At 39.0% G+C, this 72,089-nt stretch overlaps 4 protein-coding genes across 6 annotated transcripts; 3 read left to right on the top strand and 1 right to left on the bottom strand.

Annotated features, from left to right (window-relative positions):
• Positions 1-25,132: 25,132 nt before the first annotated feature.
• Positions 25,133-28,522, top strand: LOC144716314 (uncharacterized). 2 transcript variants are annotated; one of them, XM_078591436.1, is made up of 7 exons: positions 25,133-25,347; positions 25,553-25,623; positions 26,191-26,296; positions 26,742-26,874; positions 27,181-27,271; positions 27,983-28,064; positions 28,213-28,522. In XM_078591436.1, the coding sequence occupies exons 1-6, from the start codon at positions 25,277-25,279 to the stop codon at positions 28,018-28,020; spliced, it is 510 nt and encodes a 169-aa protein (XP_078447562.1). In that variant the 5' UTR covers positions 25,133-25,276; the 3' UTR covers positions 28,021-28,064; positions 28,213-28,522. The 2 variants fall into 2 exon arrangements, with proteins under 2 accessions (XP_078447562.1, XP_078447561.1); XM_078591435.1 differs by lacking the exon at positions 27,983-28,064.
• Positions 28,523-34,146: 5,624 nt separating this feature from the next.
• LOC144716313 (auxin response factor 7-like) lies at positions 34,147-42,235 on the bottom strand. Of its 2 annotated transcripts, none has more exons than XM_078591434.1 (15): positions 42,117-42,235; positions 41,328-41,545; positions 41,130-41,245; positions 40,860-40,955; positions 40,693-40,749; positions 39,774-39,926; positions 39,605-39,689; positions 39,156-39,246; positions 38,914-39,078; positions 38,668-38,787; positions 38,501-38,576; positions 38,175-38,340; positions 36,521-36,963; positions 36,001-36,191; positions 34,147-34,537 (listed from the first exon to the last, which is right to left on the bottom strand). In XM_078591434.1, exons 2-15 carry the CDS (start codon positions 41,356-41,358, stop codon positions 34,360-34,362), a joined length of 1,968 nt encoding a protein of 655 aa, XP_078447560.1. In that variant the 5' UTR covers positions 41,359-41,545; positions 42,117-42,235; the 3' UTR covers positions 34,147-34,359. The 2 variants fall into 2 exon arrangements, with proteins under 2 accessions (XP_078447560.1, XP_078447559.1); XM_078591433.1 differs by having other exon boundaries at positions 42,074-42,217.
• Positions 42,236-60,374: 18,139 nt separating this feature from the next.
• On the top strand, positions 60,375-64,115 carry LOC144716130 (ras-related protein RABA2a-like). The gene is made up of 2 exons (XM_078591182.1): positions 60,375-60,831; positions 63,453-64,115. The coding sequence occupies exons 1-2, from the start codon at positions 60,661-60,663 to the stop codon at positions 63,945-63,947; spliced, it is 666 nt and encodes a 221-aa protein (XP_078447308.1). The 5' UTR covers positions 60,375-60,660; the 3' UTR covers positions 63,948-64,115.
• Positions 64,116-67,204: 3,089 nt separating this feature from the next.
• LOC144716110 (electron transporter, putative (DUF179)) lies at positions 67,205-71,093 on the top strand. Its single transcript, XM_078591160.1, has 3 exons — positions 67,205-67,599; positions 68,719-68,852; positions 70,268-71,093. The coding sequence occupies exons 1-3, from the start codon at positions 67,386-67,388 to the stop codon at positions 70,934-70,936; spliced, it is 1,017 nt and encodes a 338-aa protein (XP_078447286.1). The 5' UTR covers positions 67,205-67,385; the 3' UTR covers positions 70,937-71,093.
• Positions 71,094-72,089: the final 996 nt, after the last annotated feature.

Genomic DNA, 72,089 nt, shown 5'->3' with positions numbered 1-72,089 from the left:
AATTAGACGAGCTAACCTCAACCTTGAAAAATTCTCCTATTTTTAAAGCTAAAATCTGCTCTCTCTATTTCTGCAACGATCATGAAGATGGAGCTTGTCAGCCTATGGAGGAAGAGGTCAATGCATTCAATTAACAATAATCTTCTTGGGCTAGACAGAAGAGAAACAATTATAATGCAGAAAGCTTCAACCAAGGAAATAAAACTCAGTTTCAACCAAAACTCTAGTTTCAGAATCGACCTCAACAACCCTATCAGGTTCAACCACAACCACAACCCCTTCAAGATTTTTCTACACTAACCCCTGAGATTTCAGATATGATAGAAAAAGAGAACCAAAAGCTAAGAACAGAAATGGAAATGCGAATGCAAATGATGATGGACTTTCAAACAAAGCAAATGTTAGAATCTCAAGAGCAAACCAAAAGATTGCTAGAGAGCTTCAGAATGGAATCAAGTGAACATGGAGGTAAAGGAGTTGATGGTAACTCCCAACAAGGTCGATTTCCAACTCAACCTAGTATAAATCCTTGTAATTTATTCCATATAGAAAGGTTTAGTCCTAAAGAAGAGAGCCATGAGGATCTTGAAATTTTGGCAATTTCAAAATTGAGAAATGGAAAAGAACTTCCAGATCCTCATGTGTCTTTAAAAAATTCTAGAAATGAGAATGAGTATATAGATGAAGAAAATGAGCTTTCTTATAAGAAAGAGCTTTTACCTTCAACTCATACTCAAGATATTCCATATCCCTCTGCTCTAAACAGAAAGAACCCTGTTTGTGAGTATGAAACTAGGATTTTTGAAAATTTTAAGCAAGCCACCATGTCAGTAGCTGTAGAATATATGATTAAATGTGCCCCCTCATTAAAGAAATACCTTACGGATTCATCCACTAGTGGAAAGCCTAGAAAAGTGTTGAAATTATCAGAAAATGCCTCAAGTATTTTGAATTCTATTCCTATAAAAATGAGAGAAGCAGGAGCTCCATTTATTACTTATGAGATTGGAGGAAAGATTTTTTCTAAAGTTTTATTAGATATTGGAGCAAGCATTAGTATTATCCCTACAACATTGTATGAAGAATACGGATTTGGAGAATTAGAAGAAATTAGTATGGATTTATTACTAGCTGATGGAACAGTTAGACAACCTGAGGGTAGATTGATGGATGTCATGATTAATGTGGAGAATTGTGAAATTCCTGTAGATTTCATTGTTACAGATGTGAAAGTTAAGGGAGATATCAGTTTAACAACAATTATTTTAGGAAGACCCTTTTTAGTTACAGCTAGAACAAGTATGGATTGGGATAAGGGAACTGTTGAATTTAATATAGGAAATGAAAGAGTTAAGATTGATATTTCCAAAATGATAAAGTGCCATTTGGAAATAGTGAGAAATTAAGATTTTTTGAAGAAGAAAGTGAAGAAATTGAGGCAATAGAGGAGTACCTATTGAGCATAGAAGAATTGGATTCAGAAGAAGTAGATAAAGAAATAACTTCAATACAAATTCACTTAGAATTAAAGCCTTTATCATCTTCTCTTAAATATGTCTATTTAGATTCTATGAAAACTTTACCTGTGATTATATCTGCATCTCTGACCCAAAACCAAGAAAAATATCTACTTAGGGTTCTTAGAGATCATAGGAAAGCCTTAGGATGGACGTTTTATGACATAAGAGGGATTACACCTTCCATTTGTGAACATCGAATATTTTTGGAAGAATAATCTAGACCTTGTAAAGAGCAGCAGACAAGGCTAAATCCTTACATGAGAGAAGTGCTTGAGAAAGAAATTTTAAAATGGTTGAAAGCTGGGATTATTTATGCTATATCTGATAGTAAATGGGTAAGTCCAGTTCATATGGTATCAAAGAAATCTGGAATAACTGTAGACGTAAATGATAAAGGAGAATAGGTTCAGAGATGATTACCAACTGGATGGAGAGTATGCATAGATTATAGGAAACTCAATAAAGCTATTAAGAAAGATCATTATCCATTACCCTTTATTGATCAAATTTTAGAAAAAATATCAGGGCAAAATTTTTCTGTTTTCTTGATGGATATTCAGGATACAATCAAGTTAATATTCATCCTGAAGATCAAGAGAAAACAACATTTACTAGTCTTTGTAGGGACATATGCTTTAGGCGCATGCCTTTTGGTTTATGTAATGCTCCGGCAACATTCCAAAGGTGCATGAATGCTTTATTCTCAGATATAGTAGGGGAATGTTTGGAAATATTCATGGATGACTTTTCTGTCTTTGGGAGTACATTTGAAAATTGTTTATTAAATCTCACTAAAGTATTGAAAAGGAGGATTGAATTTAACCTTATACTGAGTTGGGAAAAATCTCATTTTATGGTGCAAGAGGGAGTAGTGCTGGGACACTTGGTAAGCCATCATAGACTGGAAGTGGACAAGGCACAAAAAGAGATTATCCAGGGCCTGTCACCTCCAACCAATCTAAAATCCCTTAGGGGTTTCCTCAGCCATGCAGGATTCTACAGAAGGTTCATTTTAAATTTTGCAAAAATTTCAAAACCACTTACAAGGCAAGAGCTGGATAAGTATCTAAACATCCCATGTAGTGAGGAGGAGGATAATCCTCTAAGTTGGCGGAAGGATGTCGAGACACGGTACTTTAAGAATTTGACAAGATTTGCTTGCCAATTTCTGGCTGTGAGTCCGACCAGCGCACTGGTGAAGCTGCTTTTTTCAGTCGACTGAGGCATCACAATGTATCAAAGATCACGCCTGGATGCAGAGAGCATTGAGATTCTCATGATGCTTCACGCATGGTTCCGTCGTGAAGAGCGGACCTCCTCCGACTCCTATGATGATTCTGAGAACGATGACAACTCGGATGCTGGTGCGTTATGCTCTATCGCTTTCCAACTTTTCTTAAGCATGTTTCTTTTCCCTGACTCTCTCTATTCCATGTAACATAGTAAGGGGGAACAACATGACCATAGTGGACAGGTTTCATTTGCTGATACACTCTAACGTTTAATGCAAGTTATGATTCTTCGTTACTCTCTCTCTCTATTTCATTTTCTAATTCATTCCGTGTTAGAGAGTTCCGTCTTATCTTTTGCATTTTAGATGACTGCAGACAGACGTGAACTCATTTACCATAAATTTGTCAGTATAAAATCCTACACATGAAACTGACCTGTTAGCACTCCATATTCATTTAACGCATAAATGGCATCTTTATTTCATATCTTCCATGCTTGACACATATCCATATTCATGTAACACATAAATGGTATCTTTTTTTCATATCTTCCATGCTTGACACATCTCCATATTCATGTAACGCATAAATGGTATCTTTATTTCATTCCATGAAATGGTATCTTTATTTCATATCTTCCATGCTTGGCACATCTCGATCAAAGAGCCTGATGAAAACATACTTGATTCCGTGTGAGAAGCTCTCGTCATATAATTTTGTTCCCCTTTTAAGTTGTTCATTTTGATTCATTTTTTTCTTGTGCGAATCTTGAATAATTTTGGGCTATTATTAATTGCAGGTTTTGAAGAGTCCTCTCGCTGCACGTCATGGCCTCTCTCAAGAACCAGCCTCACCTTGTCTTTTCACTAGCCGTCGTTCAAACATCTTCCCGTATGGTGAATTGGTGATGCTCTTTTGCTGTTACTTTTACTCAAGCAAACAAAACTATTACTGCCTACTCGATTTTCACCCATGCAGTTATTCCATTGTGAAATATCTAGTTTTCCTTCGTACCCATCATGTTTTGGAGACTTGGATTGGGTTTCCTGTTGTCCTCTCCCAAGAAAACTCTGAAATTCTGTGGGACAAAGGTCATTTTCTCTCTGTTCTCTGTCAATCAATGGACGCCAAAAACATCTCCATACTTTAATTAACTTTCCCTTCAAAAATATCTGTACCCGTTATGATTTAAGGGCTTCAGTTGGGTTTTCTTGTAGTTCTCTCTCAAGAATTTTCCACACCACTATTATCTTCTATATGGTTGTTTTTCTGATTTCCTTGGCGCTCATCCACCAGCTCTTCCAGGAGTGGCCTGGAAAGTATAACGTTTTCATCGGAGTTGGCACTAACTTTCCAAATATAGCAACTGTTTTACAAAGTCCATAAAAGAGGCATCTTTTTACAAGGATAATCGCCAATTACAAGTTAATGACCAGATAAATTCTGATCAAATATCATTCAGATTACTGGTAAGGTTCACGGAAGTTGTATAAATTTGTCGGTTATTACATTTTCTCCTGATGAACTCTACAGAGAGAACCCATGAAATCTTTTTCCATATATATAATTAAATTTGATTAGTTAAACTCCACAATTAAATTTGATTAATTAAATAGCAAAGGGACTCAATTTTAATAAAAAATCATTACACTACAGGGGGAGGTAACGACATTTTTTTCATTTCGCTATAATTTTATTACATCCTTTGAGAATATAATCCAAACAAAGATGCCATTCTGAAAATATTAATTTGCCCTTATCACACGTTAAACTATTATTTAAACCCAATGAATTTAAAAAGATACATAATTTAATATAATGAGAATGGCATGTATAGAAATTGATTATAAACTTTACTAAGTAGGGATTAAATATTACCCTTTACAAGTTTTACTGTAAATTTATACATTAATCTGCCAATTTAATCCAATGATTTAAGATGAGAATGGCATGTATTAAGATTTATTATATTATTTATTAATTAGGGATTCAATAATGACTTTTCCATATTTTATTATAAAACCATACGTTATTTTGGGAATTTAATCCAATCAACCAAATTTTCCTCGTCCCACATTCGTCTGTCCATCGTCCTCGTCTTTCGGACGGACGAATTTTTCATCCGACAGGACGAAAATCATCCCATCCCATTGTCCTGCGGATGAATTTTTGTCCATAAATTCGTCCATACCCCCTGGACGGGACATTTTTTGTCCACGGACAAAAAAACCATCCCGTCCGCGTCCCTGCACTATATGTGTAATTCTAGTCACATTTTTTATTTTTGGTTACCTATTTTTATACAGTCATTTTTATTATATCACCTTTTTCACTTAAAGTTTTCTTTAATTTTACTTTACAAAAAGAGGATTATTATAATAATTAAGCTTCATGATCTTTATACTTCACTTCTCTTTTCATAAAAGGAGTTATCATAATCTGTCATTATTTTCCATTACCTTTTAGATTACTCAATAGAGTGAAATCATTTTTATCATTACTAATATTTTGGTAGGACAAATCTCTTTAATAGCTTTTTGTAAAAACTATGAGAACATTTGACGAATTAAGCTTCATAACGTATATAAAAGAGGTCTTTTTGTAAAAAATAATTACAATATATTTTATTTATTTGGACATTTTAATTTTGAAGAACTATATTAATGAAAAAGTTATAATTACTATTTATATTTGGTGAATATATTAGTTACATATTTCACAGTGTAAGATAATCTTCAGAATGAAACTTGAGAACAATTGTATCCCATTAATCTTTTAATAGAAAACAAATTTATGAGACTTCTTTAGACTTTTTGTAAAAAATCCTGTTTTTTGGTTACCTAATATGATAAAGGCATTTTTATTTCTCTGTGCTAGAAAATTTTATTTATAATATTTTTGTAAAATTAGAGGAGTATTTTGAAAACAAGGCTTTATAAAGTTGATATCGCACTGGTCTATTAAGATAAAGCAATCATCATAAGTTTATCATATTTTTTAATTTTTTAATTTTCATACCCTGTATAATCATTTTCTATTTTTGCACGTCAAAGTTCTCTTCAAGATTTTTGTAAACGTTAAGAAGAATATTTAAGAAGTAATATTCATTTTTTCGATATCATCTCTTTCTTCTAAAGAAAAATGGTACAATAATTGTATCATCATTTGAAATTTTCCGTTGTGGTAACCCTGAATAATAAAATAATTTTTTTATTATGATGTCTGTGGTAGGATGAATTCTGTACAGAATTCTCAACATAATTAGAAGATAAATACTGTTAATATTAATTTTATGTTTGTGAGTAATCTAAAGAAATTATCATTTAATGAAAATAAATGAAATTAAAATAAAGATCAAAACTTTGGCAATAAAATTAATAAATATAAGTAAGAAAAATGACACTCAAAGCCAACTCCGCCCCTCAATCACTCATTCTGGTGTTGTCCTCAAACCCAACTTCACTCCCCCCCACCTCCAATTTCCATCCTCCCCATCTTCCATATGTTCAACACTCTCCCCCATCAGCCTTCTCATCCCATCCTCCCACATTACAAGCTCCCTCCATAAGGCTTCCCGAAAGAATGGGTCACATGGATGAAAAGATACATCACAACACATTCCTTCTCAGTGCTGGTGAATGGAAGGCTGGAAGGCGGGCGTATACAACCGCAAAAGGGGGTGAGGCAAGGGTGCCTGCTTGCACCCCTACTTTTTGTGCTAACAGTAGACGCACTCGCCACATGCACTAATCTAGCATGTACACACAGTTTTCTGAAGGGTAATCAAACCGCTAGTGTCCTTGGGAGTATCTCACTACTGCAGTACGCAGACAACACTACTTTTTTTGTAGAAGGCTCTATAGAGGAGGCAAAAAACATGTCCACGTTACTCAACCTATTAGCAAACTTCTCGGACCTACACCAACCAGTTCTCCCCTCACCTCCACAATTACCCATCCTATCCTACTCTTATTTCCCACTCCTCCAACCATTTTCCCCCTCACCTCTCCATTTACCCATCTTCATCAGTTATTTCCACCAAGTTGCCCCCCTCACATCTCCATTCATCCGCCTTCACCAATTATTGCCACCAAGTTCTCCCCTCACGTCTCCTTTCACCTAGGGATGGGAAAGATATTTAGTTTTTTTGTGAATGTGTGAACAAACATGAACATGGACGTAGATAATTCCTACCAAATAGTGCTCACAAACCTTTCACAAACAGGTAAACATTTGCAAACGGTTGGCGGTGAACATAAAAAAAAAACCCCTCTTCAGCGAGCTACAAGTTCCCCCTCCTCTTCCTCTCCTTCTTGTCCACCCCTTCCTCTCTTTCTCTCCCCCCAAACCCACCCCCCCCCCTTCCTCTCATTCTTGTGCACAACCCCCCTCTTCCTCTATTTCTCGCCTCCTCTCCCCCCTCTTCCTCTCATTCTTGCCCCCACCCCCCTCTCTTTCCCGCCCCTTCCCCCCTCTCTACAGCGAGCTACCAATGCGCGACCCTTTTGTCCCCCCTCCTATTTTCTTATCTTCTTCTCCCCCCTTCCCCTTTCGTATCCCCCTTCTTCAGTGAGCTACCAGCGTGCAAAACCTTTAATTCCCCCCTTATCCTCGTCTTGTTCTCCACCCTCCTTTCAGTGAGCTACCATAATGCAGTCTTCCAAGATGCACTCCATTCGTGAACTATTCGTGAATGAACATGAACGAACCGAACACAAACGTGAACATAACTTTTCACCGGTTCATTGTTGACTAACACTCTTCATTCAAGGACAAAAAATAAATTTCCAATCACTACATTCACCCCTTTTACCAGTTACTTCCACCAAATTTTCCTCCTACCATCCTTATTCCAACGCGCCACCCCTTTCCCTTCATCATAATTCCCCCATCTCATTCTCCTATTCTCCCGACAACCAAATTTTTCTCTCCATTCACTCATGGATATTATTTGGTCATCAAGCCAATGACACTTCCACATCATTATTAAGTTCATTGAAATAAATAGTTATTTATAATTATGCTTGTGAGATGTTTACAATGAAGTCATTGAATACATGTAAAGTATGATGAAATAATAATATAGTGATGGCTAGTATTTAAACGTGTTCTAATATTCCTAGCAATGGATAATTGAGACATACATTGATCCTAGTTTTTATGATTATGGCTGATCTTTCGATCATTATTGTAGGGACACTAAGGGCAAACAGTGGTCGCTCTTTGATTTGAGTTCATGGAATTGATTTTCCTGAATCCCGGAGTGATATTATACCTGAATTTCAATCAATTTGATTCATGTTACGGTAACATAAGTGTTCCTAAAATATGATATGTCCTATTAGTCGATCGCTTATTAGTCCCTAATCACGAGATTCAAATTAGTATTAGCTCAAATATAACAAGAAACAGATGAATGTGATTTAATTTGCAAGATACAATTGTCTAACCTTGACATAAGAGTGATGGAATCTATGTAATCTAGAAATTAACCACATGTTCCATATGTTGGGTTATAGTGGGTTAGGGATACCTGGTCTGATAGCACACTTATTATCTGTTCTCATAAATTTTTCTCTTCTACTTGACTTCTAATAAGTGTATTTTATGTATTAGAGCTTGTAAATAGATATAGAGTGATTCTACTGATAATCTCACATTAGATCAACAAAAGTATGATTTTATACTTCATTCTCCACATTTTTATATTTTCACTTGTATTATTCACTATTTAAGGATACTATAACACCATTTAGGGATTCGTGCGGATCAATTTAGTGAATTATTTCCATTGAGGTGCACCAACTATCAATCCTTAATGTGCCCACACGAATGGCTACAGGACTGGCCATACTCATCATATGAGTAAGGCTTAATATTACTATTCAATCCAGATTCTTGGGTGTCCCTTTCAAGTATCTTTGGAATAAGATTATTTAAAGCACATGCTTAAAGACTAGTGATCTTTGTATTAGGATTTTTTGGCATCACAAATGCACTATAATGAATAAATTGTATAAATAAATATGAAAAAAGATATGGAATGTGTGATTGGATTGCCAGAAACATATATTTCCATCATTCTTCAGGTTCCCCTGATTTTGTAGATATTTTACTCTTAATTTTTCATGTATTATCTTGAATATTACAAGCAAGAGAAGTAGGAAACATCCATAAGTGCTTTGGTGAGATTTCAAAAAAATAATTTTGATTTCCACACACCAATTTAAGGTGATCTTTGATTCTAGTAAATGTTAAGTCTACATCAACGCAAATGAGGAGATAGAGATAACCATAAGAGAAGCAGAGAATCAGGAGACGGGTAAAAGTAAGGGATATTGAACCATCTTGTTATAATTGATTGAATAATTTAAATATTTTCCATTGAAATAATTTAAGATATTGTTTTTTATTGTATCTAGTTTTTAGTATATGCATATTTGTGAGTATGTGGAGTAGATTTTAATCAGCACAAACAATTTAAGCATATCCTAGTAGACTTTTGGAGCATAAAAAAGGGGACTTAGTGGTTCAATGACAACATAGCTTCACCATCATTTTATTTTATTAGTATCCTTGTTAAGTCTTATTTCCAGTGTTTTATCATCACCTTGGTCTGGATACCTTTGAAAAACACTAAGGGCTAGTCTACGCAGTACAGAAAAGTTAACTTAGTTTGAAGATAGAGAAAACCAAGATAACCTTAAGAGAGTAACATGAATCCACTGATTGACTTTTAGCTATATTACCATTCCAAAGATTTGTATAGATCATGTTAGTCAATTCTTTTGCCAAACAGAACCCACTATTTGTAGTTATTATCTCTACTCTAGTATTCACCATATCAACCATGCTTATCATATTAGTAGGATCAGATAGTGATATTCTTCTCACATATTTTGATGTATGTCGCAAGTATCTGAAAAATAAGAATAATTGAATATATCATCATAATTCACTAATTCATTGCAAGAATTCATTAACTTTATAATAAACATCACATGAGAATAATAATGAAAACATATTTGTTTCAACGAACTTAAATAAATCATGGAAGTTGGATTTGCTTAATAGCAAAAAAATGTCCAACAATATCTCACTTGAATTAAAGCCAAAGCAACACTATTCCACATTCTCATTGTTGTGTAATGATACTCAAAAACATCATGAGCTCGGAACTTCATTGGTTGGTATATTATGTTGTTGATTGATGGAACCTTTTCCATCACAATATCTCTGGAAGTAATCTCTCTAAGAAAAAGTGCCTCAGAATGTGCTTCAAATTCTAACGAGATTGAAGTTTTTTTTCTAGTGCTATTTCATCATTATTATTACACAATAATGGAATATGTCTAAGATCAACGGAACAAATCCAAGCTCAATGATGAATTCCTTCAACCATATTACTTCTAGAGACAAAATCCAAGCTCAATGATAAATTATGTCTCAAAATTTATATTCTTTTAGAATATATTGTTAGAAAAATCCTAAAAAATACAGAAAATTCTGAAATTTGTTCTAAAAATATATCTAATCATTTTAAGCTTGATAACATGAAAATATGAGTAATTTAATGCATAAATAAACATAAATATAATAATATAAGGCACTAGAAAGGCCTGTTATCACCTACTGGCCGACGACTCACCAACATAGCGGTTGACTGCCCTAGCACTAGTGGGACGCCAGTCCCACACCGAGAGGCATCACAGGTTAACCCTGCACCTCCCATAGAGGACAGACCCAATGGTCGATACGGCTCTCCAGACCTCAATCTTTTACACCTATGTCAAGACCAACGACAAAGTGTGTAAGTTGATCATGGAAAGCGAAAGTTATATGAACACCTTCTCCGACACGATGGTTTCCCGACTAGGATTAGCAGCCATACGTCATCTGACTCCCTATGCCGTGTCATGGATTGATGCTTCGTCATTGTCACTGAAGTGTCAGTGCCACGTCCCGTGAAAGGTGAGCACGTACGATGAGACCATCCTTTGTGCATCCTTACTATGAAAGTAGGAAGTATCATCTTAGGTCGTACCTAGATCTATGACCATGACATCACCATAGCCGGCAGGACAAACACGTGTTCATTCATGTATTGGGGATGACAGGTACATTGTACCCTTATACCATGATGTCGGTGAAGAAGAGTGCGCCGACCAGACTGGTTGGGTTAGTGGTCGTCAGTCGTCCCATGCACACCCGAGAGCCAGGACATGATATCGTAGACATGACATTACACTCAATCGACCGTGCCACCTGCCCGGCCGCACGAGCCATCAGCCAGGTCACCCATGCTGCACGTTGCACCCGCTCAACAATCGGCGCTGCATGCGCCACCCGCGCCACTTGCCCGGCCACTTGCGCCACCCAGCTGCCTGCGCCGCCCACCCAAAGCAGGAATGTGTCATCCCGATAGGCTTCAAACAGGTGAGCTATAGTCCCCATGTGGATCCCGTACTCTTCGCCCTAGAAAGGTATGGCATGACGTGCATGCAATGCGATTGCCATGCCACCCATGAGACAACAATCAAGCATCGTTGTCCACATCCACGCGTTGAGCACGCGCGTAACTCCCTGGTGAATCGCATCGCCTAGTCGAGTCCCTCTGAGATCGCCTATGGCCATGTTACTCGTTGACCTCTCGCCTAGGCACCCGTAGATCGTCATCGTCTTGCATTCGCCCAACATGTTTCGTCTTTGCATCAGCATCGTCATGCTAGAACCATGAGTCTTATTGCATCGTACATCATCAATCCTCCAACGAGTGGGAGATGACGTCTACATCGTCAAAATCCCTCATTCGTGGGGGATTAGCTCCATACTGAGCTCCGTACTGAGCCCCTTCTCTCTCCTCAAACCCGACCTTTGTAGACCTCTTCAGAGTGAGTGAGCTTACCACAACCACTACCCCGATACTTCACCCGATTGGCATGAGTCAGTCGATTATATACTACATGAGCTAATTAACTATGCAAGGGATGAGGTATCGCGAAGTTTTGTGGTGTGTTGGCAGGGACGTACTGGTGCGGATGATTCATGGATCACGGAGGATGAAATATGATGTTTATGGCCGAAACTTCTTCAGCCACCGCCACTAGCTACCCCAACTCGTCGGAGTTGAGTTCTTCTGACCCTGTAAGGACTGATGGAGCGCGCCATCGTACTCCATCGAAGATGTCATCGGAGCTTCCATCATCGTCATCGATATCCCACTTGTTCGCATCCAGCCCGACCGGTACGCCAAGGCAAACGTGAAACACCCGGGTTCGAATACCCCGGGTAAAGCACATCCGCGTATGCGACCGTTTTGATTTTCGTCGGCACGTGCTTCTTATGTTCAGTGTTTATCGTGTTCATGAGTTCGTGTTCATCTCATCCATGTTGGTTGTGTCATGCATGTATCATCGTCAATTGTGTCATTTCGTGTTGTCGCGTTCATGTCATCGAATTGTGTCAAAATACTTTAATTTTTGTATTTAGGGGGGTCCTATATGTAAGACCCCCCCCCCCTAGTAAGGGCACTTGTGCCCTTACTAAAGGCTCCCCTGACCTTAGTAAGGGCATAACGGGGGAACGATGGTGTCCTAGAATGCAGAATTTGGTTTATTCAGAATTTGTTTTGTGTTGTTGAACCTTAGTCTCACCAAGGAAGAAGAGAAGAAGAGGAAGAGGAAGGAGGAGAGAAAGAGAAGTAGAGGAAGATGAAGAGGAACAATGCCGCTACAGATCGCCGCCACCAGCCCGAATGCTAACACAAGCTGTTGTCGCCAATCCATACGACTCGCAGGTCGTTCATCATGCACCGCCAGTGCCGGCTCAACTGCCGCGAACCCAAGCACGCTTTTGCTTGGCGTGACAAAAACCTCGAGGCCTGCAAGTCAATGTGCGAGCCGCAAAGCCCTCACAACCCGTGGGTCTACGTACACGCCTCAAAACCCTAGCTGCCCTATGCATAATGCGCCCGCCGCAAATCCCTAACGGCCCTCGCGTCAACGCGAACATCGCAAAGTCCTCGCGGCCACGCGCACCAATGTGCACGCTGCGAAGCCCCCACGGCCACGCGTGTCAACACGCGCCGGGAAGCCCTCACGACCGTGCACGTCAATGCTCATGTCATGAAGCCCATGCAATCGCGCGTACAATGCACACGCCACGAAGCCCACACAACCATGTATGTCAATGCACACGCCGCGATGCTCTCGCGGCCCACGCGTCCACGCACCATTCGTACAATCCCTCGGCCTGCACATCAAGGCTCATGCAGTGACGCCCTTGCGGTTCACACACCCCGTGCCTGCCGTGACGCCCTAGCCATCGCGACGCCCTAGCCACCGCGATGCTCTCATGGTACTCGGCACCGTCCAGCATCGCACTATGCCGCTCACTTGTCATGTGCAGCTCGGAGTTCTTCGCACCCATCCGGCCCCATCACGTAGTCCTGCAGCCCACCAGCCGCTCACGCCATCATCGCGCACGACCGCGCAGCCAGTTCTTGCCCCATCTGCGCCCCTCCCTCGTGCGGTTGATGTCAGTCGCGTCCACCGCAGACTCCGCTCGTGCTGACCCACCTCAGGGTTACCCGTCGGCCGCGATCGTCCTCTCCCGCCACTTCAAAGCCAATCGTCTCCATCTTTGATCCTCGCCTCTTATCACCGGCTACCACTCCTACGCCGCGACATTGTCACCAGTCGAGCCAAGTGTGGCCGTGCTTGACAAAGATGCTGACGAGGAACGCCGCCACCAACAAGGTACCTCTTTCCCTTTACTCGTCAATTATCTTACGTCTTTTAATATTTTTTTAGTTGCACTCCACCGCGTTCGGCTTCAATTAGGTGAGATATTATATCGAGAAAATTACGTCATCAGTGAATTCGTAGGTATGGGTCGAGCCTGTCTGTTATGCGCGAGCATCAACGGAATTAGTCCATTTGACATTGTAGTCGTCGTCATCTCTTTGAACAGGGTCAGACGGTCACCATCATAGTCACCGGTCGCCCACCTCGGAGCTCGGAGTTTTGTGAATCCCCACGAGTCAGGGCCTGCTCGTACATCCACCTAGGGTTCATCGCATCACGTAGTTACATCCCCTTATGGATTTACCCATCAGATGACATCACTAACGACGTCTGACATCATCACGGTATCCGAGCATCATCTCGGTATCCATCGGATGACGTCATCGACGACACCAGGCATTAGTAGGATTTTGATTGTTCCAAGCTACGCCAAAGAGGCTGCACATAACTGCTAGAAAGCAATAGTTGGGATTTGGGGAAGGGTTATGGCTGATAACACAAAAATGGCGAGTGTATTTCTATGATATATACATATTTTATGCATTAAAATATATAAATATATGTGTAATCAAGTTTAAGAAACTTAAATCAAATTGAAGATTGATATTCTGATTTTTCAAATTTAAGCAAAATTTTTAGGCTTTTATGAGATCATATTCTAAAAGAAAATAATTTTAGAATGTAGAATATATTTTTATAATTTTTTAGACTTATATTCAAAGATATACAAAAATTTTAAGTTAATATATATTTTTGTTATATTTTTATGGCTCAGAGTTTATTTTAAACTAATAGATTAATTTTTTTTCAATTTAAAGCGTCATTATACTTTCATTTCCTTGTTTCTTTGCTAAATTCAAGTTTGTATTATAACTATTTACAACCTTTGACTCAATATCACTGTCTCGCCTAATATATTTTCGTCTTTATCTCTTCTCATATCGATAATCACTATAGTAAGAAAATTGAATCATTAATCATTGTTCCGTGTGGAGATGATCCATACTCATCACTAGCTAAATATTCCTAAGAAAGTACTAGTATATATTTTATTGAATAATCTCAATTACCGACGACGAGTTAAAACCCTGAAATTGATATTATCAACAGCGACTGATGTAGATTTTAGTCATGTGTGGTGAAGGAGATGGAAGCAGGTACGTGCCAACGAGCAGCAAAGATAGAGTTGGGATGTTTGATGTGATAACATGATAAATGCATGGAAATGTAGATACATTTTAGACTATTATAGTATTATTAATTCAGAATTTATCATGTTTTTATTTTAATATACTAAATATTTATGCAAGAGCTATAAATTCTAGTTTTTGCACATTATGGTTATTTTTTACTAAACTCCTTGACTACTTTGAAGTCAAGCAGTTTTAGTTATAATGAGTATTCTATAGTTTCACATGTGCAAAAATTTATAGAAATGAGAAGATGGTAATTCTTAAAGAGTTGAAGAATTTTTTAGAGTAAAGTGTTTATTAAAAGGGGCTTGAAAGGAGCAAAGGGTGTTATGGGCCTTCAAAAGATAGGTCTGAGGGAGGTGGGTCACAACCTGACATGCTCATTGGGCTCTCAAAAGCCGTACAAAGAAAGAAACTAAATATTAGAAGGGAAAGCTCTCAACCAATGGAGAAAAAAGAGGCAAAATGGCAAGCAAAAAGAATAAAAATGCCCAAAGGGGGTATTTTAGTAATTCTTCCAATGTGTAAATAAGCTTTTTCTCCCTCATTTCCCCTTATTCTGGACTTGCTCCAGCAAGTGTCTGTTCAGCAGGACAAGGCATATTTCAGAATCTAGGTTGCTCAACATGCTTGATGTAAGTTTATTAAAGTTTTCATTCAATCTAAACTCTTGTTTACATTGAAAAATGCCCATATATAAGGACCCAGACTTGAAAGGAAGCATTGAGGGCTCACCAGACCTGCATTGATGTTTTAGGAACTTAGATTTCCATTTTCCCATCATTATCTATCCATTTCCCCTTTAGAACCATCACTTTCTCACTCTAAACACTTGTCTTTTCTACTTTCTCTCTCTGAAATTGACTCTTTTCTCTCTAGACATTCATCCATATCTTCTAGTTCATCCCCTCAAAATTTCATAAAAATCTCCTTCATTTGCACCTCCAAATTCCATCTCAAACACCCTCTACATTCTCTTGATTTTCTCTCCCTATCTCTTCATTTTAGTCATCTTCTATCTCTATCTCCTCATTTTGACCTTTTTTCTCTCTAGATCAGTATTTTCTCTCTCTAGAATCTCTCCCTATCTCTCTCTCTAGATTCCCCATCATTTCCCATTTCAGATTCCAAAAAAATACCATTAAAAAATCAGTTTTATCTTTTAAAAAACTCGTTTCCACCCTGTCGTCATCAGGCGTTGTCGTGCAGTGCCGTGCAGCGCTTGTACGGCAGGGACACCCCTCTGCCCACTGGTCTGCGTGCAGGCAGCACGTGCAACGGCAAGGCACAAGAGTGCCCTGTGCAGGACTTAGCCAGATCAGTTAAGTCCTAACCCTATTGGGCCAACCCCAATTGGGTTGAGGCATTTGGCTAAGCCCTGACTTAGTAGGCTGACCACTAAGGCCAGCCTAAACAGACCAGGATCCGGCGCACTGACCCAAAGGCTCAAACAGATCCGCCGCTATTCACGTTGCCGCCGCTCGCCACTTCACTACCGCTGCCACCTGTGATCGCCGGAGCAGGTATTTTCCTTACTCTATGCATTTTAAAATAGGAAAAGTAAGGAGAAAATATTTTTTGCATTAAAATTTTCCAAAAAGGCAAAATCCCTAAAATTAATATAATCAATTTCTACTGATTTTCACATTTAAAATTTTCTAACTCTCATTTTTAATATTTCTAGTGGTTTTTGGTGTAAATTAAATTCCAGAAAACTCTAAAAATATTTATTTTTGATTTCTGTTAATGAAAATTAAGAAAATTAATGTATAATATTTTGTGTTTTCTTTGTATTTGTGCTTCAATTTAAATCATACAAAATTATGTAAATTACCTAAAAATACGGAAAAATATCATAAAATATATTTTCACTTTTAAAATCATTTCCTTCATTCCAAACTTGAGAAAATTCTGAAACTAATTTCTGCCTCTCTGTGGATCGAACCCTTTCTCGCCCAATAGTATATATATTATTTAAGTAGAAATTTTCATAAATATTCTTGGTTAAGTCAGAATTAAAACAACGATATAAAAACCCTAAAATTTGAATTATCATGATGGTGAAATCCTAGGCAATCATGATGCTCAAATTACTCCACTAATCAACATTTCCTTTTTTAGCAAATGATATTTCGAATTATATTTCGGAATAAAATATGAAAGTGCCTTTTCTGCAATAGTGGACTGTGACATGCTATTATTTGCTTCTTTGTTCTACGGTGAGTCCCTTGTTCTTTATTGCTTTCTCACACACTATTCCTTTCAGATTGTTGGATATCTTTATTTGAAGTCTAATCAATATGATCCATCAGATTCTCTCTCCTTCAATTTAATATCCTCCAATTTCTTCCTTTGTGATCCATGGGGTAGATTTCTAGCATGACACAAAAATTAGAAATACCAAAAAATAAACACACTCAAAAATCTGTCTGCAGTTGAACAATGATATGGTGATCATTATGGGAAATGTATTTTCTCTCATGCATTTGAAGGAAAATCTCGAGTATACACCTAAAGGAATAAATCATACAATATGAATACCAGAACTCTGTATGTCCTCTTAAATTCTGTTTAAAGGTCAGTGATTTGATATGAATAAATCATTGAAAATTCAAGGTGCATTGGGAAATTATTATCAAAATAAACACCTAAAGCAAAAGAAGTCAACTCAACTTTATTTATCAAAGACAATTCATAAAATAATATTTTGATCTGAATGAAGGGTTATCTTTCAAGGAGGTAAAATAGAACAAAGAGAAAGCAAAACCCTCATAAAAATGCATACTCATTTTATAAGCAAGCAAAACTCATCACTAACAAGACTTAACAATGACTTATGTTTCTAATGCATGTTATTGTTACTGACAAATATGTTATTTTGTGTGGTTTAAAGTTTCCAAGAGTGTGATGTTAACTAATTGTCAAAAACTATGTGATTGGTGAGATAGTTTGATGTTGGAGTATCAAGGGGAAAACCATAACATTACATTGGGAGTGGACTAAAAATGGGTGTATTTGATGTAATACGACCTGCCGGGATCGGTCGGCTCGTATTACGTCACAAGAATGCGATGGGCGGGTTCGTAATTTATATGGACGTATGCCAATAGAGAAACTGAGGAATGAGCAATTATCGGCGTCGACAGTTAAAGACGTAGACCCTCGTCGATCAAGGGGAAGATATTGATCCGAGATCAAACTCCCAATGACCCTAGTGACCAACTAGACGACTACGAAGAGAGGGGCATTTTGACAGCCCAGGTAGAGTTCTTCATCTACGTCGGTAAGTACCTTTTACCACAATAAAATCCTATCTCTCGACGATGGTGGCTATCTTATTAGCAAGCTTAACGTAATAGGGCAGCAGACGAGATAGGGGAAGACGAGACTGAAGAACGTAATAATGCCGGTAAGATGGAGGAGAGACGAGAGGTACCTGATGAATCAATAGTCCACGGCGTCGTCACGTCTATTACTGATGTAGGTCGGTCAGCGACGAGCGGAGGGGCCTGTCGAGCGGCCGTGATGTAGAAGGTCGACGAAGATGGAGGAGCCGACGAGGACGCGGAAGCAGGGGCAAGCATGAACGGGGAGGTCACGCGGTGCGCTGGCGGGGGCGCGGGCGTGGGTGCGCGGCGCGCAGGTGCAGGAACAAGCGCGCGGCGCGCGGGCGCGGGAGTGGCCGCGCGCTGGCGCGAAGCGCCACGCTGGCGCGCTGGCACGAAAGCGGCCGCGTGGCGCGCTGGCGTGGAAGCGGGGCGCACAGGCGCGGCCGCACGCAGGGACACGGCACACCGTCACCGTTGGGCGCAGGGCTTCGGCAGGCGCTGGGTGCGCGAAGATCGGCGGGGCGTGGCAAGCGTCCACGGCGGTTGCGGGCTAGTGACTCGGCGCGCGCGTGGCGCACGGAAATGCGCAGGAGCATCGTTGAATGACGACCGATGCGAGGGCGAGCCGTGGAACAGCATGCGGAAGATCGACGGGGAGCGGGCGCCGCGGGGCGGGGCTCACGCACGCGCGAATGGCCTGCAGACGCCGACGCGCGCGGGCTCGGCCGAGAGCGTGTGTGCTGGCGCGTGGACGCGGGCGGAAGGCGGCCGGCGGCCGGTTGCAGTGGACGGCGACGGAGATGGGGCTGCTGACGGCAGGTGAATCTTGAACCCAAGATGGGTTTTCTTGGACGAGAACCGATCAAGAAATGTCCAAGAAACGGGGTTTCTTGGAAATCCTTGGGAATTCCCTTGGTGGGATTTGGAGTACCCCTGGGATGGGGGGGAGTCGGCGACGATCCTTGAACTGCTGGCTCCTCCGGAGTGATCTCGACGAAGGATCCGGTAGTCCCTGGTGTGGACGACTTCTTGGATCTTTTAGCTTCTTCGGAGTAATCTCGACGAAGACGTGAACGCGTACCCACGGAGTGGTCTCGACGTGGGGGACGCGGGCTCTACTCCACGGAGTGATCTCGACGTGGGTGAGGACAGCCACTCCTCTCTACAATCTAGCTACGGTAGGGTGGAGGCAAGAGTTGATAAACTTTCTTTCAACAAATGACTCAAATGTTCCTTGGGCATGCTATCCCCTTATATAGTGAGGATAGGTGCCAAGTGAACTTGGGGAGAGGACGAACCGTCGCGAGACGTGGTTTGGCCTCTCCTTACAATTTGAAAATAAAACTGGAATTTCAAAAGTAAAAGACGAAGGCGAGGCCCAACATTGGCCCAATCCATGAAATCCAAAGACACGAGCAAAAACATAAACAAACACAAGGAAGATAGAGATGCTTACGCAAGGTACTTGAACCCCGGGTGGCGAGCATCGACGCGAGCTGCTCGGCGTGGCTGATGTCGTCCCGTCTTGACGTCTCCAGGATGGTCCTCCATCAGTATTCCTCTTGTAATAATTTTATTTAAGCGTTAATAAACAAACTACTAAGTTATAAACAACTCAACATAGAATTTTTTTTAATACATCACAGCTAGGGTCTGACGGTCCCAGTCTAGTCTAGGTTTTTAGTAAAGATCTAAATCTTACCTAAACTTTGGTCAGGTTCCATTTTTGTTCTTGTTCGGCGGTCCAGGTTAAGTCTGAACCGGTCGCGGTTTGCTTAGGTTGACTAGTCAAAGTCAGAATCAAAGTAAAAAAAAATTATGTTGATGGTTATGTTGAATTTTCACTCAACCAGATTTAGAACTACTGGTAAGCCCCTTTGTCTCCCTTTGCTTATTTCCCCCCTCTCTCTCAATCTCCCCACTCTAAGTCTTTCTCCCTCAACACCTTCCTTCATGGAGAACTGCCAAGGTGAATAGATAAGGAAGAAACATTCGATAGAGAAAGAGGTTTTAATTTGTTCTCGTAGCCTGCATTGAAAGAAGAACTCCTCTACATCTAGTGGGTTTCCACATATGGTTAAACAAAAGTCGGCTACGCTAAGCTCAATAGAAACCTCTTTAATGAGTCAGACATAATATTTTTTAGAATTTAACAAAAAATATCAAATAGTTATTTGTTAATTTAATCCATGTTCCGGTCCAGTTTGACCCTTGGACCTAAACCTGCCCAACCAACTAGTTTGCCCTCAAATAAAGGACCTACAGCCCCGATTTGGTCCAGTCAAACCAGTCCTCTGTTCTAAATGTCCAACCCTAAACACTACTAATCAATCCTCATGTTATTGGGTTATATGGACCACCTTTAGTATATCATCATATAGGCTTATTAATGTTGGATTAACTTAACCCAATCGACAAGTTGAGTATCCAACACGAGGGGTGCCGAGCTTACACCTCATGCTCTAGAAGATACAAATGAGTATGTATAGACTCACTCATGGAACATGTTCATCACTAGTTACCATATATGTATAGTCCCTTATCCACTTGATGCTTGATGACTCAGATTTTGGGGTGTATTAGTGATAAAATAATCACTAATTATAGTCTTTTAGGTAATCTGAATTAAAACATCAATATTTATAAACCTTACTAGCTTGGGGAGAGGTCGATCCTCAAAGAGCAAAGTAATAGTCAATGAATTTTCAGTTTAAAATATTTTTTGGTAGATTTGTATATGTTTATTTTTTTACTTATAATTCATTACCTATAAAGCAAAGTAACTAAATTTACTAAAATAATAATTGATAAATTTTGTCTATATTAAAATTAATCCAAAAAAGAAAAATTACATAAAATATGATTTTTGGGAATTTTTTAGGATTTTTTGGGATTATTTTAAATTTAAAATAAAATAAATTTAATCTTCTAGATGTTGGAGGTGTTGGAACTGTTTTGATGTTGGCTAGCTTATCTAAGACTAACTTGCAAACAAAGCTGAACAGACAGGAATGAGGGGAAGAAACAATGATCGAACCTCTTTGTCACACTGATAACACCCTAGATTTGGTCTTTATTTCATGCTATTAGCACAATTTTATGCATTTAAAGAGCTTAAAATGGGGTTGTTATCATATATTTACATATTTAATGTTTCCAAGTGATTTCTGATTTTTCCCTAATTTTTTGTTAATTTTATGAATTTTTTGGGATTTATTTAAGCTTGAAATAATTATTTTAAATGAAAATGAAAGGTTTAAAATTTAATTTTCTGAATTTTCTAGAATTTTCTGGAATTTTATTGGAAATTTTGGGAATTTATTCGAGGAAGAAATAAATTTTTAACTAGGAAATGATATATTTATATGGAAAATATGAATATTTAAGCAATTTCAAGATTAAAAGGGGTTTTTCTTAAAGTTTCGTTGCAATTATGCCCTTAAAAGAGCTCTCGATCATGGTTGTAAGCAGTTAAAATAGTTACAAGGTTCTATTGCAATTAATCAGCAATTATTTAATGGTTTTTATGAGAAAAAGGAGGAGAGAGAAAGCGAAAAGGATATATACACAAATATTTTTTGAGCAGCGTCCATTTGCATGCCACCGTTTTATTAGGGACTTGATTACAAAATTCCAGGCCAATCTCTCTCCCGGGAGGTGATGTGCCATTTTATGAATGGCTTACGTTATAAAAAATGTAGAGGTACGTGCAAATCGCTAAGTATTATATTGTTTTTAATTGTTTTTCTTTATTTTTGATTCCAGGCCAAGGGGTACGTGACGCAACAAGAATGAACCCACCGTTTGAAGTTCAAAAGTCATCAGCCAATGAGAAATAATTGAATAAATGGATTTAAATCCAATGGTTAAAATTGATTTAAATTCATTTATTAATAACTTTTGATCCTGAGGTCCGATTGAGATGATTTTTTTATGGATATTCTCTTCTTGACCTTCTATCTGTATGGTTGGATCATTCAGATCAATCCTATATTGATAGATAAAAATTAATGACTAAATGGGGTAAAATGATGATTTTCACCATGTAACGTAAGTATAAAAGCTGGATCTCGAGAGGGGAAGCTCATTCTTGATGGTGCTCTATCACAGTTGCAAGAAAGAGAGGAGCTCCAGCTTGGATCAACCTATTTGGTACTTTTTCCTTCTTTGTATTTGAATTGTTGATGTATTTTGGATGATGTTAGTTTAATTTATTGATTGTTCTTTTTGATTCTGGTCTGAACTTCTAAATCGCTTGGCTTGAGCGGCATGTACAAGCCCTTACTAGGATTGAGAGGAGAAATTGAGAGATTTACCTAGCTATTCCAAGGGCAAATTAAAACAAAACTATAAACAAAAATCAATTTCTAGGAGATTAAATTTCCCTTTTTTATTATCCAATAGAGTAGTTATTTTTGAATTATCAAACCTACAAAAACAACCAAAAAAAATCAAAATTTTCTCCTCTCAACCTCTCTAGTTGACCCCTTTGGCCCTTTTCTTTGGATCAAAGAAGCAAATTTAGAGCCCCATATTCTTCTATTCCTCTCATCTCTCCTACGTCCCTTTCTAAATTTCTCATTTAATTAGGGTTATTTGATCTTCATTGAATATCACATTAACTTTAATTAGTGTCAAATTACTCAATTATATCATCAATTGAATTTACTTACTAGCTTCCCTTGGACGATACCCTTTACTTATCACTGCACATCTTAACTAGGGTTTTTATAAATTTTATTGTATAAGCTGAAATTGACAACGACAAGGGATTAAAATTTAGTAAAAATTACCCCTATTTTTTGCTTATCACACACGAGCAAAGGCTCAAGGTGATCAAGACTCTTCTACTTCTCCATCAACTCTTGCTCTAGAATGCCCTACTCTACCCAAGGTTTTGTATATGGAAGAGAGGAAAATGATGACCCTTGGATCTCCCAAGCTTTTGAATGGTTCAGATCTCTTCTGTTGCCTCAATCTTGGTGAAGAGATATCCTCCAATCAAGTTTGAGTCCTCTGATTCCCCCTTATTGTGGTCACTCACTTGACTTGCTTCTTTTTAAGATTTGGCCTTAGTGAGATTAAAGGAGCATTAAGGGCTCATTAAAGTCATGCAAACTGTAACTCTATGCTACTCCTAGAGCTCCGAACGTAGTTGGACCTTCTTGGACCTCTTTCCCTTAGCCTAATAGCCCTCAAATGAGACCTAAACTTGAAAACGTCAAAAACTCTAAAATAGAAGTGAGATTCATTCCACTTGACTCTATGAGTTAAATGGGGTTAGTATAAAAAAAAATTTAACAATACTCAATTACTAATTTAGGCCAATTTTATGAATTAAGTGCTAAATGATGTTTAAGAAATAAATTTAAATATTAACAGTCATTAACCAATTCACTGAAATATGTCATTTAGTACCTACCATTTGATTCATCAATGCTCATAGAATGACTTAGGGTATCAAGTGTCAAACCCTGATCGGTCATCCAGTTAATGTTGATGCGTTCACAAGTCTTCTCCTGATATTACACTGCCTTAGCTGAGGACTTAACCATTTCATCTTTCTTGAGTTGTCACCTCTTATACTAGAGGGTGGACGATACCCTCTTGACCATTCAATTATCTTTGTGAACTTCTTGATGCACCCAGACTAAAACTATTTGGAATCCTATGATTAGGAACACATAGGTCATAGTCTAAGTGCACTTGTCCGTCCACAAGACATCTTTGGTGGCTCATGTCTAAGGATCACTTACACGGCCACAAATGTTAATCAACTTGATTCACATTTTGGTATAATACCATTCTGGGATTCGTACGGATTAATTCAATGAAATCTTTCCACTAAAGAGAACCCAATATCTATCCTTAGTGTCTCTACATTAATGGCTATGGGAACGACCATACTTATTATATGAGTGAGGCTAGATAGTGACATTCTATGTAAATACTTTGATGTCCTTCTCTCATATCCTTCGAATAGGAATATTTAGAATACATGATTGAAGACTAGTGCTCTCTGTATTACAATCTCATTATAATTCACTAAATGAGATCATGTATTCATGGACTTCGTTATAAGCATTACACATGCACTCAATGAGTGAGGCTGGATAGTGACATTCTATGCAGATACTTTGATGTCCTTCTCACATATCCTTCAAATAGGAATATTTAGAACACATGATTGGAGACTAGTGATCTCCGTATTACGATCTCATCATAATTCACTAAGTGAGATCATGTATTCATGGACTTCATTATAAGCATCACACATGCACTCTAATGAATATGTTATATTAATGAACATAGAATGAGATATGGAATGTGTGATTGGCTTGCCAGCCACATGTATTTTCATCGTTGTCGAATGGAACTCTTGACTGGATTGGATGACTCAAACCAATCATGATCCAATTAAAGGCTTGATGCACTCTGCCAATCCAATCCTTGATCAAGCTTGTTTGATCTATCAGTTTTGTGAGATTTGATTTGACCTGGGCAATCTGCCTTGATCATACACTCCCACTCCAAGTGTAACTATGTTTGCTCCCAAACCAGGTGGATCATCTATCATGGCGTCCCCGAAAGATATAAAATCTCAGAGTTTCGGCTTGGCTTGCTAAAGTGGATAAAAAGGGAAGGGAAATCTTCATGTGTGACCATGGGTGAAGTTTGTCGACATGACATCACAAAGGTGAATAATTAGGGACAATAGATAGATCACAAAATGTACTAAAACAACTTCACATGTAAAACCATGAATACAAGAACCATGAATACAAGAACTGCAACGAGAACAGAAAAATTATTTTTTAAATAGTGACATCTATTTCTAAGATTCTGAATACAAGAACCATGAGTAGTTAAATTACAACAGGAAAAAGGTTGTTATACTTGCCAAATAAATATATGTTTAAAGAGATGTGTTGGGTTCCTTTTTTCTACCCTTTGCAATTTAAAAAGCTATTTAATAAATACAAGGAACGAAAATAAAATTGACCTGCTTCATGCTTTAATTCGGCCCGTGGGTATAAATACCAACGAAGAACTGTGATAGTCGGGAAGCACGGCAATCGATTGGTTCTCGCATTTTAAGGGGATTTCATCGATGATCGTAGTTTTAGACGTGATAGAAGATTCCTTTTGAAAATCTAGTGTTTTTTCTTGATTGATCGTTCGCGTTTATAGTTGACGATGACAACTTGGAAACTTGTCGCATGGACAAAGAAAAGAGTCTTGGATCCGCTCGTTCTGATCATCAGAAGGTAAACAAATTTAAAATCCTCAAAAACCTGATTCGCAGTCCCCTTGCGATCCGAAGGATCTTTTGTTGGCAATGCCCTTTTTATTGTCTTTAATTTGAACCAAATATTTGCGTGTTTTTCTATCTTGGGGGTGATTTTTTTGTTGTGATTGGAACCCTAGGGGGTTTGTCTTTTAATTGACCGAATTCGGGATCTGTTGGAACAGAGGCGCGGAACCGAAGCTCCTGGCCTTCTCCTTTGCCCTTGGATTCACGCTTGGATTGTTCCCCATCTGTGGTGAGTCTTTCTAAGATAATATCCTAATTGTTGTCGGCAGATCTTCAACTTTTGATGCGGCCCCAAATTTTTCAATGGCCATCAATGAAACAATTTTATTTGAAAAGATTAGGGTTGGGAGTGGCAACGAACCTCTAAAGTCTAGATTTTTGGTTATTCTCAACTGATCCAGATGTGGAATGATCATGAAACACAGGCGATTGTCGCTGATCGTCGTCAAGGAAAGCCTCCCAAACTTTAATATTAAGTACAGTACATAATTTGTAGAGAGGTTCAGCTGACAAAGTTTCAGAACTACTATTTATGAAATAATTTTTTTATAAAATATTCGGATTAGGAGAAGGAAGCTTCCTGGGCACGAAAAACAGAAGTCTGGCTGAACTAATCATGATGAAAGGATGATCGTAGCTGATCATCATGGATGAAGCCCTTCCAAACTTAAATCCTTATAGATACACTGACAAAGAGATAGATAGATAGATGCATATGACATTCATACATAGATTAATAGAGAGATAGATAGATAGAAAACTTCAGCTGACGAAATTGTTGATTCAAATGGCATAGGTGTCACAGTTTTCCTCTGCGGGATGGGAATTGCGTTGCTCCGTAATAGCTGTCATGCTCCCACAGTAATGCTTGCGAATTTTGTTGCCACCCCGTTTGAGCTTAGGCGAGTTTCTTATCGGATGCTTCTCGTAATTTCTATATTATCTCTTGTCCTTATTCGACGTAGCTCATGACTGACTCTCCTGCAGATGATTTGCAAGCTCTTTTCCAAAATTGAAAGAAATATTTTTTTGTGATCATAGATCATTTTTTTTTAATAATATGTGATCATAGATCATGATCAACAGTAACAATGACAAGTGGATGCTGACTGAAATAAAATGAAGATATCGTCAGTCCTCACCAAATCCCGTCATTGTCATCCATGTTAGAGCTTGGATAAATCATGATGGCAATTTATCATTCAATAGATAACTAGCCATCAGCGTTTGATAGTTATAAAGCTTAATCTAATTTTTTTGACATTTGAATCAAGTTAAGTACAAATTTATTTCATAGTAAACGAATTTTCCTGACTTAATCATGTTTGCCTGGCTCCTGGAAATCAGCATGGTGATTCCCTTCCTGCGATTTGGAGAGTTCATCTCCGGTGGCCCCCATTTGTCTTTAAATAAAGATGCGCTAATGAGGATCCTCACATTCCACGCATCCACAGAAATCCTCCTCTCCGTATTCCACGCTGTAAGCCTTATTCTCAAACCCGTATTTTCCAATGAGTTGGTTGGAATGTTGTTGAGTATCGATAAACAATGCAGTTTGAAATTTGATTATCATCCAACTATTCAATAACTCGCTCATTAAATGATTTTTGATGAAATCTTACCCTACCCATGCATATGATTTTTATATCCAAATTAAATTTCATTGAATATTTTTTATTTATCAATTTATACATGGATGGCGAGGTATAATACAGTTGTGCCCATTCATTTCTTAGTTTAATGGTTATGCCTCTTATGTTATCTGAAAACCCTAATTTTTTTCCAGCTCCTGGGTTGGCTTGCAGCATCACCTCTGATTCTAGCTTCCCTTTATCTGGCCTCACTTCCATGTTTCCAGCTTCTCACACGCAAGTTAGGTGGGGTCCCTCTCAGGCATTAAAATTGATGATGTAATTAACACAGATAAAATGAAGATAATAAATCAGGTAATATAAAATGTTAGCTTGATGCTTATTTCCATCCCCACATCGCTATACTTTTTGGAAGAAAAGTGACAAAATGCTTTTCCAACCATACATTTGTACACATCTCAGTAATAGTATCTTGTAACTTTATGATACCTTCTTTTTCCCTTTTTGTCTAACTTCTATCAGGGATCCACTTTTCCTGTAACTTTAGAAGAGAAAGATGAAAATTTATTAGCCCCGTAAACTTTTGTGGCCATTTTTTATGCTCTCTTTTACTTTTGTAATACCTGTGAAAGTTCAGCTGGGACATTCTTAATGGCATAGAGAACATATTAAATCAATAGGGATTCATGAAATCAATTAATCTAGTACTGTTTCTCTTGTGTATTTTTCGTTCCCATTGTCACTTTAAATTTAAGACAAAAGGATAAACAATTTTTCTCCTCTATTGCATTAATATACAACAGTTTTTGTATGTTATAACCTTAATATGAAATGTCAAGTGAGGGCATGTAGAAAATAAGTTTTGAAATGTTATTAACATTGGTTAGGGATGATAAATATTCAGGCAAGGTTTCCATGATTGGGTTTATGGTACTCCCATTACACTCAGAATGTATGCATTTATTGCCCCTTGACTGCATTTATGTTGATATGTAGTCCCTAAGTGCCAATTTATGGTCGTCTATTGCTCATGAAGAAAGGGTCAGTACAAGTGTAGAAGAATAAAAGATCATTTGAGGTGCGTTGAAAGTTATAAAGTCAGTGTTTAGGAAAGAACCAACAGAATTAAAGCCAAAATTAGAGAGTCATGGTTAGAGAAATTCTTGAGGCTTAGCTCTGGTAATTCAACATTCTAGATTTTTTTGGTTGGGTTCTTGATGCCCCAGGATGGGATGTGAGGATGGATTTGGGTGAGCTTCAGATGGGATGAAACGGCGTCATGCTCGAAGCACGCCTCTCGTCTAGTGTCTTATCCCGAGATGTCGCAGTTTTGCCTGTGTCCAAGGGTTTGAGATGGGAAGAGACTCGGTTTATCTCGTCCCGTAGGTGAACACCATGTATGGGATAAATATCAAAATTATGAATATTGATTTTTTTTCACCATGGGCAATGTATCTCAACCTGGCCTTATTTCTAGAATAGTTGAGTGTTTGAACTTAGAAGTCAGTGTTAAGTCTTACTCTTTTTGACATAGTACATTGAAATTTTTTATTTGTTGGATGAAACAGAGCAAAAACATTATTACTAACAAAAATGGTATGCAAAATCATTATTTCTTTCAACCAAAAATGTTAAGGAACCTCTGAGATAGTATGTTTTGATGATATGAAACTATTGAATCAAAATACTATTTTCCTTGCCAATAGTATTTTTTTTGGGAAAACACCAATCTATTCCCCCAGGTAAGGTATGGAGGGCTGCATACTCTTCAGGATTTTGTTGCCTAGATAAGGATATCGTCGCAAATAAACAAGTGCTTTCTCCTGAGTTTTGATGACATAGATCACATGGTTTGATGTGTTACGTTTTTGTCAAACATGAATACAGTGAATTTAAATAGTTCTCAAACTTAAGTTATGCCATATAGTCTAAGAGGGTGATTGATTGAGGAATGAACTTTTTTCCAAATGACTTTGAATTTATTAAACTAATGAACATTGCAATTATCCAGGGTTAAAACTGAAAATTCAAAAAAAGAAAAATAGACCACAGATAATGTCAAATTCATGAATGAGAAGAGTCGATTTGAGGAATGTCAAACAATAATTTATTGCGAAGGAAGAAATTGTTGGGATTTAAGTATAATGGTTAAATTTGTAATAAGACGATGGGTAATATGTGGCATACAGGCCAATCACTTTTTCATGCCTTATTCATGTTCGTTGAATTAGATATTTATTCATGTTTAGTATTATGTGATATTTATAAAAAAGTCTTGGAATAAATAAAATGACGAAATGGATAATGATGAAGTCATAATATAATAGTGATCACTGGTCTGTCAAAAAGTGTTTTAAATAATCCAACTCGAAGGATACTCAAAATGGAGATTGGAATATCCAGCGGCAATCTAACTGCATTCATACAATGAATGTGATATAACTCCCAAGATCCAAATATAGTTTTCAAGAAGAAACGCTTACTTGCCGCTTAGATCTCTGTTCGGAAGAATAGTCCTCCAATGCTTTGGATCACCGATGAATCCACCCTCTCTGAGACTCCACGCACAGGGCTCCCACCGAATGCAGCAGCGCTCCATTGTGTTTCCGTCTCCAAGTCAGGAAGATCCCCCCCTTTCCTTTATTAATAATTTTAAGTCCACAAGGGAGTTAGTTGTGACTTCTTTAGTTGTCACAAGCACCCCCTTCTATATTTTCTTTCTGCCGCTTCTTCCTTGCATATTGTTTCATGGGGACCGTAACAAAATGTTGTTGATCAGGAGTGGTATCACTTAGGATAGACAGTCGGGCTCTTTTGGAAAATAATTCTTTGCATTGACCCATATGATCCCCAAAGTTGTCAATCAAGTTGATTCATGTCACTATTAAGTAATCATTAGAGTTAATATCACATCGACACAATTACTACCTCCTAGAATAATTGATTAGGATTTGACAATTTGCCACACTCAAGTCATTTGAAAGGGTTTCACGTTTGAAGAATTACAGATACACAGTAATTGATGATGATAAAGGTCTCATGAGAGAGTTGTACTCCTGAGCACTTTTTAGAGCACCAGGTACAGCTTTTCACTACGCAGCATAACAATCTATTTCGCTAAATTGATCATTGATCAATCAATAAATATGTGTTCATATTTTCATTTAATAGGCTTACATAATAAAGGTCACTAGGCTACTAATGTCATTAAATAGACTAATAAACTCAAGTTTTTGACTTTTATACTCAAGTTCTGGGGATTTTTATGAGAAATTCCCGTGAAATATAAATAGGGTAACCCCTTTTCAGGTGCCCATACAAGCCATACCTGGAGGCCAATTCATTAGTATAAAAAAAAATGATATAACATGATTAAATATATAGTTAGAATTTGAATTATGTAATATTATATTTAAAATTCCCTTAATAATCTATACTAGGTATAGAGTGAGAAAGGGATCAATCCATAGCGAGGAGGTAGTGCAATAAACTGAAACTTAATGTTGATGGAGGTCGAAGAATGTGATATTTAATAAAGGGAATAAGCGTATGTGCACATGATTATCGCACATTTCACTTGAAGAACAAGCTCGTTGAGATCCGGGAAGGAAATCCGGGAAGTCAATAGATTATCTGGGTGTATTTTATGATCTATTGTGTGTACTATTCACTGGTAATCTGGGAATCTGATGCTCTTACAAAGCCCTTTCCACAAAGAGCATGCACATTTCACCCTTTCTTGGCTTTTTGGAAGTAACCAAAAAAGGAATCAATAAGGTGAGAATAAACTCATAATTTATATGAGGAAAAAAGAAGAATTTTGATCTCAGAAACTTTTTTTGCCGAGGCAAACCATTGTTGGGGTGAGTTTCAAAGTGGTTCGTATGTTTTTTTTTCAAATCATATAGAAGGTTAGGCAAGTGATGGAGGAGAGTAAATGTTAAACCATTTTACCCTCAGTTTTCTGGGTAATACATGTTTCATTTCTTTCTTCTGTGACGCCAATGTCACTGACTCAAAGTTATGTTTCTAAAAGTCACAACTGACATATTCTGGCGTGCAAAAGTCTCCCAGTCCTCCTTAGGTTTGGTTGTGGTGCTCCACTTTCCCCCATTGTTTTTATGTTCTTTGTGCTTGCCTATAATCATGTCATCATTTAATCCAATTGTTGGGCGACGGCCAACAATGGCTGCACGTGCTGCATGTTAAGGAATCTTACGTTCATCTGAATTCAATGGAGAAAATTATTTAAAATATCAGGAATGGAGGGAAAGTTGTCAAATTACTTTAATGTGACATAAGCCCTTGAATTATATGATAGTACATATGTGGGACTTAATACACATCAGAAGAAAGATTTATGTGATGTTGGTGCATGAAATAACATTTTATCTCCCCAACTTTAGATCTCATACTTTCTTAATGTTCTATTTTCTAGTGAGACCAGATGGCGAGAAGATCCATTACAATTTCAAGAGGTGCAACTTTCTGAGAATTCTGCGGATATGTCTAGAGGCCTGACATTTAAATAGCTGGACGAGACTCACCGAAGGAACCAAGTGAGAATGGAACATGTTCTGCACAAAGTTTTAATATGTTTCCATTAGTCGGATTCACACTGCAAGAATCAATACCTGATAGACAATCCAGCCTACAAAATCAAACATATGAATCACATGAACCGTGATTTCGCTGAAAAAAATGCCGCTTGTTTTTCTACTTCATTCCATATGCATTTTATATTCAGATGTAGAAAATACTAGAAATTCAAAACTTGTTTCTTTGAAAATAGAAGTATGAGTAAAAAAGTAACAAAGTAACAAAGGAAATTAAAGGTCTGCATTACAATAGTTAAATAATCAAAATTATCTCTAGTTCTAAGAATTTCTTAAAAAAATGAGAAAAGGGTTTTAAAGAAGCGTTGACAAAATAGTTCTTGTTATATAAAGAATATTAAAAGAACTTGAAAAAATAAAAGTATGAATCCAACTAAAAGTAGAAGTATATGAATCCAACTAAAATAAACTATTTAAGCATGAAAAATCCCAACCATCAGGGCTTATGGTATACAGAGAAGTTTTCTTCTTTCATCTGTCAAATCAAACGAATTTTGTTTAAAATTCCACCAAAAAATTAAATTTACGTAAAAAAGTCCCATACGCTTTTGATTAACTTGAATAATAAATGGTATGGGCAAATGATGATGTTGTAATGAATATGCAAAAAGGTACTCTGAATGAGCCAACAGGTAAGATGAAATGCATGCTCCTTTTTAATGAAATTGTCCAGATTTCAGAAGAAGAAAAATAATGTTGAGGCACATACGTAGAAGAGATAGTAATGAATCATTAAAAAATATATGTAATGGCTTTTTATTTGTTCCCATCTCCATAAGAAATTATGTGGGAATTTTTTTTTCCAAACTGTCAATGTTGAAGCAATGATGTCAACAATGATAGATTGCAAGCCGAAGATGAAATAGATATCAAAGGGGTACTCCAAGACATGAATTTGATGGTTAATAAGTAGTTTGATGACAGATTTGATTAACTGATTTTAAGTTATAAATAATGGGAAGGCGTCCGTGTCATAGTTTGGAGATAATTAGTTAGCATTATTTTTGGAAAAAGAAAAGGATAAATAGTAATAATAACTTTTATCATGTTACATGGATATTGTTTTAAAATTATTTTATTATTTATTTACTGTATAAATTATCTTTAGAGATTGATAATCTGCACTACAATTACTCTCATGAGATTTAAACTATCCTAAATACCAAAATGAATGATACACAAATTAATTATTTGGTGGTGTTAAAACTGATTAAATTAGCTCATAATTGTGAGATAATAGATAAATGTTTTAAATAGTTGTGCCAAGACAAATCCTTTGCATATATTTTTTCATAGAAACATATAAGCTGGAACTGATGAATAGAGATTGTATTTAGTTGATTAATAGAGTTTTATCTCGTCAAGCCGCTACAAGTCATAGATGTAAATTGGAATATTTAATCTTTGATTTTGTAATTTTTTTCAGTTGTATGTCCTTATTTAGATAGAATTCTCTATATTGGTATCCTAGTTAAGATCTTGAAAACTATGACGAGAAATATTTAATCCTAGTTATTCCTCTTATATATTAACCAATAAATTTCTACACCAAGAGATCAATGGAAAAATCACTACACCATTAGCCGCAGACTTAGATTTATAAGATTATATTTTTCATGGTTTTCTGAAAGAAAATTAGCATTCAATAAGGATGAAAGTTTTTTTTCTAGAAATTCTACTGCCATTCTTTTTTGTGCCTAATAAGGGCAAAAATATAATCTTATAAATCTAAGTCTGCGGCTACTAAGGGCAAAAAAAGGGGGAAAATAAAGATACAATAGGCATCCCCATTAGCTTTAAAATTCCACTTCAGAATTTTCCCATTATAATTGTTATCGATGTCCTACTATCGTCAAGAACAGTTTTTCGTCCTACTGACATAATTTTCCCATTATAAGTTACTGTCGTAAACATAGTTATAGGCATCAACAATAAAAGTACTGCATCATACAATTAGAGTAGAATTATAACTGCATAAAAATAGTCAAGAACTAGTTTGGCGACATAAAAATAGTCCAAAACTAGTTTGATGACGTAAAAATAGTGATGAACTAGTTTGATGACATAAAAGTAAGTCATGAACTAGTTTGACGATTAAAAAAATAGTCAAGAACTAGTTTGACGACATAAAAAGAGTCAAGAACTAGTTTGACGACATGAAAATCGTCAAGAACTAGTTTGACGACGTAAAAATCGTCAAGAACTAGTTTGACGACATGAAAATAGTTAAGAACTAGTTTGACGACATAAAAATAGTCAAGAACTAGTTTGACGACATAAAAATAGTCAAGAACTAGTTTGACGACGTAAAAATCGTCAAGAACTAGTTTGACGACATAAAAATAGTCAAGAACTAGTTTGACGACATAAAAATAGTCAAGAACTAGTTTCATGACATAAAAATAGTCAAGAAACTCTCAATTTCACGAGCTTATTTTCTTTCAGAGCTGTGAATAACTGCTTAAACTCTAGTTGGTGAATCTAGTAATTCCATTCGGCATCCCAATCAGCATTAAAGTTAAGAAGAATAAAAAAAAACAGATGTGCATAAACAAGATACAGACATAGCTATAGATTAACGTAGATATTTAGATGGATCAATGATGGTCATTAATCCTTCGAGGTCTCTCTGCTAGGGCGATTTGGCATCCCCATGAGCATTAAAATTTTAGATAATAAAAAAAAAAATCGGCCTCCCACACAAGCACGTATACAAAGGACATATGTATAATATATATAGGATGAATCATGATTTGGCTACTCACCGCTGATTTCTCCGGCGTCATCTGGGCCTTGGGGCATACCCTCGGCATCGTCTTCGTCGCTAACACTGCTGGCGGTCGTCAACGCTGATGTGGGCCTCGGCCGTGGGGCAAGCCTCTTCGCCTCCTCGTAGGTGTAGATGTAGATCTTCCTCACCATTCCCAAGAACTCGCTGCACCCGCCATAGATGTTGGGAGTTTACAAAGAGAGTATGCAAAAAAGTATAGAGAGAGGTAGTAGAACAAAGAGAGTGAGAGAGAGAAATAGAAGAAATTTTTTTTAAAACTAGCGCGGGCAACATGGTAGGAAGACGAGAGAGAAGATATTAGAGGGAGGCTAGAGAGAGAATGGAGAGAGAATAAACACTGAAGAGAGAGAAGAGAGTGAGAGAGAGAAATAGAAGAAAAATTTTAAAAAATTAGCGCGGGCAAAATGGTAGGAAGACTAGAGAGAGAAGATATTAGAGGGAGGCTAGAGAGAGACTGGAGAGAGACTGGAGAGAGAATAAACACTGAAGAGAGAGAAGAGAGTGAGAGAGAGAGAGAGAAATAGAAGAAAAAATTTAAAAAATTAGCGTGGGCAACATGGTAGGAAGACTAGAGAGAGAATAGATTAGAGGGAGGCTAGAGAGAGACTGGAGAGAGAATAAACACTGAAGAGAGACTACAGAAAGTCTAAAGAAAATAAAGGAGAGATTAGGAGGGTAGAGAGAGATGGGAGAGAGAGAATAGAGGGATTAGACACTGAAGAGAGATTACAAGGGAGACCAGAATGAAACTAGAGAGATATTAGTGGGAGGCTGGTGAGAGATGGGAGATAGCTTAAGCGAGAACAAAGCTGGGAGAGAGACTAAATAGAGATATTCGGGTGAGACATTCGCAAGAGATTAGAGAGAATGCAGGTAGAATAAAGGGAGAGATTCAAGAGAGAATGAATCGAAAGGGGCTCAAGAGATTAAAGCGAGACTGAAGCGTGATAGAGAAGATATTAGACAGAGAGTGAGCCAAGAGATTGAAGTGAGATTGGAGAAAGATTCAGATGAGATTTAGAGAGAATGTAACATAAATAGAGGAACAAATTCGAGAGAGATCGAAGATAAAAGGGAGACTAAGTGACAGAAAATATTTTGGCAAGAGAGTGAAGATACATCGGAGAAAGATACTGTTGATATTATGTAGAATAGAGATAGAGAGAAAGGGGCAAGAGAGATTAAAGGGAGACAAAAATGATAGGAAAGATATTAGCAATGGACTCAGTGAGATTAAAAGAGAGAGAGACTGAGAAAGAGACAGGGTGGATTCAAGAAAGATAACAACAGGGAGAGACTAAAGAGACCCAAGAGAAGAAGAGAGAGAGAAAAGGAGTAAAGAGGGACACAGTAGAGAGAGAGGGAAAGAGACAAGGGAGAGACAATCGAGACTAGAAGGAAGTTACAGAGGGAAGGAGAGAAAATAAAGAAAGACTGCAGAGAAATTAGATGGAGAATACAGAGAGTTTAGAGATAGAAAGAAAGAGGCGAGAGACGGTGGGACATTGGAAAGACACAAGACAGAAATCAGAAATTGAGAGAGAAGGAAAGAGGGAGTTGTACAGAGAGTAGAGAGAGAAACTGAAGAATCTGGAAAGAGGTATTACTGCCAGGGGTCGTCGCCGACGAGCATCATGTCATCTTCATCGTCGGTGAAGACGACCTGCCACTTGGCGGCGCCACTTGAGAGCTCTCCGGCTATGTCGAACATCTCCTCCAACTTACCAAACAACTCCTCATATCCCCCAAATCTCGTCAAGTCCACCGCCCTCCCCACAGCTACCCCCTGCATCTGCACCTGGTCCCCCCCAAATAAAAAAATAAAAAAGATATTAAAAATCCTAGCAAAAATAAAAGCTACGATAAATATCCCAAAATTTGAATAAAAACAATAAAAGGAGCTAAAAACAGAACTTGATAATCTTAAAATCGTAAGGAATAAAATAAGGATAGTCACAGTTGGAATTAAAATAATAGAAGTGTAACTCGAAATCAAGAGCAACATTTCAAAAAAAAAATGGGAATATTGTTGGGAATTAAAAAACACGCTCTTAATTTTTACAAAAAGGAAATGAATGCTAGAAGTAAGAAATATTCAATATTTTGGAAGATGTTCAAAGTTGATACCTTGGTGCAGCTCCTGACTTGCCTGCTTTGGGGCTCAAGGGCCGAGCGATGTGAGGACCGCTCAGGCTCGCTGGCAGCATTGGATGGCTGAGATTGCATATCTGAGTCCAGATCAACGGCCCGATCAGCATCCTCAAAGGCGGGGCAGGCTTCTACCAGCTGAATCCCAAAAAGCCTGCAGCCACTCCCTGGCGTCTCCTGCTTCTTTTCACCAGCTTCTCGGATTGCCGAGAAAGAACATAACGAGTCCGTCATTTGGTCTTCGACCTGCGGCCCAGACAAGTAGATAGAGCTGGTTAATGTTGGCGGTGCCACCGTTCTGCTTCCATCAGCTGTCGATTTTGGGGAGTTCAGAGTCACAAATGGCTCATGGGCCCGGTGATGGCCCAGATATGGAAAGGCCTGGCCGGAGCCTTCTGTTGCCGAAGAACCCTTCCATAGACCTGAAAAAACCCATGAAAACAAACGGAAGAAAACCAGTGAACAATTAATTATATCGGAAAGTACATGCAGATGGATGATTTCACGTTTGTAAATGAATATATGGAATAACATTTTGCAGTCAAAAGGGTTGGTTTGTCATCTGGATCACAGCACTATTTAGTATTCGGAGGTTGGGTAAGGTAAGCCAACCAGACCGTTTGGGTCAACTAACCCTGTCGAACCAAGATTTGTGGCCAACTAACCTGAACCAGCCAAAGGTTTAGGTCGGTTGAATAGTAGGACCTGATCCGCCCAATAAGCCCAAAGGGTTGAGTGGTGAGATCTGGTTGATGTTATTATGCAACCAATCACACATTTTTAATTGAAAGGAATGTCCTTAGAGTACACGCAGGGAACCAACATCGGTAAATAAGCATGTGCGCTCATATCGTTGAACATGCCATTTCATAAATCTTATGTGCATATGTACAGAAACAAACCATGCATGAATGCAAATCAACTGTCCAGTTCAGGAAGCCAATCACGAATACTAATTATTCTCCATGCATACAACCAAGAAAATTACATGCATGAGATTACAATAGCACGCAAGCGCCCATATTGTATGATTTATGAATTCAATGATAGGCCCGCTCCCAAATTGCATGTGTACGATTGATGATCGGATGAATCCTAATCCAAAATTTTGAACGAACTGAGAGCCCAGATCCAGATGTGATTGATCTGATCCAATCGAACTGGCCCACTGATCAGATCTCACCAAGAGGACACATCTTCTGATTGGCCAAACAAATGGAGTGGATCAATCAATCCAAGCAGGCACTACCACATGGCACGCTCGATTAATCTCTCTCATTTCTGTTGGCTAGATCTTTATGCTAGGGCCGTTCTTTTTTATGAAGGGAGATTTTCATTGGATCGATATTATTTATTCTTCTGATCTTGTTCGATCCATTAAATGGATTTCGATTGATCAAGAATTTGATAATCTTGGATGATCATTAATGCCCAGATCGTGATCTGATCGGTGTTTCATCCAGATCTCCAAATCGGTTCCCCACCCCTTGTGAGGAAGCCCGTCCACAAATAATTCATATGATTATGCATGTGCTCAAAAGATGTGCATGTGACTATATGGGATCATACATGGGCAAGTAAATATTCAGATGGTTATTGGGAAGACATGAATAAGGAAAAAGGCAAACTGTACCGAAAGCTGAGGAGAGCTCAGGAGCGGTAGAGAGAGAAGGGGGGCGCGCTCTTTTATTCCTCGCCACAGGTGGAGCAGTTGGAGAACTGAACGAAGCAAGAGGCTCCAGCTCCCACGGGGACACTCTCTCCGGGCGTGGGATGGCAGATGGTTCATCCCACTGGACCTGTATAGCCATCCCATGAGCACATCACCATGCCACGTAAGTAATATACCATTTGCCCATTAGTTAAGATAATAAAGAAAATAAACAACAAATTAGCTAACCCACCCTTTTCTCAGCAATACAAATATTCAAAAGTTTAATTTACCAACAGAATCGATACCTTGAGAGACCTCCATTCGGAGTCCGCCCAATGGGGTGATACACTGTCCCCAACGCCAATGATGGTCCCACTGAACCTGAATCAAAAGATGACGCATTTATAGTTGAAGTAGGAAAAAGAACATATATATTGAGAAGAAAAGTACCGAGACGAAAGAGCTTAGATACCTTCTTTCTGGAGCGTCATCCCCCTCAAAACGCATCTTAAACCTCATCCCAACAGATAGCTTGTGGTTTTTGGCCTCCAAATACTTGTTGAGACTGACAATAAACTCCGAGGGGCTAGTTCTGGAAGTGCCACACCAACAAGTTGGTCAGCAATGACTGTTTTTCGGACTGGACAACGACAAACGCAAATATGCACTCAAATAAAAAAATTGACGTGGGATATTAAAAAAAATGAAGGGCAATGACCTTGGCTTGTAGAAAACAGAGAAGATAGTCCCAGTTGATACAGCATGGGACGCAGTCGCCAGAACACCGAGGTGCATGCTGTGACTTGATATGACAGATGATGGCATGTTACTCAATTGTCTCATTAACCGCCTCACACCGACACGCAGTTCCCCATCCTCACCCCTAGAAGCAATCAAAGGTAATCATCATATTTTGACACGAAGGACTGTATCAGATCCAAGAGATGCAATTTTACTTACCTGAGAAAGATGAATGCATCACCAGCGACCAGTTTTTTGGAGCTCACGAAAACACTCCAGCCTGTTGTGAGCAAGTGCCGCCTAGGCTGCCCTGGAAAAAAAAATGCCGATGTAGAAATCTGTTAGATGATAGGGACTTATTTGTAATTTGCCTTGGGAATTCCTATCCTTATTTAAGTGCAGGGAACCTAAGCTCTAAGAAAATTTCGGTTTCTCCTCATTCTCGGGAGGATTACAACCCTGCTCTCATCTCTCATTTCCTGCATCTCTCTTTCTCTCCACCCCCCACTATCATCCTCGTATCTACTCCTTCCTTTGGAGTTATACAAGGAGTTTAAACAAATATATGAGACAAATGGCCAGCTGAAATATGGTCTTAAGTAAGAAGGCGGGCACTATAGAAATCAGTAAGAAAAATGCCTTACAAGGTTTAAAGTACCCAAACTTACCTCTAAATATGTGACGGAAATGCCACTCGGTGCCGTGCAGATCGGAGGCGACCAGTTCTTGCCATGGTGGCTGCTGAGTCATATCCTAGGATGATGTGAAGTTAACGTAGTCAGTCATACAAGTTCAAATTTACGATCTCATCCTAATTAAAAGAAAATTTTTACTCACAAGAGGAGGCAGACACTCATCGGCATGCCTTCGCAAAACCGAGAAGCCTCCATGTGTACTTGTATCAGAAGCCGTTAGAGTCTTGCAGAATGATCGAACAGAGCACCTTTCCAGATCAGGAAGTGGGGAATCTGGGCACGTCACTTCGCGTTGCTGATTAATAGAAGACATACTATTAGTATAAGAAACGAAGTTCCATTGTGCTGCAAAGTTTTTAATACCAGGAAAGTAGATCAACTAAGGAGCAGAGAAGCCTGATACTAATATGAGAAAGCACGATGCATAATAATATGAGATGGAAAAGAAAAACTGTTCGGGAGAACTTCATCTGTTTCTGATTCAGCCTGGATTTTGAGATGACCAGCTAATAAAAGAAAGCATTTATAAGAAATGGGAGAGGGTATTTGGAACATTACTAAGCAACAGATGTCTGATTTACAAGATATAAGTAACACTAATTGCTTTTTCGGGATTTAAGTCCAGTTTGAGAACTTACACAATACCTTATTTTTACCTTTGATATCATCTTTGGGATTTACTTAGCCTAATGACTTTAAGCTAGATCTAAGTCCAGTTTGAGCACTTAGACAAGAGCTTCTACACAAAAATAAGGTCCATACACTCAAATGTGAACTATGCTAAAGTGCATCATACATTTCCAACATATCGTTTTCCAATCACAGCTCCATAGGAAATATAAAAAGGTTTATGATAGCAGAAAAAGAAATTATTTCAGATTTTAATCAACAGTCACAGAATTCGTTTCCGGGTTCTGCACTCTTGATAAAAGAAAGTGAAAGCGTGAGGAGACATAGAAGAGCTTTTAGGGAAATTTCCATGGCTTGAGTCTTTGCTACAACTATTGTGAATTGCAAATATTAAAATTTATTGAACTAAGATCAGGTCATTAGGGACTCACGTCTGGTTCAGGCTGCAGGGTAATATGCGCGAAAACTTCATCTGTTTCAGATTCAGCCTGGATTTTCAGATGATCCATCAAGAAGAAAATAGTGAGAACACTGATATCTATAAAGAACTAATTAACAAACCGCGTGTAGCATTAAAGAGGAGAACTCAAAGACAAACCTGAAGCTCAACATGAACAACCCTACAAAGAATCTTTGATGGCAAGTTAAACAGCGGTATATGCTGGTCAACATCTTGGTTGGTCGATGCTTTGAGCTACAAAAAATTAAAACGATGACTAAGATGTAATGAAATAAAAAGCAGGAATTTCGCCCGCATCCGATCTCCCATTCTTGTTCACCCTGGATGATCGTCTGGGTTAATTAAGACCTCATACGATCGTGTCGGGTGAGCAACAAGCCCTCAAACAAATGATGATCAACACTATACCTGTTCCATGTGACCCTGGGGAAAGTAGTAAACTCTTTCCCCTTCGCGAGGTACAGAAACTAAGGGTCCAGCACAAGCATGCCAGAGCTCTCTGTACAATGCATCTCCAGAGACCCCTGAAAGATGAGATTAAAGTACAACTTTGGGTATTAGTTTACATAATTTAGCTTAAATCCTAGCTAATATGAAGAACCCCACCTAGGTTCCGATTTCCAGTAGCTGTACCCATCAAAGAAAGCAAAAAAAATCCGCAATTCAATCGGTCAACTTCAACAGTCTTGATGAACAAACTTCAATCAGCCAACTTTACAGCTTTGAAACGGCATTTCCACAAACGTTCCAAGTTTCTTGAATGACTGCAACGGGCTTTGTTCAACTTTAGATTACCCAGTTACCGAGGAATTCCTTCAGAAGGCCTGAGTTCATAAACAGGAAGCAATTTCAGGATCATGTAAGCAAAGCCAAAACAATAAACACGGTTATAGATAGATAGAGAGAGAGACGCAGGGATGAATTTCACATCGTGCCCCCAATTTTTGAAAATCAATAAGCAAGCTGAAAATCAATAAGCTCGCAGTCCATACTCTAAAACCAACCGATGCTCTAAAACCAACGCAAGGAAATCGACACAGAGATCTCAGAACAAACCCCAAAGATACCTCGGTTTTTCCCCAAATAGATAAAGGTCTAAAGGAATCTTCCCCAAACACATGATTTCTAACACCAGATCCCCCAACGCGACCGTCTATTCCACCAGGATCCCTAGATCTCCGGATTCAGCGAGATTTTCGACAAAGATCGGTGATTAGACACGAATTACTTCCAAAATCTACAGCCTAGAGCCTACAAACACCTCCCGAACCCCCGCGCCTCCATTCTCCACCGAAATCAGCTCAGATCGGAGGAAAAAACCAGAAAAAAGCACAGTTCCGCGAGCAGATTACAATCAATCGACGTTCCAGCTCCAAGAATCAAACGAACGCCGACCTTGCCACGATCTTCGCCTTGCGACCGCCGATTCTGCTGCCCCCGCCAGCGCCTACACACTCCCCTGCCAAATCGCTGTCTCCCCTCTTTCCCCCTTCCACGAAGCTCGAGATAGGACCAAACTTTCAACAAAGCCCCTCTCTTTCTTTTAATTTACCTAAATGCCACTTCTCCTGCTTTTACCTAAATACCCTCCTAACTGCCGCCTTTTCCCCGACCAATACCGGGGGCCCTTTTTCCACCCTCCGATCCTCATCGGACGGTCGTAAGCTCCTCTCTCCTCTGCCGTCCGATGGATATCCAACGCCTCGGGCCCCGCCACTGACCGGTCAGTTGGAAGCCTGGCCACGGATCTCCATCGTTCACGAAAAGGCAGGACAGATGGACGCATCTGGACCGTCCATGCGCAGCCCCGATAAATAGTATTCGGATTCGCAGGAGAATCCGATATCGCCGTCCGCTAGCTGGACAGGGGACCACCCGATATATGCCACGTCTCGTATTCCGATTGGCGACACGTGCGGCGGTTCTAATGGACGGCGTCGATCTTTCCACGCGACCGAAAAGGATGAGCCCCCCCCGATAAGGATCATAAATACAATTTAATATCTGAGGAGGAAGTTGGACGTAAGACGCCCATGAAATGGACGGTTGCGATCTGGCCATCTGTGATAAAAAGGTTTAATAATAAATATAAGAGGAGTTTGACGCTAACAGAAAAGTAAAAAAAAAAAAAAATGACTTGACAGAAAAGTCCGGCGAAAATGACCAGATTTCTGAGATTTTAATAGGAATACAATAAAAGAATTTGAAGGATATTCGTACAAAATCTGTCGGGAAAGTCGATACCGTGAGGAGGATCACGGGCCAATGGGTCATAAAACAAATAAAATAATTAAGAGAGTGCTACAGCAAAAATGGTCGACCAAGACTGAACTGATCGGAAAAGGGTCGGGTTTTACTTTGAAAGAGAGGTAGAAAGAGAGAAAAAGAGGGAGAGACAATGGGAGAGAGAACAAGAGTGATAAAGAGAGAGAGTGCAGAGAGAGAGAGGGGGAGAAAGATTGAAAGAGAGATAAGGAGAGAGAGACAGAGACAGACAAAGACCCGGAGAGAGAGAACAAGAGAGAGAGAGAGGAGAGAAATAGAAAGAGAGAAAGAGACACAGGCAGAGAGACCAGGTGAGAGAGAGAAAAGGGAGATACAGAAAGAGAGACATGGAGAGAGAGAAACCAGGTGAGAGAGAGAGAGAAGGGAGAGATAGAAAGAGAGACATGGAGAGAGCAAAGAGACAGACAGAGAGACGGTGAGAGAGAGAAATGGACACAGACAGTGACCCGATGAGAGAGAGGGAGGGGAGATAAATAGAAAGAGAGACATGGAGAGAGAGAAAGAAACAGAGAGACCCGATGTGAGAGAGAGCAAGAGAGAGAGAGGGAAGAGAGAAATAGAAAGAGAGACAGATAAGAGAGAGAAGAGAGAGAGGGGAGAGAGAAATATAAAGAGAGACAGATAGAGAGAGAGAGAACAAGAGAGAGGGGAGAGAGAAATAGAAAAAGAGAGATAGAGAGAGAGAGAATAGGAGAGGGGGAAGAGAGAGAAGAAGGAGAGACAGAGAGAGAGAAACGGAGGGAGACAGAAAGAGAGACAGACAGAGACACTGTGAGAAAGAGAGAGGGAGGAGAGATAAAAAGAGAGACAAAGTGAGTGAGAGAGGGGGAGAGACAGGGCAAGAGAGAGAGAAGCAAAGACAGAGAGACCTAGCGAGAGGCAGAGAGATATAAAGAGATAGAGAGAGGGGGAGTGAGATAGAAAGAGAGAGAAGGGGAGAGAAGAGAGAGGCAGAGAGATAGAAAGAGACAGAGAGGGACAGATATAAAGAGAGACATGGTGAGAGAGAGAGAAGCAGAGATAGAGAGAGAGTGGGAGAGAGAGAGGGCCAGATACATAAAGAGAGAGAAAGAGAAATAGAGAGTCATAGAGAACAAGAGAAAAGAGAGAGAGGCGCAATGACAGAGAGAAGCAGAGAGAGAATGTGTGGGACAAAGGGGAAAGACATAGAAAGATAAACACAGAGAGAGTGCGTGTGAATCTATGAGAGAGATAGACATGGTGAGAGACAGAACAAGCGAGAGATGGAAAGAGTGAGAGGGGTGAGAGAGATAAAGATAGAGCAAGAGAGAGAGAGGGAAAGGAAGATACAAATAGAGGCACATATGAGAGAGAGTGGGATCTAATTTGTGGGCTTACACTCATATAGTGGTATATCAATGGTTATTAAAAGGTCTAACATCCCAATTAAAGTGATTTTATAAAGTCTGAGATTATGGCATTGTTCAAAGTGACATGTGTGAATATGCATAAAAACCTGGTCAATTACAGGCATTGTGATGGGTAGTTTTGTAATGTGACAAAATCCACATGGGGTCTATTTAAATGGTTGTGGTCCCTAGACCATGAAATACGTGATACCCTCAATCTCCCATCTGCATAAAATGAATTGGTCTCCATTTTAAAGGTCCAAAAGATCTACTTCCCATCCATGTGACTGATGGTTTCGACTATGATTCCGATATAAGACCATTCTACAAGTCTTTCTTTCGATAAAAAAAAGTAATCCAGATAATTCTGTCGATCCTTTTGTTAACTTTATGTTGATAAAATCAGTGTATTGTGTAGTTGAATATATGTTGACAATCTACAAAAAAATTTACAACTTTTTGCATTGTCATTTGTGGAAGAATATAATATAATGATCTGAGTTCAAGAGAGGAGTTGCGTCCCTTATATAGAGGAGAGGAAACCCTAGAGAGAGAGAGGGAGAAAGAGAGAGTGAATTACAAGAGTACCCCTCCGGGGGGGTATATTCACTCACACTCCCCCTCAAGCTGGAGCGTAGATATCAAACATGCCCAGCTTGCGAGAGATGACGTCATATGCCGTGGTACTCAGTCCTTTAGTGAAAATGTCCGCCAACTACTCCGACGAGCCCACGTGTGGAGTAGTGATGAGACCGGCGAGCACGCGATCACGAATCGCATGACAGTCAATCTCAATGTGCTTCGTCCGCTCATGAAAGGTGGGATTGTTGGCGATGAAGATAGCGGCTTGATTGTCACAGTACATTGGCATAGCCTCCTGCACAGGAAAATCAAGCTCGCGAAGGAGAGAGCGGATCCACAGTAGCTCCGAAGAGGCTTGCGTCATGGCACGGTACTCAGATTCCGCACTCGAGAGGGAGACCACCCGTTGTTTCTGACTTCGCCACGTAACGAGGTTACCACCAACAAAGGTGCAGAACCCAGAAGTGGACTTCTGATCACCGCGATCCCCAGCATAACCAGCATCCGAGTACGCCTCCACGCGGAGATGTCCATGGCGCTGGTAGAGGAGCCCCCGGCCAGGGGCATGCTTCAAATAGGCAAGTACGCGTAATGCGGCGTGCCAATGTATGTCCTGAGGAGCATGCATGAACTGACTGAGGAGTGCCACTGGGTAGGCAATGTCGGGACGTGTGGACCGCCGGTAGATAAGTTTCCCCACCAAGCGTCGATAAGGCTCAACGTCAGTAAGGAGCGGAGAAGTAGAATCCCAGAAGCAAGGTTTACTGTCAATAGGTGAGCTGCGAGGTTTGCACCCCAGTAACCCGGCTTCCTCTAGCATATCCAGGACATACTTTCGTTGATTCAAGATCAACTTACCCGGCTGATGAGCGAACTCAATGCCGAGAAAATATTTGGGCGTACCCAAGTCCCGAATGGTAAGATGCTGGTGGAGATAAGCTTTTACCTGAACAATGCCCGGCTGATCACTGCCCGTAAGTAGGATGTCATCCACATATACTGCAAGTATAACCGTGCTAGTGGATCCATGTCAACGAAACACCGTAGGGTCCACCGTGCATGGGGTGAGGCCCACGGCACGTACAAGTTCGCTGAACTTGGCGAACCAGGCGCGTGGACTCTGTTTGAGGCCGTATAGAGCTCGCTGAAGATGACATACCTTGCCAGTCGAGCCGGGAGTGGAATATCCGGGCGGTTGCTCCATGAAAACCTGCTCGGTGAGCTCCCCATAAAGAAAGGCGTTGGAAACATCCAACTGATGTAGCGGCCACCCCTGATTCACCGTAATGGAGAGAAGAACTCGAATGGAGTTCATACGTACCACAGGAGAGAAGGTCTCCTTGTAGTCGATGCCGTATGTCTGGGTGAAGCCGCGTGCCACCAGACGAGCCTTGTACCGATCGACTAGGCCATCTGGCTTATACTTCACCGTGAATATCCATCTGCATGTGATGATATTTGTATCTCGCGGACGAGGAACAAGAATCCACGTGCGACGCTCGGTGAGGGTGGCATATTCCTGGTCCATAGCTGCCTTCCAGTGGGGAATGCGCAGGGCCTCGACATGGGATCGTGGTATCGACTCGGAGATGAGGGATAGGGAGAAGGCACGATAGGTGGGGTGAAGACGGTCATAATGGACATAGTGAGAAATAGGATGAAGGGTACAGGAGAGAGTACCTTTCCGTAGGGCGACGGGTAAATGGAGATCATCCGTGGCCGATGCAAGAGGCGCGGAACCTACGGACATGGGCGAGGACCCGCCTGGTGGCTCGACGGAGTCCGGCTCCGGGGTAAGTACCGACTGAGCTGGAGATCCCAAGCGAGGAGGTGTAGTGGAGGAGGAGGAGGGTGTCTCACGTGGGAACTCCAAGAGATGTGTAGGAGTAGGCTCAAGTGGAGGAGGAGCGGAGGGAGGAGCGGTAGACTGTGGTGTCAGAGTATACACGGTAGGTGGAGAAGTGGTCGGAGGGGCAGGAGTGGTGAAATAGCGAGTGGACTCAAAAAAGGTGACGTCGGCCGAGACAAGAATATAATATAATGATCTGAGTTCAAGAGAGGGGTTGCCTCCCTTATATAGAGGAGAGGAAACCCTAGAGAGAGAGAGGGAGAAAGAGAGAGTGAATTACAAGAGTACCCCTCCGGGGGGGTATATTCACTCACATCATTATTGCATGCAATTGGATTATGCCATTCTGAATGACGACATATTACTTGAAAGGAGCTATTGTCAAAGAAAATATGTAGTTGGCTATGAAAATAAGGAGCTATATGGTTGTCAATGGCGCTGGCTATGAAACTATGTCAAAGAAACTTTGAAAATAGCGGAATAGAAGATAGAGGAAAAATATGTATGATTTTTTGCACAATTGACAAAGAAAATATCCAAATTTCTAATACAATCCTTGTTGGTGTATCAAATAACGACACTACCATCAAGCCGCATGTGTGACTCCTTACTAAAGGGACATGGGATCTTGCAGCCTATAAATAAGAGGATGATACCTCTGATGAAGAATCAAACTTTTGAATCAAAACATCAGAGAAACTAGTATAAGAATACTCCAACCTGCCGATGCAGTGAGCTAATACAACTTGTTCTAAGAAGGGTGTAGTCAGTCTGGTTCTGTCCTAGCTCACAATAGGCAATGGCAAACATAATTTGTCATGGTGACAGATGATGTGACGTTGATGGGCAATGTTGTTTAGCCCCGTGATGGTGATGGATGATGTGATAAAATACCCATGACATGTGACATGACAGTGATGGAGGGTCTCGGATGACTGATGTGATGGGATGTTCGTCACAGATGACAATGGTGACATAATGTTAAATGATGAAAAAAGAGGAAAAATGAGGATAATAAATTTTTTTGTTTATAATAAAAGAAGAGATATGGCTGTCGAAATATAAATCTTAAAATTATTAAAATATTTATAAATAAAATTTAATATGTATAAATACATTATAGTATAATATGTACATATTTGAGAAAAAATGTACATATTTGAGAGAGGTAGGGAGCCCAAAAGAGAAAGGGTCCTAAGAGAGAGAAGATAGAGAGAGAGAGAGACTAGGAGAGAGAGGGAGTCCAAGAGATAGTGGTAGACTAAGAGAGAGGGACTCCAAGAGAGAGTGGGTGGTGAAGCACACAACCATGCCCCACCATCTGATACAACACCACCACCTCAAGAGGAGACGACCAATGTTATGACTCACTATCATCGTCAAACCTGGGTCAAGGATCCCAATTTAATTTATTATTGAACTTCAAACTAGTTCATTGATGTAAGTAGGTCAATTGTATTGAACAAGAGGGTTGTTTTTTTTAAAATGAGAATTTCTCATCAAGAACTACCTTGAACCCTACCCTCTATTGCTACCGCTTGCTGTCATCACCCTGGGGGATGGGGCATATCGCGCTCGGGTCGCCAATGTTGTGTCGATGTCCGCATGGGCCACACCCACCATTGTCGTCGTCGTTATGGGTCGTGCTAAGTTCCATCCATGTCACTATCTTCCACACTGGCAATCTCTTACGGTCCACCCTCTCGTGTTGCCACCTGCACTGTTGGTGTTGGTGGATGGGCTGTTGGTGGACGCGCTGCGTCAGCCCATGCCGCTACTATCTGTGATGCCTTCAACTATATTCCTGTATGCTCATGATGCATCCACCTACACCATTATCATCCACCCACCAGTCATCTTGCTAGCTTGTGTCACCTCCGTCCATGATGTTGTTTGCCTGTGCTTCACCTTGTATACTATTTAGGTTTTGGGCACTACCTCAAACCCTACAAGTGGGTGGCTTCCCCCTTGACCCCCCCCCCCCTCCCAACTAGTCGCACAATTGGATCATCATTCGGCCATGTCAAAGCTCACATCATCCCCTGACACAACCTTACTACATGAACATTGTAGGAACATGACTCAAATCCACAATCCTTGCTCTACTTGAAGAAGCCAAGTTCTAAATACACAGAACTAGCCACTCGAACGCATGAGTCCACAAGGGGTTGTGCTTGAATCCACAATCACTAAAGCACTCTCTAGCAGAGAGAACACTCACAAAGGAGAAACAAGATTTTCAACAAAACAATACACTTCAATAATAATCCTTGTAGGGTACATGGGGGACCTTATATAGACCACAAAAGTAGAAGCTGTCAGGAGATATTTGTGGAATTTCTAGAGCTTCCACAAATATTTGTGTGATATTATACGAATTCTAGAGCTTGTAGAAGCTGTAAGGAGATATTTGTGTGGCTCAAGAAGACACTGATGGGACAAAACAAAAGATATGAAGCTCAGACAAGTTAGAGCACATATATTATACATATACTGACAAAAGACGAATCTGTTACAGGATTTTGTAAAAGATGAATCTATAAGTGGCTCATGTCAGAGAAAATCTGTTAGAAGATTCTTTGGGTCTCTAGGTACTTTTTTGTAGATCGTGTCAGTTCAAGAAGAGACTCCTTCTTGGGCCAACAATTATTAGTGAGCCTTAGAAAATGGGCTTGTGGGCTACATCAACCCCCCTTGCCATTGACGCTTCTCCGGCTCTCTAAATCACTTATCGTTCTATGCCAGCGCTGGACGTCCACTCTTTCCCTTTGGTAGTTCATATTAGTTCATCCATTTTTTCTCGTGTTTTTTCTCTGCCATTGGAATCAAGAGAAGTAGTTAGCGGAATAGATTCAAGTCCTCTTATGGTCGACCAATCAAGGTTTTGAATTTGTAGCTTTTGTTTTCATTGTGGTGATTGTAAGACAATCCTCCCACCATCGGTTGAGGAAGAGAGATAGGGGAGAGGGGGGGACAGAGAGAGAGGGAAAGAGAGAGATAGGGGGGGAAATCGACGACTAAGAGAGAGTCTGTATGAGAAAGGGAGAGAGAAAGAGAGAGTTAGGGAGGGAAAATGATATCTGAGAGAGAGTATAGGGGAGAGAGGGAGAGAGAGAAAAAGAGTGGGAAACTAAAGACTGAGAGAGAGTCCAAGAGAGAGAATAAGTGTGAGGGAGAAAAAGAGAGAGAGGGAGAACAAAAGAGGGACATTGAGAGGAAGAGATGAAATAAGTAGACCTAAATTATAAAGTTTGTCATGTAAAATGTGTAATTTTCGATACGTAATATAAAACCTAAAAGATTTTTATTTGCATTTATTTATTAAAATCAGCCCTGAAAAATGTAAAATAACCATATTGAGAGAAGAATTAAACTACAAAAATATGTTTCACTCCATTAAACTCATAGTGCTAAACATATTTTGCATGAAAAATATTTGGGCCTGTAAAATACAAAAAAATTCTAATAGAATGTGTAGTTTTAACAGAATGGTCTAATTAATCACAAATTGTAAATTGAACTTAAAATGAGGTCAAAATAATGTTAAAATATGTAGGATTGGATTAATCATTTTGGATTCATCACAAACCTTACTCAATAATGTACATTTTTCTTTTGATGATATCTTGATTTACAACAAAAGTCATCATGAGCATGAAAGGCATCCGCACTCGGTGCTCAAGCTTCTCAACAATCACCAGCTATGGATAAATTCCTAGAAGTGTCTACTTTAAAATGACAAAATAAACCATTATGGGCATATAATCTGGCAGGGACCATCCAGCACTAAAGACCGGTCTCAGCTAGCTCGAGGAGCATGGGCTGAAGGAGAGACGTTGTCCTAGTCAACAGGACCCTGGAGGTTTACACTATCTTCATCATGTTTTTATTGCTTATTTATAGTTACAAAAACCTTGTACGAGGACCCTTCAGACCCTTTATGTGGACCTTTTCCTTTTTACCTAAGGGAAAAGGCCCGAATTTAGCTCCATGTAAAGGTGAGGGGGTACTCACTTGAGAGAGAAAAAAAGAAGAAAAGTTGTATTTTATTTTATTCTTAGTATTATTTTGATATTTCTAAATATTTACAACTTTACCACTGCAAATTTGGGCTTGATTAGGAAAGCCTTATCAGCCACCGGCGTTGTCATTGCCATCGCCATTGTTGTCGCCGCGTGCCTGGCATCGTCGTCATCATCGCCCCCAGACCCCGCCGTCAATGCCATTGCATGCTTCATTATCACCAAGGTTGATTCTCCCACCACCTCCAGCCAGCACTGCCGCCCTGCAAAGCACCCCTGCGCCGAGTCTTGCTCCTCACTCAGTGCTCAGCACCACGCAATATGACTGCACATGGTTGGAAGATTGGGTGCCACTGCTCATGTAATTTTAAAAACCCTCATGAAAGCTGAATGAACATGTGAGATTTATGTATCAAGGTGATGTTAAATCAATGGATATCAATGACATTGGTGCCATTGATACAATTTAAAAACAGGGTTGAATTATGCCTTTGATGTTTCTGAATGTAACCAACAAATTTATATTAAACTGATACTCATACAAGTAAATTTAGTTAGCATGTGATAAGTAGGAGTCACTTCCATAGGGAATGAAGATTAGGTACCTAATGCTCTTTATAATGGTGATTTTGAGAGAGATGAGGGAAAATAAAATTAAAAATGCAAGATAAGGATGTGATGGAAGTGATGAGGTGAGATGGTGATAACTGTTTAACAAAGATGAGATGAATAGTAATAAGAATAACAAGTACTGGGACATGAACATAGTGAGAATGGAGGAATAACACAAATGAGATGGAGAATGTGAATAAGAAAAGAAGGTCATAACAAGAGACTCTTAAGGTTTATGAACTAGATGATGATCATTTGATGAGACACGATGGAGAGGATGTGAGTAGGTGTGGTGGTCATGGTAGAATGAAATGGAAAGAAGAGGTGATGTGGATCTAATTAAATAAAAACGATGGAGATCAAATAATGTAAATCAAGAGATCTCACCATACTTCCCTATGTTCTGCTAGGATGATGAAAATTTTATAATATAGGCAAACCTCTCCTTTTCTCAATTGATCTTCTCCACACACAGAACACCAAAGGATGCTTGATCTTCAAAGCCTCTTAAAATATTTCACTAAATAACGAGTACATTTGCCATGTCGCTGCTCTAATGATAAACTCAAAATTAGGGGTTAAATTACGTCATTGTTGGTTTAAATTTCATAAAAATATAAATTAATACCTAAGTAAATGTACTCGATATTGGATCAGTATTAGTCGTCTCCACATAGCATGGATCTTGGGGATTTAACTATATATAGGCAATGATTCAAATAAGATGATAAAGGATATGTATAACATAAGATGTAGCCTAACGATGGAATGGTGAGATGTAATGAGTATAGTTCCGAATCGTCCCGGCCGTGGACGATGGACGGGACGGGATGAATTTCGTCCCGCCCGACGTTCGGATTCAGTGTAGGAACAAAGGACGGGACAAATTTTTGTCCAACGGTACAAAAACCGTCCCGTCCAATCCTCTAAGGATGAATGTTCATCCCGTCCGGGTAAAATTGTCCCGTCCCTCGTCCCATACAAAAAACAACTGTTGGATATTTATAATATATTAATATAGATTTTTTAAAGTCTTTTAGGGAAGTATGGAGGAGAGAGAATCCGAATGGACATATGTACAGTTATTTCTGAGTGGCATAAGTTTGGACACACTAAAAATACAGGGACTTTGATCCAAATTGTCATAGTGAGGCCACATGGCTACATCTCAACCGTCAGATGTGAATTCGACGGTTTTTAGTCCACATTTGTTTGTCCATCGTCCGAGACCTCTGGACGGATGATTTTTTTTCATCCCGCAAGATGAAAACTGTCTGGTCCAATGGTCATCCGGACAAATTTTCATCCCGAATTTCTTCCATACCCTTGGATGGGACGATTTTTTTTGTCCCAGGATGAAAAAATCATCCCGTCCGCATCCCTGAACTATTGTGATGAGAGATGCTAGGTGTTGGATGAAGACATCACCATGAATGGAAGAAAAAATAGTCAGGGTGACATGAATAGAAAGGATGGAAATGAGGGAGTAAGATATTATGTGGCCGTCAAGCCAATCACACCACTATGTTTTTTTTAAGTTCATTGAATAAAATTATATTCATTATTATTCTAGTGTGATGATTATAATGAAGTCCATCAATATGTGCAATGACCTAGTGAATTATGATGAGATCATAATATAGTGATCACTAACTGATCTACTTATACAATAAGTATAGCTGATCTTGTGGCTATTAGTGTGGCGACACTAACGATAGATAGTGGGTGCTTTTCGAAGAAAGCGTTCAATGAATTGATTCATATGAATCCCTAAATGATATTATACCAAACGTCAATCAGGTTGATTCATGTCACGGTTGTATAAGTGATCCACTGATATAAGACACCAAGGACATCTCATGAATGGACGACTACATTTAGACTATGACTTTCGAGCCTCTAATGATGGGATTTGAGCAAGTCATAGCTCAGATGTATAAAGAAGCTATAGAGATGACTGAGTGGTTAAGGTGGGATCATCCACCGTCAGTATAAGAGGAGATTGACTCAAAGAAGATGATGCAACAAATCCTTGGCCATGGTAGTGAGGATATTGGAGGAGTTCTCCAATGATCCCCGTTACGCATCAGTACTAATCGAATGATGGATAATGGTTTTATGATAAACCATACCCTAAGTCATTGGAGAGTGATAACACCCTAATTTCGGTCGTTATTTCATGTTATTAGCATGATTTATGCATTTAAAAGGCTTAAAATTAGGTTGTTATCATATATTTACACGAAAATAATGCTTTCAAGTAATTTCTGATTTTTCCCTAATTTTCTGTTAATTATATGAATTTGTAAGGATTTATCGAAGCTCGAAATAATTATTTTTGGATGAAAATGGCACATTAAAAATTTTATTTCGACATTTATCAACATGGGAATGAATCAGAGAATTTTCTAGAATTTTTTTACGAATTTTTAGGAATTTTCTGGGATTTATTTCAACAAGAAATGCATTTATTCTATTAAAAAGGGCATATTTATAAGAGAAAAAAATGTATTTATGCAATTTCTAGACTTTTCGGGGCCTTTTTGCAACGTTTCGTTGCAAAAAGACCCTGAAAACAGCTCTCGGTCGCCATGGCAGGCGTAAAGATCCAATTTAAAATCATTCAGGGTTTATTTGCAATTGCATTCTTAATTTTAGAGAAAATCGGAGGAGAGAGAGTGCGGAAAGGACATATATACAAATACCTCTGGGCGGCGTCAGATATCAATAATCTGTTTTATGAAGGGCTTTGTTGAAAAAGCGCGCCGGTGCCTTCCACCGCGTCGACGTGGCGAAATCATAGCCGCTGGATTAAAATCCAACGGACATGAGATGTGCGCTACACGCAGGAGGTAAGTACACCGCCCGTGCAGCGCATACAACGCGCGTGCACGGGTGGTGACGTGGCGACAGTTTAATGGATAAGGTATAAAGAAACGCACCGGTACGTGCGTAGCGATGCATATGCAAATCTCGCTTTTCGATTTTCTTTTGTTTTTCTTTTTTTTGCAGGTGGGGTACATGGCGCGATGAGAGAGAGCCCGCCAAAGAAATTTGAAATGCGGCAACCAATAGGCTGCCGACACGTCATTGCGTGAATTAAGAAATAAATCAATTTTAATCCAATGGTTAAAATTGGTTAAAATTGATTTATTAATAACTTTTGATCCTGAAGTTCGATTGAGATGATTTTTTTATGGATTTGCTCGTCTTGATCCCCTCTTTCTATCTGTATGGTTGGATCATTCAGATCTAGCCTACATTGATAGATAAAAATTAATTACTAAACGGGGGTAAAATGGTGATTTTCACCATGTAACCTAGGTATAAAATCTGAATTTCGAGAGGAGGGGCTCATTCTGGAGGGTGCTTCATCACAGGTGCAAGACAGAGAGGAGTCCCAGCCTGGATCAACATTTTCGGTATTTTTTTCTTTCATTGTATTCAAACTTTTGTGCATTTTGAATGAAATAGGTTAAGTTGTTTGTTTCTTCATCTCCATTCTAGTCTGAACTTCTAAATCGCTTGGCTTGAGCGGCATGTACAAGCCCTGATTAGGATTGAGAGGAGAAATTGAGAAATTTTACCTGGGCATTCAATTGCATTACAAAAGAAAAATCTAAAAAATTTAGTTTTAATTCTTAGAATTCTCAATTTCCCCATTTTAGTTCTGAATTATCAATCTGCAAAAATCAACCCAACTCATTTTAAGAACCCTCTTTCAACCTCTCTAAATGACTTCTTGGATCCTTTAATTAGGATCAAAGAAGGGAATTTAGAGCCCTTAATTCTTCTAGTCTTCTCATCTCTTCTATCCCCCTCTCTAAATTCTCACCTAATTAGGGTGACTTGATCCTCATTGAAGATCAAATTCACTCTAATTAGGATCTAAAACACCAAAAATAAAATCAAATTGAAATTCCTACTTGCCTCCCTTGGACGACACTCATACTTATCACTATACATATTAAGTAGAGTTTTATAAATTTTATTGCATAAGCCAAAAATTCACAACGACAAGGGCTAAAAAAATTTGCGTAATTTTTACCCCTATTTTCGGCTTATCAGAGAGTCTCGTGCGGATAATGGATTATACATATACGGCAAACAATGGTGGTAAAGGTTCCATGAGAGAGTTCAAACACTATTCGGTATCTTTTAGAGCATGAGGTGTAGCTTGGCACCCCATGGGCTGGAAACTTAACATATCAATTGGGTTAAATCGATCCTTAGTTAGTTAATAATATTCACATAATAAAGAGAATACAAGTGTGAGGTGGCAGCAGGTCAGTGTGCGCCACATCAACACATATTTTTAAAAAGACCAAATAAAGAGGTACATGTACACTGCACATGTCTCATGACACATGAGTCAGCCCCATCACTATCAAAGTATCTAAAATTGGCTTCTTTTAAAATTCACCAGCCTCAGTCCACACACGGATTTCTCATGCAAAAAAATCATCATTTTTTTTATTGGGCCATGTCATCGTCTACAGCAAAATATTATAAAATAACACTAGCAGTAATCAATATCAGCATGGCATCATTGATTGTGCAGCCATAATGATTAGAGGACACCAATCATTAGTGAGATTTAATGATTAGTTGCCAATCATTAGTATTAGTAATCTATTGGGCGTGTTTGATTCGTCAAATGGTGACATGTGGGACGGTGGAAGTAAAACCCAAAAATACATTCTTCATAAAAATTTAAATATAAATCCCAATATATGTTCATATATCCCAATTTAGGAAATTCAAATCTTTATGAATATAATGTCAAAAAAATTCAGGAAAAATAATTTTTCCGATTGAAAATCATTTTCTTTCAGATATGATGTCAGAAAAATCCTTTAAAATTCAAAAAAATAAAAAAATCAATTTTAAAAAATAAATTTAATCCCTTTAAGATTGACAACACACATATACATCCAATTTACTATGAATAAACAAGTAGCATCAGATTAGCCTATTAATAATGTGTGTTATCATCTATCCTTCTCCATATCCACACATTCATTTTTCATCTACAAATAGGATGCTAACACATCCACACTTTCATTATTAATAATGAGTGTTATCATCTAGCCTTCACCACATCCGCACTTTCATTTTTCATATATGAATAGAATGTTACCGCATGAGTCAAATATAAACGTATGTTTCATGCATAGATGTCGATTGCTTGTATGATGAGACATGGTTGAAGCTTTTCGCCAATAAAATCTCTATCATATGTGCATAAAAATTAAATATTCATATAATATTAAAATATTTTATTCCATCTTTTAACCTCTTTATGTTTTTCAAGGGCCTCATCCTCTATGTGAATAAAAAAATAAGAATGTGTAAGTGACTATCCATTAAGGCATAAAATTTTTGTTATGCCATAATGATAATTTTCAGTGATTGAGAATATTAAAAACTGTTGAATTTGATGATTAGTCCCTATTTGATCAAGTGGAATGGCAACACATGGCATGTTGAAATATTAAACAGTATGTATTTGGCCTTATAAAAATCATTCTTAATTATTTCAATGTCATAAAATTCATAAAAAAATATATCCATGCTCACAAAAGTATTTCCTTTCAGAATATGACATGGGACAAATCTTACAACAGGTATCATTTGTGGATTCCTAATTTGGATTGGGTGACACCCCAAAGGTGGTTTTGGGTAGTACATTACTCTTTAGTGCTTATATATTTCTTATTAACTAAACGGTTGACTTATATTTGTGTTCAGAATGAATATCAATATGAATCTAAAATGATACGATATTTATTAACCTATAATAGAGGAATTCAAATGTCTAAAGTATGAGTTTTGATATTTCTACGATTTTTAGAAATAATTTGAACTATATAACTAAATAAATATCACTTTTATCTGAAATAAAATCTAAATAAATATTCACATATTATAATTCCTCAAATATATTAATATTATTTTTACAAAATAAGCTTCTAAAAATTATTAGGTGAAGAAGGCAAGGGGAAAGTACAAAATATGGAGCATCATTATCTCTTTGTTTTTACATTATTAGGATCTTCTTTTCTTAGCACCTGGAAATATATGTGGCCTGCAAGCCAATCACACATTCCAGATTTGGTTCCATATTCATTGATAGAATATATTCATTATAGTGCATGTGTGACGCTTATAATGAAGTCCATGAATACATGATCGGACTTAAGAAATTATGATGAGATCGTAATACAGAGATCATTTGTATTTAAGCACGTGTTCTAAATATTCATTAAAAGGATACTCAAGAAGAACATTGAAGTATCGAGATAAAATAATATTATCTGTCCTCACTCATATGATGAGTATGGTCGGTCTCGTAGCCATTAGTTTGGAGACACTAAGGATAGATAGTGGGTGATCTTTAGTAGATAGAGTTCAGTAAATTGATCCTTATGAATACTTGAATGTTATTACGCAAAAATGTCAATCAGGTCGATTCACATCATGATTGTGCAAGCTATCCATAAACTTGAGATATGAAAGACGTCTTGTGGACGGAAAGTTAAATGAGTCTCTAATAATGGAATTCTAAACAATCTTAGTTTGGGTGCACCAAGAAGTTATCAAAGATAATTGAGAGGTCAATATGGGATTAGACACCCTCTGTAAAATGATATAATGATTTCTTCATCCACAGTAGTGAAATATCGGAGAATATTTTTATTATGATTTTTGAATGTGTTAATACTAACTTGGATGACCAATTAGGGTTTGATAATTGACCATACCCTAAGTTGTCCTAAGAGCCTCAAGTGGATGAGAGACTATATGTACACGATAACTGATGATGAACAGGATCCATGAGTGAGTTAATACACATTCCTCTATATCTATTAGAGTACCAGGTGTTGCTTGGCACCCCACGGAATAGAGACTCAACCTATTGATTGGGTTAAATCGATCAATATTAATAAATCTATATGATGATATAGTTAATTAATTTGGAAGGCCATTGAAGGTTATTCTGCTACTCGAGTTTTTAACTAAACTATTACATGGTCCTAGATTGTCACACACAAATGGACTTTTAGATGTCGGAAGCTATACCTATTTTTTGGGGGGTTTTATAAAAAATACCCACTTAGTATAAATAGGAGAATGACCTAAACGAAATTCACCCATGTCAGAATTTCTCAAGGGCCTCCCCCTTCTTCTCCCTTCTTCCGCACCTCCCCTCCACTCTCGATGTGATCGGGATTACGTAACGATGGTGACAGAGGTTGAACAGAGCTCGCCAAGGCAAAGGATGAGATTTGACGTGGCATGGACCACGTGGATACATCAAGAAGCTACACACATGAGCAGCTCAATTTGTCTCGATTGAGGATCCAAGAAATCATGGATGTGATCCGCATAGAGGTGATTCATCTCATTAATTTTGTAATGTCATTGTGATTCTGTTATAAGTCTTATTGTACATGGAATCCTTATGTTCACCCATATCCAGGCCTCTAAACCTAATCGCGGAGGATAGGGCGGTAGTGGTGGTTGGTGGGGCAACCATGGCTGTGGACTGAGTTGTAACTGTGGTGGCTGGTGAGGTGGCAGCGACGGCCAGAAGGGGCGACAACGGTTGTTAGCGAGGCAATAACGACAACTGGAAGGGGCGTCCATGGTGGTGGAAGGCAGGCCCTCTAGTGTGGCATCCATGATGGAATGGATGTCCAATGGTACCTTCTTCGATATGGTGACGACAGTCGGCGTGCTCGACAAAGGGATGACTTTAGGCCACACACTGTTTGGTGCAGCAAGGACTGGGAGAAGGACTGCTCGTGAGATGACACATGACGCGTCCTCTGTCATGACAATTCTCTTTGTCTTTGGGGTGACAATAATGAGCGACACCCCCTTCATCCTATGAGCAATAGAGGGCAGGCTCATTGTCACGGTGTTGATGGTCAAGGTGGCGGTCCCCCCAACAAGCAGGATGATGGCTTGACCAGATACATAGCACACTAGGCCTAGGCATGTGAGGATGAGACCGAGCGTTGTCTCGATGCAGGCGAAGTGATTGTCGACTGCTTGTGCTCCAACGACAAGTCCCACAACTCGGTGTTCGAGACGCTTTGACTAGGACAAGATGAGACCAAGAACCATTAGGTAAATATCCTTTGGCTTTGAGACCAAGTTAATGCAGGATAAGGCAGGTGCGTGTAGTAGCAGCGATGTGGAAGATAGTGAAGGGGGAGGAGGAACTGATGAAGGCGACGAAGACAACATCGACAACGATGTCAAAGATAAAGAGTCGGTAAAAGGGAAGATAGCATCATCACCAGGTAACTTGGCGTGCCAACAAAAAAAAATAATAAAAAAAAAAAAAAAAAAAAAAAAATATAGATTAATGGGCTTGTTCCCTGTCTTATATATATACAGAGAGTGAGTTCAAGAGGGAGAAAGAGGGTGTGAGAGAACAGTATATATATTATATAGAGAGTGAGTGATGGGTTGTGTTTGAGAGAGAGAAAGAGGGTGTAAGAGAAGGAGAGTGAGTGAGGGATCAAGTGAGAGAGAGATGGAAAGAGTGAGACAATCAGATAATCATAATAAAGAAAGAGGGAGAAACAGTGAGAGAGAGAGGGAGAGAGACAGTCCGACAATAATGATTAAGAAAGAGAGAGAAACACTCAGAGAGAGACTTATAAAGAGAGAGATAGAGAGACATATAAAGAGAGAGAGATAGAGAGACATATAAAGAGTGATAGAGATAGAGAGATATATAAAGAGAGAGATATAGAGGGAGAGAATCGAACAATAATGATAAAGAAAGAGAGAGATAGAAAGAAAGAGAATCGAACAATAATGAGAGAGAGAGAGAGACTCTCTCCGACACCCTCTCTTTTTCTTACTGTTTTTATTTTAGTTACGATCGTCCTGATCGATCGAGCGCCGACTGATCGAGTATCTCGATCAGATCACGTTGCCCAGATCCTCTGATCGACATCCCCGCGTGCCCAGATCAAAATTTTCACAAATCGACCGATTTTCGCGTAGATTCTCCAAAGGGAAAGCTCAGATTTTTTTATTCCTCTCGGGTAGATCACCGCTTCTAGCAACTGTTGCTCACTCAATCTCTCTGGTATTCATAGCATGGTCCTGCCACTCGCATCGCCTGGTCTTCAATAGCCCGTCGCTCTTCTCCCACCTAGAGAGAGAAAGAGAGGTCTAGAGAGAGAGAGAGAGAAATGGGCATGGTCCGGAGGCTAGACGAAGAGTATGATTACTTGTTCAAGATCGTGCTGATCGGAGATTCCGCTGTGGGCAAGTCTAATCTTCTCTCCCGCTTCACCCGCAACGAGTTTTCTCTGGATTCCAAATCTACCATTGGGGTAGAGTTCGCCACTCGCGCCGTTCAGGTCGGCGGTTGATTCGTTTATTTACCCGTTTTTTGATTTCTGCATCTGAATCTGATAAATGGGTGTTCTTGGTTTTCTTGTTCTTTGCTAAATTCTGTCTTGATTCATCGTGTAAAGCTTTTCAGTGGGTTTCCCTGAGGGCGTTCTTGGTGCGATGAAGCACAATTACCGATTATTTATACGGATTTGAACTGTGACCAGCTATCCTTTGGGAGTTTGATTCGGATCCATCATGTATTTTCCTGTTTTCCCTCTTCAATGCTGTATTGGTATATTTTTTTTGATCTTCACTGGTCGAGTGCCAGCCATCCTTTGGGAGTTGATTGCGATCCATAAAGAAGTTTCCCCTTAGAACTCGTAGATGTATGTTTATGTTCAATGTTCCATGATCAATGCTCCATTTTTGAGTTCTTGTTTGTTCTTCACGGAACAATTTTCCGTTTTATTATTTTCCTGAAGGCGTTTTTTGATATCGATCAGCTGGGAAAACTTGTATGAACAAGATCAAAGATCTATTTAATAAAATGCGAGATCGTGCAGTATCAAGCTATCAATGATGATAATAGATTCATCCGCTAATCAGAAAAGAGAATGAAGTGGATAGAAACGATGGAGATCACCCTGGTTTGCAGGGCCGATCCTCTTCCCCAGTCTTTAGTCCGCTCTCAGCAACTGAATTCTTGAAAAATGAGTCATACCCGCTCTCTCCCGTTTCCACTTTATTTTTACCCATTCTTGCACTTAGTCAATGTGGGTTTTCTCATGCGTGCCTTCTCTTGGAGAAGAAACGTGGTGTATCAGTTATTCAATGAGATGAAGCATAATTAACCATTGTTTTTCATGATCAATGCTCCATTGTTAAAGTCTTGTTTATTCTTCTAGGAACAATTTTCTTTTTCTGCCCCTAAAAACTCATTTAATTAGTTTCCTGAAGGCGTTTTCCAGTGAGATGAAGCATAATTAGCCATTATTTGTTCCGCGTCGCTTCCGATCTGAACTTGCTGGTCATGTTACAGGGGGTTCTAGAGTAGATTGTTTCTCAGAACTTTTATCAGGGATTACTGGCTTCTAGCAGACACAAATTCATACAAATCTAATTCGATAAGTGCATTTTGACGACTCCAAATCTCGTTGTGATCAATTTACCTCTTCATTGGCATTTTTGTCCGAATGTCTTTCACTTGTTAGGATATTTCAGAAAATTATCGGCGCTGCTATTTCATAATCTGAGAATTTTGATCTTTGAAGTAGATGGGAGGCACGTGTAACAAAGGATACGCATTCAAGGCCTCCTCCTTCATGATACGTTCCTAGACGGCAACGTGTCCAAAGCCGGTTAAAACATGAAGACTAGTCACTCTTATGTTTTTTAAAAGGAAATCAGTATCTCTAGGACCTGTGAAAACTAGATTTTGGCAAGTGCCATGAATATGACAATGACTAATTTTCATCATTATCGTCATTGGTATAAATGTCTTGGTGATGAATTCATCATCTTTTGACATTGGTCCAGAACATAAAATGGATGACAAACTTTTGGGATGACTATGCCAAATTCGTCATCATCTGCCAGAGCCTGGTTTACTCCTGGAGGCAAATGATAGGAACTATCATTTACTTGGGGAATCAAGAATTCAAAATATCACATTTGCGGTCTAACAGTTTTGACCCAATATTGACCGATCTGGTCAAAGAGCTTTGACTGGATCTCGAGTCCTATACAAGGAGGAGAGGGCGGGTCAGAAGAACTAAGAATTCAGTTGCTGCTTCAGCGGTCTGGATAATGGGAGATATTTTCCGATCCGGAGGGGGAGAAGTACCCATATGGTCTTCTTGGGTTCTTGCTTTTCCTTCACACTTCAATCTTCTTTCCATCCATGTTCTTTCCCCAGACATCATCCCTTCCATTTCTCGAGATTTTGGGAATTCCTTTCTTGACATTGTTTGGTGATTCATCTTTCTGTTCCTTTGATTTTCCGTGTGACGAGATCTATTCTAGAAATATTATACCTCCCGTATGACTGATCCTAGCCGATCTCTAAGTGTATTGTGATGTTCCTGTTCAATCATGAGGGGATCCTATCGGCAAACATCTTAGGCAGCTGGTCGACCTGTATTTTTCCCTGAGAGAGGGTTTGTCTGTGTCCTTTCTTTCGATTGCCTACTAATGGATTGAGTCGCCCACTTTTAGGCTTTATCAATCTGTGGAAATACTTTGAAAATATTTATTTCTACTGAATTAGTGATCCCTCCCTGTTCTAGTTATTCTTCATTGTTGACGTCAGCGGAGGAAAAAAAATTGTCGTCCACGTCCAAAAACTTTGTCACCTACATCCAATAAGAGATAATGATGAAGAATTCAAAGTTGAAATGACCCTCAGAGATTGCATGATGATGATGACAACAACATCGTGATTCATACTCTCTCTTTGCGTGGAAGTATGGAGGATGACGATGGCGACAGAATGATTATTTTTTGTCTGACTTCATTTTCACAAAATTTTGTTTTCAAGATGTTAATTTATATTAAATTAAATTTCCAATCTTTTGCAGAATGCTTGTGAAACAGATCGGAGTCGAAAAAGGAAGCTTGTCTGATATTTTTTATATATTTTATTCAGGTGGACGAAAAGATCATCAAAGCTCAGATCTGGGACACAGCAGGTCAGGAGAGATACAGGGCCATCACCAGTGCTTACTACAGGGGAGCCTTTGGTGCCCTGATAGTGTATGACGTGACGAAGCACACATCCTTCGAAAATGTGATCAGATGGCTCAACGAGCTCCGAAACCATGCAGATGCCAACATCATAATCATGCTGATTGGGAATAAAACTGATCTCGAACAGCTACGTGCGATCCCGGTCGAAGAGGCAAAGAGTTTTGCCCAGAGAGAAGGTCTGTTCTTCATAGAAACATCGGCCCTCACCGCCACTAACGTCGAACAAGCGTTCCAGATCGTCCTCGGAGAGATATACAAAATGGTCAGCAAGAAGAGTCTGGCATCTAGTGAAAACACTACTGCTTCCTCTGTTGCAGGTGTAAAAGGTGGGAAAACGATTGATGTTTCAAGTCCAGGGGATGACATCAGAAAGACTCAATGCTGCAGTTCCTAAAGGTTTTTTTTAGTGTCCTTGGATCAGCTTCACACTTTCATGACAATTTGACAGCAAACCTGAATGATTGTCAGTTAGGGAAGAAAGGGTTTATGTTTTTGCCATAATATTTGGCTTGATATTGTATTGAACGCAAAGAATTTTTAAAGTTTCTTGTCAATTGGTTGATTTCATTGTGTGAGACGAGTAGGTATGCAAGACTGAGAGATTGGGTATGAATTTGCTATGTAATTGTCGTATCATCATTTTATCTTTGGTAATATTAACAAACAAAGGTGAGTGTATTTTGGTAGGAATCCAAAGTTTTTTCTATCTTCGCGATAAGGCAGTTAAAATATTGTTTCTCTCTTGTTATCTTGGATACGAAACATCATACTTTTTGTTCCATTTTCTTGTTTGAACAAAAACGGGGAAATGTATTTTGGAGTGTTTTTTCAGTTCTTTCCATCCCCCTGTGTTGAATTATAGAACATTTTATTGATTAATTTATCCAATGAATCTTAATAAACTCCTTGGGATTTGTTAGAACTTCGAAGCCTTTATGGCTTTGAAAATAAAATAAATATGGGACGCTAGGGATTTAAGTATTGATTTATTAAGATTGATGAATCCTGTCCAGGAGTCGATGGCATAGTTTTTTTTCTGCTAATTTAACTGAGTAGTTCATTATTATGATTATAATACCTATTAAATGTTTTTTAATGCGTTGATTGAGTCTATTTTTCATGTTTATGGCAGAACTAGAGACCATGAAGTTTTAGACAAACTACAATGATTTTCACCAGTCAACATATTTTCCTTTCATCCATTCTAGACTTTGGATTGTGGTATTTATTCCATATTTTATCCACTTAATAGATTTAATTAGATGATGACTAAAACAAAGTCCCTTTAATGGTTGATTTTCTATACACAGACTTCACGTTTAAAAGTGTATAAATTATAAACTGTATTTTTTGGGTCGATTTTTTTATTCAACATTCTGATATTACACACTTATTTGCTGTTGTTTTTGCTAAGATTTATCTCCACGCGTAGAAAGTCTAGAGTTAATTGTGCACCATCCACCGCTCTTGTCTTGATTTTTAAACTTTGTCAACAGCCCTTTTTGTCCATATAAATATAGCATAAATTATATACTTTATACACATACACATAACATTAAAATAATTCGATAAGCCAAGAGGGAAAATATTTTCCATAGTTATACACCATATTCCTTGAGAGCAAAAAACATTCCTTCTACGATATACTGTCTATACCTTTTTGCTTGATTTTTAAAGTTGCTCCGTGGCCCTGTCAAAATCCACATAAAATTATAATAAATCTTAAAATTGAGTCTTTGTTATATACGACTTATACAAATAAAATAATTTTATGATAATATTACAATGGGATGAAACTATATGCATAATGTCTGTTATTAATTTTGTTATTGAGTTAACGGACATGCTGGCTTTCCGTGGACAGTCACCCCATCTGACCACCTATTTAGATCATCGTATATATATCTATTAGAACATATAAAAATAATTTGTAAATAAATATAACAAAGCTATAGATGATCTACGTAGGTGGTCAGATGGGTTGACTGTCCGTGGACGGCCAGCATGCCCGTTAATTAAAAAAATCGAACAAGTAGACAAATGAAAAAAAAACATGCATACATATAAAATTTAAAAAATAAAAATTAAAAATATGCCCGTTAATTGAATATGTACGCACAATAAGTAAGTGTCCGTTGACTCCATAAAAAAGTAAGTGAAAAATGAAAAAATAAGAACCTAATTTTGCGACGGAGTTAACTAGCAGTAAGCTATTGTATGTACATTAACGAAATAATCTTAGAATAAATTATAACATATCAAGAATGAAAATATTTGGTTTCTGTGTTTTTCAAATTTCACTTCTTACAGTTTTTTGATGCACCGGATGGACATTCACCAGTTGTAAATACATATAAATAAAAACTGTCTGAATAAATTATAACATATAAGAGCAAAAATATTTATTTTAAAATTTCAGGACGGAGCTATTCCGTGAAAATCGCTACGTACCCGGAATATAATAACAGAATCTCTTTCTGCGCGGATTCGATGCCATTTACATTCCTCGGAGGCATATTCCCCGTCGGATCCGAATCGCGTGCTCCGCGTCCGTTCGTCCCCATTTGATGACGATGACGGTTCCTCATCCGTCAACTTATCTCACTGAAGACGACTGACGATGACGCTTAGTACCCTCACCTGTATTAATTAATATTTACTTTTAAAAAATTAATTAGTATAGCCGGTCCTTTTAATTGAATAACAATACATGGAAGATGACGATTTATTCACCTATTATTCAGCTGGATGGAGATGGATGAAGAGGTTGATGAAATGTTATCATCCTCTCGTCCTCGTGGTGACGACATCCGTGGACAGACCGGAATGAACCGAGACAGCCTATATGGTTACTATCCAGGGATCAAACTGGTCCTAAGACCGGTTATAATATTTATTTAAATTTTATATCATTCAAAAACCTTACTCTCTTGCAGTCTGATACAATTCGTCCTGTATCGTAAGACCACTACGGGCCTTTTCGTCTTTCATGTAGCTCTATTTGTTAGAGGGCAGGACATCGAATATTAAGTGAATCCCCATTCGGTAATGACGACTCCACCAACGGCGTCTGCTTCATCAGTCATTGTCTTTCTTCGCAACGTCGACTCCGCCAGTCCTCGTCCTCGTCCATTCTACCAGGAAGTCTCTCTCTCTCTCTCTCCCATTAATTTGAATTTTCTAGTTTGACTTTGGAATTGACTAGTCAAAACCAAACCAAACATCGGTTAAGGTTTAGGAATTTGCTAAAAACTGCTCCGTCATCTGTCATCTGTCGCGTCGGGCCCGAAAGGAATCTGACGAATAACAGGACGAGCCGTAGTAGCCGCTGAGTAACCTTACCCACAGATGAGTGCAATCCTTCAGTCACTCTCTCTCTCTATCTCACTAGTGGATAAACCCACACACTCTCTCTAGACTATTGACTTTGAAATTGACTAGTCAAATCCAAACAAGACATTGGTAAGGTTAAAAACTGTTCCGTCATCCGTCATCCGTCATCCGTCATCCATCATCCGTCAGGCCCCCGAAAGGAATCTGACGGATGACGGGACGAGCCGTAGCAGCCGCGAGTAACCTTACCCACAGGTGAGTGCACTCCTTCAGTCGCTTTCTCTCTCATATGGATATAACCACTCTCTCTCTAGGCTCTCCTCTTTCTCTCTCATCTTTCTCTCTCTTGAATCTTGATCAGTCTCTTCAATTGCCAACCGTCCCAAATTCTTCGAGGTGGAGCAAGACTCTATCCGATCGTTCTCGCCTGGGATCGCGCGGAGGGAGATCGATCGGCCGGAGTTCGTCGTCTTTTCCAGAGGATTTGGTGAATCTGGAGATGGCGGTGGATCTATGGTCGATCAATCTGAGAAGCGGCGGTGGTAGGGAGTTTGCGTGGGGATTGAGGAAAGGGATGAATTCGGGGCAGCAGAGCGCGTGCTGGATGAGAGTTTCCGGCTTGGTGATGGACGGGGGGAGATTGGATTCGTCGCATTTCCGTTCTTGGAGGGTGGCGGCGAAGGGAAGGAGGAGCGGCCGGGAGAATTCTTCTGGTTTGGTTTCGGCAATCTGTTTTTTAATGCTGAGTTGTGCAAAATTTTTTGCCTTTTTCGAAATTTTTTTTGTATCAACATTGATTTTGGGGGCCCGTAGCTCCTCCGTGAATGCATGCAGATGATCGGAGCGAAAATTTTCGGATTTTCTGTCGTGAATTTAACTATAATTATGTATTTTATAATAGTGTTTTGTTGCCCTTTGCGAATAATTTTTCCATCTCGTCGGTCGACGGAAAGAGTTTACATCTATGAACAAGTTAATTCCTCCCGTTTGGATCAGGAGCTCCCCTCTTCCATTGCATTTCCGAGGGAAATTTAGATTTTTCCCTATTTTTATATCGAAATCAATTCAGGATCCGATGCTCTCCCATGGACGAGGATGATTGAGCAAACATCTTTCAGATTTGTTCATCATGAATATAACTATAATTTACAATTTTATATTCTACGAATAATTTTTCTTTTCGTTCGTTCTCTTGAACTATTTTCGTTCGTAAGATCTTTTTTTTACTGCCGAATGGCGATCCATCTGGTCAATCATAAATGAAAATTCATTTATTAACATGTAAATTCGTCCGGTTTGGTTCCGTCTTCCATGCACAGCCGACCGAAATTCTGGTCTTCTACAAATTCAATATCGAGATCAATTCACTATTCTGAATGCATGAGCATCATTCGAGCATAAATCTTTCAGATTCTTCCGCTTTGAATTTAACAATTAATTTATGATTTGACCTACTATTTTTGTGCCTCAACAAAAAAACTTCCGTTCAGTTCGTTTAAAAGAACATTTTATCATTTGAAGAACTTTATTTTGAATCCTTATTTTATTATTTTTTTCGAAATATGTTTTGAACCCTTAATGGCAACGCGTTACATCAATACTCGGAAAATTTCTATTTATGAAGAACTTGATTTTAACGCCTCATATCTTTACTAAACAGATGATTACTCTCTTTGTAATGAAGTACTACTTTTGTCAGAAGATCAATTTTCTGAGGAACTAAATATCCATGGACTTGAGATTTTTTTTGTACCACATTTGTATGATTACATTCTGTATTAGATACTTTTAATCATGTTAGTGGCTGCTCACTGGTTCTTTTCAATTCTCAGATGGCGGTGATCCGTCGATTCCTGACGAAATTCCGGAGGATACAGTGTCAGCTGATGACTCTTTTGAGCAGAAATCACATAACCTGAACCTGGACTGGCGAACATTTAGGGCAAATCTTGTAGCCCATGAGAAGGTAAGTTGTCTCAAAATTAATTCCACCTTAAATTAAAAAAAAAGATTATAAAGAAATCCCTTTCAAAGTGGGTCTGAACCGCGATATTAGTTCTTGTTTTTAGAAATTTTAATCATACAAGCAAGGGTAATGCCGATCACATTTATGTCCCATATATTCTATCTCCCTCACTCGCCCACTCACATTCTCTCTCACTCTCTCTCTTCTCTATTCTCTCTTCACTTAAGCCCTAGAACCGAAATTTAAAGCAGGTATGAATCATGCTTTTCTTCGCAGTTGAACCTTGATATTAGCTCTTTGTTTTAGTTATTTTTAATCATGCAAGCTGGAATAAAGGCAATCACCGTTTTGTGTTCTACTCTCTCTCTCCTCTTAGCCCTAGAAACTAAGATTTTATTATGTTTCATTATTGATATTTTTCTCTGTTTTATATACTCTCTCTGCCTATCCCTAGAATATTTTAGTATGATTTCATTATTGTTCTTGTTTTTTGTATGTTTTGAATACATTTCTTACTCTTTGTACTGTAAACTCTCTTGTGCTGTCGATTGTACTGTCAACTTTCATATTATTCTTTCTTGAAGCTCTTTTTCTCTCGCTTAGTTAATCTCAGAATAAATGATGGTGGTGTCGCTTGATATTTATTTGATCGTGATTTGTTTTTTTATTCACTCAACCTCTCTCTGGTTCACCTCAGACTACACGATGCCAGCACATGATCTAATTTGATCTCATTATTTATTTTATATTCTCTCTTTTCTCTTAGAGTGCCCCCATACTTTTTGATCATCGATATCATCTATCACCTTTGATCTTATTATTAGTGAAATTATGTCATCAAAGAGTAAAATCGAATCATCCTTCTGCGGCCCAGCTAAACTTTGACCTTGATTAATGGTACTATCCTTCTCCCCCTCTTGAGTTGTTTCCATCATTTCAACAGTTTAAGTCTAGATTCCCTCTCCTGGTCTATCATCTCTCTGCCTTGCAAATTTTCCCGTTTCATGATTCCCTGGCCCGGATTTTTTTCCCTCGTCGTCCCTGAAATCGTCTTACATATTCTTATCAAACCATGATGATAGCTAGACATGGTCGTTCTGTTCTGTTCGTTTTAAACGAACGAAAAATTTGCACAAAAGAACCGCACAGGGCCTTGTTCTTTGTTCTGTTCTTTTTTTTCAAAAACAAACAAAATTCGCACATTCGCACAAATTCGCACATTCGCACAAAACTAGAGCAAAATTCGCACAAAGCGAACAAAAGAACCGCACACAGGTCTGCGCGATGATCTGTTCTATTTTGTTTTTTGTTCTGTTCAGAAAACCGAACAGAACGAACAATTCGCACAAATTCCCACAAAAAGAACGAGCATGTCTAATGGGGTAGCTAACGCTTCCAAGATGCATGCATTACAGGGACAAGGAAGAGAACTCAACGACACGAACTCAACGAAGAGATCGGGCAAGCTCGGCTCGAAATGGGCTCACCCAATCCCTGTCCCAGAGACGGGGTGCATCCTGATTGCGACTGATAAGCTCGACGGGGTGCGCACATTCGAAAGAACAGTCATCCTGATGCTCAGAATTGGAACCAGGGACCCGAGAGACGGTCCCTTTGGCGTCATCCTCAATCGCCCGCTTCACAAGAGGATCAAACACATGAAACCCACCAACCCAGACCTCGCCACGACATTCGCCGACTGCCCTCTATACTTTGGCGGCCCGCTCGAAGCCAGCATGTTCCTTCTGAGAGCAGGGGAGAGCTCCTCGGTCCCAAACTTTGAACAGGTCCTGCCCGGCGTCTGTTTCGGTGCCCGTAACGGTCTCGGGGAGGCCTCCAGGCTCGTGAAGAACGGAAGATTTCGGTCGCAGGATTTTCAGTTCTTTGTTGGGTATGCTGGCTGGCAAGTGGATCAGCTGAGGGAGGAGATTGAGTCTGGTTACTGGATTGTTGCTGCCTGTAGCTCAGATTTGATCGGCGTTGGATCGGTGGACTCTGCCTTGGGCTTGTGGGAGGAGACGTTGACGTTGATGGGAGGTCAGTACTCAGATATGAGCAGGAAAGCAAGGGAAAGTGATGATTAAGTTGCATAGGTTGAGGGAGGTACGTTTGAAATGTACAGAAATGAACCCTGCTCTAGTTCATCAGTCTGCCTTTATCTTTTTTTTTAAATTTTTTTTAATAGCTTTGGCTTGGCTGTTTTTTGTTTTTTTAGTTAAATACATTTTCTCGTCCCTTGTATCCTTTTTTTAAACTAAATTGACAGATCATCTCAGCTGATTTGATCTGATTGACCTGTTGAGTGGCTCAAGGTAAGCCCACAGGATATTGGGCATTTGTTAGTTTAACGCAATTTTATCAATAGCTTTCGAAATTTCGATAGTTTTATTTTGTTATTGTAAAATTTAATTTCAGATATTTGATGCACCGGAAGATATTCGATATCTCAAATTTGCTACTACAATTTATAACCTAAAGTTAGATAATTAAACTATGAAACTTTAATTAAATTGTGAATTATGTAGGGTATCAGGGAAACTATTACTGGATATCAGAGCCAGTATATATGAAGCATTTCTGATTTAAATATATTGTCATGTTCAGTATATGATATCAGAAAATTGATATTGGATTCCAAATATGTTAACTTAGTTAATGAATTTAGATATAGTAACTTATTTTAACTTATTCTATCTTCACATTTTATACCTTATCATCTCATTCTATCTTTTTCATAAATTCAAAACATTCCATCACAGTTAAATACGGGTTGAGACTTGAGAGGCGATGGCTTGAGACATATAATAACTTATTCTACTTTCCCATCCTCTGGATATTGGAGGAAAAAATGTTTTGAAAAAATATTAGTGATTGCATTCAACATATAAAACAATAATTTATCCCAACAGAGGCATGAGGTGATCAGCTCTAATGTGAGGCAAAACCTTGTACCCTCTCTTTCTATTTCTTGTCACTTCTTCCTCATTTTCCTTGATTTTTCTCACACTATCTCCCTCTTTCCTACAATATATATATATCAATTTATCTAAATCCTTGTAGAATGTACTTGTTCTGGATTGCCATCATGTTGACATTTTTGGAAATTTGATTTAGAAGTCAAAATATCAGTAATAGACATAAAAAGTAATAAGTTTTATCTTATGCAACATATCAAATTTTAACTCCACTATGAGAGTGATAGGATAATTCCACAGGACTGTACCACCAAACCAGATA

This window comes from Wolffia australiana, chromosome 20 (assembly GCF_029677425.1).
Source record: "Wolffia australiana isolate 7733 chromosome 20, ASM2967742v1".
Classification (NCBI taxonomy): domain Eukaryota; kingdom Viridiplantae; phylum Streptophyta; class Magnoliopsida; order Alismatales; family Araceae; genus Wolffia; species Wolffia australiana.
This window is presented reverse-complemented; position numbering and strand designations above follow the sequence as displayed.

What these genes read in the sequence shown, in the direction of transcription:
- LOC144716314 (XM_078591435.1), top strand. Translation starts at nt 25,277, where the DNA reads ATGACAACTTGGAAACTTGTCGCATGGACAAAGAAAAGAGTCTTGGAT. An exon ending in TGGATTGTTCCCCATCTGTG is followed by an intron (nt 25,624 to 26,190) that starts GTGAGTCTTTCT and finishes CAAATGGCATAG; the next exon opens with GTGTCACAGTTTTCCTCTGC. An exon ending in GCTTCTCACACGCAAGTTAG is followed by an intron (nt 27,272 to 28,212) that starts GTGGGGTCCCTC and finishes TTGATGCCCCAG; the next exon opens with GATGGGATGTGAGGATGGAT.
- LOC144716313 (XM_078591434.1), bottom strand. Translation starts at nt 41,358, where the DNA reads ATGGGTACAGCTACTGGAAATCGGAACCTAG. An exon ending in TTTCCGTCACATATTTAGAG is followed by an intron (nt 39,247 to 39,604) that starts GTAAGTTTGGGT and finishes TTTTTTTTCCAG; the next exon opens with GGCAGCCTAGGCGGCACTTG. An exon ending in CCGAATGGAGGTCTCTCAAG is followed by an intron (nt 38,341 to 38,500) that starts GTATCGATTCTG and finishes ATGGCTATACAG; the next exon opens with GTCCAGTGGGATGAACCATC.
- LOC144716130 (XM_078591182.1), top strand. Translation starts at nt 60,661, where the DNA reads ATGGGCATGGTCCGGAGGCTAGACGAAGAGTATGATTACTTGTTCAAG. An exon ending in TCGCCACTCGCGCCGTTCAG is followed by an intron (nt 60,832 to 63,452) that starts GTCGGCGGTTGA and finishes TATTTTATTCAG; the next exon opens with GTGGACGAAAAGATCATCAA.
- LOC144716110 (XM_078591160.1), top strand. Translation starts at nt 67,386, where the DNA reads ATGGCGGTGGATCTATGGTCGATCAATCTGAGAAGCGGCGGTGGTAGG. An exon ending in CGGCCGGGAGAATTCTTCTG is followed by an intron (nt 67,600 to 68,718) that starts GTTTGGTTTCGG and finishes TTCAATTCTCAG; the next exon opens with ATGGCGGTGATCCGTCGATT. An exon ending in ATCTTGTAGCCCATGAGAAG is followed by an intron (nt 68,853 to 70,267) that starts GTAAGTTGTCTC and finishes CATGCATTACAG; the next exon opens with GGACAAGGAAGAGAACTCAA.